The sequence below is a fragment of the Aspergillus aculeatinus genome (genome assembly GCF_003184765.1).
Source record: "Aspergillus aculeatinus CBS 121060 unplaced genomic scaffold BO66scaffold_4, whole genome shotgun sequence".
Taxonomy (NCBI): Eukaryota; Fungi; Ascomycota; class Eurotiomycetes; order Eurotiales; family Aspergillaceae; genus Aspergillus; species Aspergillus aculeatinus.
The window spans coordinates 1-65,337 of record NW_020291473.1 but is presented as its reverse complement, the minus strand read 5'-3'; the positions used below and the strand labels follow the sequence as shown (position 1 = coordinate 65,337).

At 52.7% G+C, this 65,337-nt stretch overlaps 16 protein-coding genes across 16 annotated transcripts in view; 14 read left to right on the top strand and 2 right to left on the bottom strand.

Moving 5' to 3' along the window:
• BO66DRAFT_388175 (diphthamide biosynthesis protein 4) overlaps positions 1-175 on the top strand; it is a 1,274-nt gene extending 1,099 nt beyond the window's left edge. Inside the window, exon 1 of the mRNA XM_025646487.1 lies at positions 1-175. This exon is cut by the window's left edge and continues 1,099 nt beyond it. The gene's annotated coding sequence lies outside the window, so the exon portion shown is untranslated.
• A 219-nt stretch (positions 176-394) lies between these two features.
• BO66DRAFT_388174 (thioredoxin-like protein 1) lies at positions 395-1,920 on the top strand. Its single transcript, XM_025646486.1, has 3 exons — positions 395-549; positions 701-848; positions 929-1,920. The coding sequence occupies exons 1-3, from the start codon at positions 471-473 to the stop codon at positions 1,713-1,715; spliced, it is 1,014 nt and encodes a 337-aa protein (XP_025507923.1). The 5' UTR covers positions 395-470; the 3' UTR covers positions 1,716-1,920.
• Positions 1,921-16,718: 14,798 nt separating this feature from the next.
• sebA (putative C2H2 transcription factor (Seb1)) lies at positions 16,719-19,320 on the top strand. The gene is made up of 5 exons (XM_025642073.1): positions 16,719-17,067; positions 17,132-17,734; positions 17,867-18,996; positions 19,112-19,147; positions 19,263-19,320. The coding sequence occupies exons 2-4, from the start codon at positions 17,143-17,145 to the stop codon at positions 19,139-19,141; spliced, it is 1,752 nt and encodes a 583-aa protein (XP_025507922.1). The 5' UTR covers positions 16,719-17,067; positions 17,132-17,142; the 3' UTR covers positions 19,142-19,147; positions 19,263-19,320.
• A 1,041-nt stretch (positions 19,321-20,361) lies between these two features.
• BO66DRAFT_408041 (putative phosphatidate cytidylyltransferase) lies at positions 20,362-26,219 on the top strand (the record flags this gene model as incomplete). Its single annotated transcript, XM_025649091.1, has 3 exons — positions 20,362-22,764; positions 23,522-24,050; positions 24,124-26,219. The coding sequence occupies 3 exons, from the start codon at positions 20,362-20,364 to the stop codon at positions 26,217-26,219; spliced, it is 5,028 nt and encodes a 1,675-aa protein (XP_025507921.1).
• Positions 26,220-29,050: 2,831 nt separating this feature from the next.
• Positions 29,051-32,169, top strand: atg1 (serine/threonine protein kinase ATG1; the record flags this gene model as incomplete). The annotated part of the gene is made up of 3 exons (XM_025650781.1): positions 29,051-29,179; positions 29,293-31,939; positions 32,006-32,169. 3 exons carry the CDS (start codon positions 29,051-29,053, stop codon positions 32,167-32,169), a joined length of 2,940 nt encoding a protein of 979 aa, XP_025507920.1.
• A 1,347-nt stretch (positions 32,170-33,516) lies between these two features.
• On the top strand, positions 33,517-35,976 carry BO66DRAFT_142162 (high affinity methionine permease). Its single transcript, XM_025642072.1, has 6 exons — positions 33,517-33,838; positions 33,905-34,136; positions 34,190-34,643; positions 34,694-34,958; positions 35,012-35,174; positions 35,235-35,976. Exons 1-6 carry the CDS (start codon positions 33,739-33,741, stop codon positions 35,662-35,664), a joined length of 1,644 nt encoding a protein of 547 aa, XP_025507919.1. The 5' UTR covers positions 33,517-33,738; the 3' UTR covers positions 35,665-35,976.
• Positions 35,977-37,090: 1,114 nt separating this feature from the next.
• BO66DRAFT_434477 (M1 family metallopeptidase) lies at positions 37,091-39,873 on the top strand (the record flags this gene model as incomplete). The annotated part of the gene is made up of 3 exons (XM_025650780.1): positions 37,091-37,242; positions 37,313-39,683; positions 39,745-39,873. 3 exons carry the CDS (start codon positions 37,091-37,093, stop codon positions 39,871-39,873), a joined length of 2,652 nt encoding a protein of 883 aa, XP_025507918.1.
• Positions 39,874-40,337: 464 nt separating this feature from the next.
• Positions 40,338-43,430, bottom strand: gpi10 (putative glycosylphosphatidylinositol-alpha 1,2 mannosyltransferase). The gene is made up of 5 exons (XM_025652157.1): positions 42,829-43,430; positions 42,395-42,625; positions 42,107-42,336; positions 41,891-42,037; positions 40,338-41,839 (listed from the first exon to the last, which is right to left on the bottom strand). The coding sequence occupies exons 1-5, from the start codon at positions 43,174-43,176 to the stop codon at positions 40,537-40,539; spliced, it is 2,259 nt and encodes a 752-aa protein (XP_025507917.1). The 5' UTR covers positions 43,177-43,430; the 3' UTR covers positions 40,338-40,536.
• A 706-nt stretch (positions 43,431-44,136) lies between these two features.
• car2 (ornithine-oxo-acid transaminase) lies at positions 44,137-45,669 on the top strand (the record flags this gene model as incomplete). Its single annotated transcript, XM_025645202.1, has 3 exons — positions 44,137-44,646; positions 44,716-45,417; positions 45,484-45,669. The coding sequence occupies 3 exons, from the start codon at positions 44,137-44,139 to the stop codon at positions 45,667-45,669; spliced, it is 1,398 nt and encodes a 465-aa protein (XP_025507916.1).
• A 1,666-nt stretch (positions 45,670-47,335) lies between these two features.
• BO66DRAFT_313053 (ATP-binding cassette transporter YOR1) lies at positions 47,336-51,628 on the top strand (the record flags this gene model as incomplete). Its single annotated transcript, XM_025643373.1, has 3 exons — positions 47,336-47,590; positions 47,647-50,244; positions 50,297-51,628. 3 exons carry the CDS (start codon positions 47,336-47,338, stop codon positions 51,626-51,628), a joined length of 4,185 nt encoding a protein of 1,394 aa, XP_025507915.1.
• A 1,401-nt stretch (positions 51,629-53,029) lies between these two features.
• BO66DRAFT_141897 (uncharacterized protein) lies at positions 53,030-53,831 on the top strand. Its single transcript, XM_025642069.1, has one exon. It carries the CDS (start codon positions 53,173-53,175, stop codon positions 53,683-53,685), a length of 513 nt encoding a protein of 170 aa, XP_025507914.1. The 5' UTR covers positions 53,030-53,172; the 3' UTR covers positions 53,686-53,831.
• On the top strand, positions 53,832-54,938 carry BO66DRAFT_141898 (uncharacterized protein). Its single transcript, XM_025642070.1, has one exon. It carries the CDS (start codon positions 53,978-53,980, stop codon positions 54,776-54,778), a length of 801 nt encoding a protein of 266 aa, XP_025507913.1. The 5' UTR covers positions 53,832-53,977; the 3' UTR covers positions 54,779-54,938.
• Positions 54,939-56,708: 1,770 nt separating this feature from the next.
• Positions 56,709-58,194, top strand: BO66DRAFT_141861 (class I SAM-dependent methyltransferase). The gene has a single exon (XM_025642068.1). The coding sequence runs from the start codon at positions 56,911-56,913 to the stop codon at positions 58,069-58,071; it is 1,161 nt and encodes a 386-aa protein (XP_025507912.1). The 5' UTR covers positions 56,709-56,910; the 3' UTR covers positions 58,072-58,194.
• A 1,878-nt stretch (positions 58,195-60,072) lies between these two features.
• On the top strand, positions 60,073-61,272 carry BO66DRAFT_313251 (uncharacterized protein; the record flags this gene model as incomplete). The annotated part of the gene is made up of 6 exons (XM_025643382.1): positions 60,073-60,311; positions 60,368-60,501; positions 60,562-60,714; positions 60,772-60,972; positions 61,044-61,169; positions 61,229-61,272. 6 exons carry the CDS (start codon positions 60,073-60,075, stop codon positions 61,270-61,272), a joined length of 897 nt encoding a protein of 298 aa, XP_025507911.1.
• A 626-nt stretch (positions 61,273-61,898) lies between these two features.
• Positions 61,899-64,768, top strand: BO66DRAFT_388158 (phosphate transporter). Its single transcript, XM_025646484.1, has 5 exons — positions 61,899-62,399; positions 62,467-62,574; positions 62,633-62,964; positions 63,029-63,990; positions 64,107-64,768. Exons 1-5 carry the CDS (start codon positions 62,346-62,348, stop codon positions 64,559-64,561), a joined length of 1,911 nt encoding a protein of 636 aa, XP_025507910.1. The 5' UTR covers positions 61,899-62,345; the 3' UTR covers positions 64,562-64,768.
• Positions 64,769-65,018: 250 nt separating this feature from the next.
• On the bottom strand, positions 65,019-65,237 carry BO66DRAFT_434470 (uncharacterized protein; the record flags this gene model as incomplete). Its single annotated transcript, XM_025650779.1, has 1 exon — positions 65,019-65,237. A coding segment is annotated over one exon (219 nt), but the record flags the coding sequence as incomplete, so codon positions are not given.
• Between the last annotated feature and the right edge of the window lie 100 nt (positions 65,238-65,337).

Sequence of the window (65,337 nt, the reverse complement as noted above, 5' to 3'; positions counted from 1 at the left end):
TGGACTCGACACGCTCACCCTTGTCCTCGAAGTCCTTGGCTTGCAAGCATGATATCCTGCTGTCTCGGAGAAGTCTGTCCAACAGAGACTACGATGGTGTCCAAGCTCATGGATTGATCGCCCAGCCATGAGCAGACTGGTGGCAGAATGAATGGGCCTGATGGCCACATCATACTCAGTTACCTATAAAAGAGATATCAGTAATTCTAGTTGTGTATGAGAAATGAACTAATGAGTGCGCCTATTTGAAGTTGGTGTTCAAGAGCAAGAGGTGATCCAAGAAACGAAAAGCGTCGCAGAAGCAGCCGCGGGGTTGAGGAGACTCGGAGTTGATGACATATAATGGATAGTCCGGGGCGGAGACGAAGGAACGGACGAACCGTCCAGTCTGCTCCGGTCAACAACAACCAACCTCTTCCTCCTTCAAATCCTGATTACACCTCTCAGCTCAGTTCACCCCCACCGCCACGATGTCACAACTCGTGCAAATCACCTCCAAAGAGCAATTTGCCTCTCTACTGAGCTCGTCTACCTTTGTCGTAGCCGACTGTGAGCTTGTCTTCCCTGTGTTCCAGCTCCCCCGCCTTTCCCCCCTCCTTCGTTTCCCCCTGCCACCTGTCTCACATCCACACCGGTTGCACAAAACCACCCTATAAACAAACCAACCCAGCTAACTTCGTTTACTCTTATGCTCCAAAAGTTTACGCAGATTGGTGTGGACCATGCACTGCCATCGCCCCCGCGTACGAGCAGCTAGCCATGCAGCTGTCCCGCAAGGACCGGATCACATTCACCAAGATCAACGTTGACAACCAGCAAGATATCGCCAAGGCCTATGGCGTCACAGCGTATGATGACCCTTCCGCCTCCCATGACCGTTCGGAAAGGGAAGGAAACCCAAGCTAATCTCAGCGATACCGCGGAATAGAATGCCCACCTTCATCGTTTTCGAACGCGGCCGCCCAACCTCCACCATCCGCGGCGCCGACCCGAAGAAGCTCAACGACGTCGTCCGTAAACTCGCCGCGGAGGCCAACAAAGCCGAGCCCTCATCCGGCGAAGGCTCAAGCAGCGGTGGCAGCGGCAGCGGGGGATACTGGATCGGAGGCGCCGTGCCCAAGGGCTATAGTGACATCACAGACCAAGCCGACCCCAAGGGACTGGAGCTGTTGAACCGGGCCAGCGAGTACGGCACGGCCAGGACGCTCTTCGAGGGGCCGAAGCCCTCCGCCCTGAACAGCAAGGGCAAGAAGGCCGGCGGTCCGGACTGGGTGGAGAGTGACACCGATGAGCAGCTGATGCTGTTCGTGCCCTTCCAGTCCACCGTCAAGGTGCACTCGCTGCAGATCACATCCTTCCCGCCGGGAGAGGACGAGGACGAGGAACGCGACGAGGATGAGCGCCCGATGCGCCCCAAGACGATCAAGCTGTATACGAATCGCTCCCATGTCTTGGGCTTCGACGAAGCGGACGATATCGACCCGGTGCAGGCGGTGGAGATCCAGCCGCAGAGCTGGGACGCGAACACGGGCACAGCTACGGTGGATCTGCGGTTCGTCAAGTTCCAGAATGTCACCTCGCTGGTGATTTTCTTTGTGGATGGCGACGGGGACAGTGAGAAGTTGCGCGTGGACCGGCTCCGGATCTTCGGCGAGGCCGGTGAGAAGCGGGAGATGGGCAAGTTGGAGAAGATTGGCGATGAGCCCGGGGAGTAGTCATAGTAAATAGTAGAGACCTCAAGCGCGGGGTGTGTAGCATATACACCCATGTACTGTACTCCGTACTTGACAAATGTCCGGGGAGTTTCTTTGGCGGGATGTTCATGCTGGCGAGCTTGAGTGTGCACGCAGATAGAACTTGCATGATGTCAACAACAGACAGCACATACAGTCCCTCGAACACAGTACTAGCTGGCGATACAATCTAAGATATCTATGCATATCAACTATACAATGATATCTCATGTACTACCCGCAACCCAGACATGCGTCCCGATGGCCGAGAATTATCCCACTGAGGCTACAAAAACTACGAGTCTCTTGCACACAAGACCCAATCTACAAGCAATAATCCCACCAAGCGAGGCTTTCCATCCTTCAAGGAGATGATGAAAGCAAACGCTTAAACGAGGAAAATTGTAATGTCCGATCCCAAACCAAATGGTCTCATCCTAGTAGGAAAAATTCAGAAAGACCAATAAAGTAGAACCGGTGTGCAATTCCGTTCGTCTGTGACGCAACTGACACCTGGGAAAAAAACATCACGGTAGAAAATGATGTCCAGGCAACACGGGTGAATGTAATAGTTGCGTCGCCGCACGAAGAAAGAAAAGAAAAAAAAAATGTGGTGGTCGACAGGGAGGAGGAGGTTTTATAGTGGTGGAGTGGGGACGGAGCGGGGGATCGAGTTAGTCCGGAGGAGAGGCTCGGTTAAGTCGCCGCCGGCGCGGTCGTTGAGGATGACGGAAGAGGCTTAGTGGGCTCGGGCGGTGAGCGGGATGCTCGGTCTCTCTCTTTTTTTTTTTTGCTGTCTTCTCCTCCTCTTCTTCTCCCACAATCATATTATTATGGGCTGATGATGAGACACATTGGATGTATAAACATATGATAGGAAGAGACTGACTCCCCACGATCAAGGGGAGCTTGATCTAAACTACCATCCACTGAGGCCTATTTCCCTTTTTGCTTGCTGCCTCGTCGACTTTTGTTTTCTCGTGTCGACCGAAAAATTTGTCTCTCTGCCTCATTTTTCGTTGCTTTGTGTGTGTGTGGGTGTGTTTGTGTGCTTGCTTATCGGTAGTCTATGCCGGTTTGCTTGTTGATTCATGATCTCAAGGATTTCTTCAGTCTGATTTTTGGGGTCGCTATTTGCTTTTTCCTTTCCCTTCCAATCTATGTTTTTTCTTTGTGTGCTTTTTGCCTGTGGCGTCAACGCTGCTGGCCCCAGCGCCCAAAGGCACGCCTTGTTTGCCCCCTCCCCATATTTTGTCATCCATGCCCTGAAGGATTCTTGAAGGATGCTTATGTGGTGTGAAGAATGCCGAAAGGGACTTGTGCAAGCCTCGCTTCCTTCGCTGACTCCGGCCCGGACGGCCCCATGCCCGGCCGTCCCATGGTCAGATAATCGAGGCCCAGGCGTGCGACTACTATAGATCAACTTATCTAAGACGGAGAGATCCCGGGGGAACGAGTGGATGTTGTGAAGATGCCCTGGGAACGGACTAATGCAGTGATCATGGGGCGGAGGGGGGCAGAAGGGTCGCTGACGGGACTTTGGTCCTCATCCTCGTCAAGGAAACGGCTTGCTTTGGGGCCTGAAAGTCGTCGTAATTCGTAAGGAGCCTGAAGGAAATTCCTCAGCCCGATTCGATGGTCATGGGGCTGTCTGTGCGATGGTGGTGCAAACTTGCAGAGTGCAGGAACACACTAGTCAGCTAAGCCAGTAAGCCCTGCAGCTGTCGACGTACTTTGCAGCTGCAAATTCTGCTCGTTGCGATGCTCTATCGAATGGATTGATGTTGCATGCAACATCAGCAATAATCAAGCAACGCGATCAGAGAAAGCGTCCTTGCTCTCTCGTTGTTCGCCTCGCCTCGCCTCGTCTCGCTGGCTGGCATACTGGCTCGCTCGCTCGCTTGCTTGCTCATTTGCTTGCTCGGCTCGCATGGAAGAAAGCCCCCATCCCAGCAATCAAATCGTCTGTGCCTGCCTATTTCAACCGAGCCCGAAGAAACAAAATAAACCAGCGGTACATACGTGTGAGGCTTGACATCGATCCATGGTTCCAATCAGTTTGAAGCCCAGAAGGTCCTTGCAGGAAGCGAAAAAGTTGGCAGCTGGAAGCCCTAGTAAGTATTGTACGGAGTACCTAGTTATCGGTCCGGTCCAGCTTCCCGTGTGATCAACCAACCCGCGGTTCTGCTATTGGTTTTATTTTTCGAGCGTCTCGCGTAATAGATAATGACAATGGCCATTTTTGGCGTGTGCATTGTTCATTCTGGGACTTGCCCAGTGCTTTCCCTTTTTCGTGTTGTGCTGGAGAAGTGGGAAAATGGACCACCGCGATCCATGGAACGGAGCTCGTTGCCCCCCCATCCATCTCGAGTTCTTATCTGATACCAATCCACCATCATGCCATTTTTGCCCCGGCCGCACGAGTCGGAGTATGAGACACAGGTATCCGTCGGACGTGGGGGGTCCTTGATTTGCTCTTTCCTCTCTCTCTCTCTCTCTCTCTCACTCTCAGACATACCCCCACCAAGGCAGAGAGCTATTGTCTGGCAGGGCGCAGGTATTGTGCATTGTGCAGATAGCAATCCAAGGTCCCACTATTTTCTCCCGGGAGGTCGATTCCGCGGGGGGACGCGCTCGCGTCGATCATGAAGGACCATCCTTTGGCCCTGCGCATCATCCCTCCCCTTTCGCGATCACCAATCGCGGGTTGGAGATCTGTTGCCCGTCCATGACATGAAGCATTCCCAGATGCCCGCGACCCACGCTTGCTCCCAGACTCTGCCCTTGGTGGCCGAGGTGTTTGACTCATGCACCAAAAGTCTCACCGTGGGATAATAATACATGCAATCCCGGGAGCTTGCCGCACACCACGGTAGGCTGTAGCATTCCGCGACAGCTGAACAAGGTTTGCTTCCTCGTGTGGAGTCGGCGCGTGCTATAGCGAATGCTGCGAGTGCTATCCAATTAGAGTTCAACCCTAGGTTCTTTTGGGGGGGGGGGGAGATCGCACTATCAGTCCGTGGAGTTGGCAATCTTGGCAGCGACCCAAATTTTGAATGGCCTCATTCCGAGTGTGCATGACTCTTTGTTCCGTATGTGAAGGCTGAATTTGATCGGCCGCATGTCGCAGGGTAGTGGTGGACTCTGTCCCCAGGACCATCCGAACGTTACCCGCCTCTTTCGAGGACTGATCACCTCCGGTGTCCCTTCGCGACGTTAGGAATGAAGTGGCTGAAGAACGGTGTCCAGTATTCGTATACGCTGGATGGGGCTCAAGCCACACCAAGACTCCCGCATCCACAAGTCGAGAGTCGCGACCCAGCTGCTATCGTTTCGTGTCTCCGAGACATAATGATAGACTCAGGTCAGACATTTCCTACAGGAAAGGGCCAGACATGTTAGAGATGGACTCTCCTACTAAGTAAGGACATAGCTGTGTCACTTGCCGTGTCACTTACCTGCTTGTCCTCCCACGTTTTCGTAAGGTTCTAAGCATGACTCTCAAAACCCAAACCGTGTAGACGGTATATTATGCTGAAGCCGAGGATCCGATCCAAGGTAAGCTCATCCCATGCGAAGGGTTTGGGGCTGGCACTAGAGTCTGGTGCTTAACCTTCGCGATGATAGGCTTTCACCTCTTTCCTTCTTGCCGGGTGCCCGCAACGAAAAATTCGGATAGCTTCCGCAGTAAATCCCCGATGTTTCCCCAATGACGCCATGCTCCTCAGCATTCCCACAATCGGAAAGACGAAAAAGAAAAAAGAAAAAAAGAAACAATTTGGAGATGTCGGACGGGAAGAGGGCCCTTTGGTGCTTGTGGTCAACCAAGATCGCGGATGGATCCTACGTTATCTCGTTTTCCCCAGCTAAATCCCTCAATTCGTGGGTCGCCCAAAACTCCGCTGAGTGCTCTACATACCGCACTGGGGTTAGATTCGGGAAAACCAGCCAATACCCTCGCCAGAGCGGAATGTGTGCCATTGAGGCGGACCGATAGTCCTAGAGAGCACAACTAAGCCGCTTCTTTGAGTTCTTTGGCCTCTGTTAGTGGCCTGTAGTCAATTCACGTGCTGCATGCTCATGCTCACCGTCAATCACAACACACGGCCCTAACCCACGAGCCAGGTCCATTGACAGTGCAGTGCAGTGCAAGTGTCAGTGTCGACTGTCGAGACATGCACGTGCTGCGCCAGTGGCTTGTTGGCCTATTGGCCCAGGTTTTCAGCTCATGCGATCGGCCGCTCTAGTCCATGATCTTCCCTGCAAGCACCCAGGAACAGAACTCAAAGGTGCCCTGCCTGCCTGTCGGGGTCTGGAGTTGGGATCCCCCAGCCCCGAATTGGAGAGATATCGTTTGTGTGTGTGTGTGTATGTGTTCCGTTCAGTGCTGGCTTCAAGTGCTCGGATGGTGCATGCCCATACCCTAAGAGGCGCGCAGTCCAAGCTTAAGCTCGACCGAGGGCATCCGTTATCGTCACTGCCACGACCTGGGCGCCGCCACACGAGCTTGGAAATGTGGAGGCTTCGCTAGTTAATTCCAGAACGGTGTGCTTGTGGCTTGAATCAGCATACGGTAAGGTTGTGCGTGCGTGCGCGTGTGTATGTGTGTCAGTGTCTTTTCCCTCGAGCACTGATGAGGAAGGACAAATGTAAACAAACCTGTCCACCGCCATCTCTGGTAGCCAAAGCTCAATTCACTGCTAGTACCGCTAGCACCAAGGGAAAGTACTCCGGCCGCATGCTTGGGTGATTGGGTGGGTGGACACTGGACACTGGACACTGGACGGTGTGCCTGCAGGTGCCGTAGGTACTCGTACGCGTCTAGCCTGTATAGTTTGTCCCCGCAAAAAGCTGCGGTATTAGCCTGAAGCTTTATGCCGGCAGTCGGAACCATGCCCACTTACCGGACTGGGAAGCTGCTTGGCGGCGGACTAAGTACGCGAAGGATGCAATTGTCATTACTCAACCAGCAGTGGGAACCCTCGCCTACTGCCTTGGAAGCGGCGCAGGCAGGTTTCGCTAGACGAGCCACAGTGTCCATCGCGACATCGCTGGTGAGAAATACTTTTTTTTTCTGCCGCATATAGATAGATATATGGCGCGGTATGGTTGCTTCAGCCCATAGCTAGATTGGATTGTGGATTCCCTTCGGGAGACCCAGGGTCCGGCGGCAGTTGTGATCAATTCCGTGACATGATAGGGAAAAAAGCTTCCATGATGAACAATGAATAATACATATTCATCGGCCTACTAAGCGGGATTTACTTCAACGAAATGCAAATCACCAGTGGCGTCGGAAGTTTTCCGGCCAGCCCCCCGTGTCCACTCATTAGGGATGAAATGGTCAGATCATGGATCCGGTCTCCATCGACGACTTCCAAGGTAAATAAATTATCGCCCGTCTCGAGTCGAGGAGGAGTTAGAAGGTTCGAAGAATGCTGCTAAAAGCCTAAAAGTTCTTCAGTCACTTTAGAGTCGTTCCACTGGACCGCGACTAAGTATGTAGGAGGTAAATCACATTAGCCGGGGTTCATTTCGGATTATCATGACCCCTGTCCCCGTTCAGCTATATCATCACCTCGTGGGTGTGTCCCTGACGGTTTCACAATGAGCTTACTTGCATCGGAGACGCCAACAGCGGGGGCCCCTTTGATAGTCTGGTACAGTACTGTACGTACTCCGTAGGTAGCACTCATTGGAGACATTGACCGAGACTGGTGTAGTAGTAGTCAAAGGGGTTGCCGATTGGGTGAAATGAAATCCAAATAAAATCGGAGATACTTACCATCTTGAAAGGGGGGGGTTTCTCCTGACTAAGACGGAAGCCGAGACACGCCCCAGTCTAGGCGGACACTGATTGGAGGCAGGCATACGCGTTAGTCGGTTTCAGATCTGGCTATCCGGCAACCTTGAACCTTGAACCTCCCAAGGTACACGCGCGACAGCCCGACAGCAGCTCGTCCGGAGACTCGGGTTTCCCGGCCAGATTCCCTACAGAGTTTAGTCTCCTGGGACGAAGACTCTCGGCTTGGCTCGTCTTTCTCCAGAGCGGATTGCTAGTGTGCGATCTGCTGATTCCCGACTCTAAGGCTCCTTAGTCCTTGTCTATCTGTACATAGTCAGTTAGCTTGTCTGTATGTAACTGTAGGACTAGTCTCCTTGGCCGGAGGGACTCTCTGCCATGGAAGCTTCCAATGGAAAGAAAGAACACTACTGGGTCTGGGTAATGTTACCGTTTGCCCTTTCCTCCAATCTCACTGTCTCACTCCACCATTGATGCAGCGAAACAACAACCCCCCCTCCTTTCTCCTCCCAAATCTACCGTACCTACCCCCCGTATCTCATTTAGCATGAACCCTCACTCAACACTAGGCGCTGAACTATTGGTTCATCTGAACTCTATCAAAGAAATATGCAGTGTTGATACGATCTCACAAAGCTTCCCTGAGTGGTCGGGCTAATAATTCAGGCAGCATCTTCCAGTTTGGTTCTATGTGATATGATACTCGCGGATATGCAATGTTGATGATATATAACGATCAACTGTCCATCCAACGGCATGAATGCACCATGCGTGATGATCGGGTTCACTCTGGCTTCTGCGTTTATTTCTGCTACTATAGTCAGTTATAGTTTACTAAGGGCTCACTCGCCTCTAATCTCCTTCCTTCTTCAGCAGTAATCCACCCACTTGGTAGACCATTGCCTGATGTTCCTTCCATAGAACTTTAGCCACAACAATAGGATCCGCAATTGTTCACACTTTTCTTCTGTCGAGTGGGCTTGCATCCGGGACCACCGACAGTAGACAGCAGCACACAAAAAAGCCATGGTGGGTTTGCTTTCTAATGGCTTATCAACAGTGCTGTTGCGCAACCCATTGGTTGGGTATTGTCGGGATGGAGCGATATGGTTAAAGAACGGGGTAAGGTTTCCGGACTGGTTTGTTTGTTTTTGTTGGCTATTGCCTCCCCCAAATCCTCCATTCTAGGCATACTGTACGCCGTGTACAGAGTACCTACTGTACACATAGTTACTGAGGGGTTTCTTCTTTCTTACTTCGGGTAGACGATGGCGACCGCCAGAGTGGCCGATAACCGTAGCATCCCTTCCGGTCTCCGAAGACCCATCGTGGCGGATGGCGCAATACTGCATAGTATTATTTGAAAATTACCTCATTCGGTCATGTTTGTTGCACTGCTCGCCTCACGGAGCTTGACGGTGAGGTTAAGTCGACTGTTGCCAGCTTTACCGATTCCCGGCCGGGGACGCACTGCTTGACTGCATAGCACAGTCGTAGACGTTCAAGTCCCAGTGCCAGATTGCCGTCCCATGATTCGTCGGAAAAGCGAGGTGGCCTTCTTCGAGTAGGTAATAATGAGGGTACGTACTGAGTATGGAGGAGACTTGACAATAATTTTGACATTTTCTTTCTTTCTTTTTTTTTTTGCTTCCCACATGCCCGCACGGTCGCTTATTTTTACTGGGCTTTTGGGGACCTGAGTGGCGCCGCTTGCTCGGGGCTAGGTCCCTACCGCCCCGGCTGTCATCCCACGGAGAACCCACCGCCGACGTCGTAAAATGAGTCGATCAGAGGGGTAAATAGAAAACGGCAATAAGAAAACAAATCAGCCTTGTAGATGACGTTGAAAGACATTGTCATTTCGACCACGCCAGAACATACATAGAGTGGTCGAATCATCCCTCATTTCGGTCCCAGGCTGAAAAAAGAAGTAACTCGAATAACTCGAGACAACGGTCGGGTTTCTTTTCCATTTAGCTCGCTTTCTTCCCATGGATGTGTGGAGTAGAGCGTACAGAATGCGGATGCAACTGGGTCTTTCATCCACCGGTGTACGGAGTAAGGTAAAGTACTCGAGGGAGAAAAGAGAGGGGAAGAGGGCGGAGCAGCAGCAGCAGCAGCAGCAGCAGCAGTACGTAGTCTAGCAGCTAAGAGGATCGATCTCTCTCTCTTGTGGTGACAGACGGACAAAACGAGAGCCAAGCGAACAGCACTGCTTTCATTTGAAATTTGAACATCCATGGATTACCCGATGTGAAGGTATTGAGACGATGACCCTCTCGAGCTAGCTAGGGTGTTCCCCAGTCGATGACGACAGTCCCTCAATTATAGCGTCCGTTAGACTAGCTCTCGTGGCTCTCGGGTGTGGTGTTTCTTTCTTTTGTTGTTTTTTTTTTCTCTTGTCTTTGGATTTTTCAAGCGCAAAGCACCAAGGGCGCATGGGTCTTTTTACCGAGGCTTCGCTTCGTCGTGTCTTCCAAGGTGCAACGGGGTTGATTTTTCCCTTTGGTTTTGCCTTTGTGGCAACGACAGGGGTTCAGCCGTCGTCGCCGGGTCTGGACGGGCCAGGAGGACGTTTAGCTGTAAAATCATCCCTGGCATCTGAGATGGGTTGTCATCCGGCGGGCTGCTTTCAGTGCGAGGTCCGACGATATTGAAATTAGACAGCCATGATCTCCTCGGCCTGGGCCGTTGCCGTTGTTTCCTCCTTTTCGGCGTTTGCTTAATCACTTGCTGCTCCCCTGACTAACTAACCACTAGGCACCCATTGATGTCTTAATGGGCAGGAGTCTAGTGGTAGAAGGGCGATGGAGTTGCGGGATGGGGATGGGAGCAGAGGAATGGAGCTTTTCCCTGTGGGCAGTGGAGATTGGCCGATAGTAGTCTCTCGAGCTAGAACAGTTAGCTGCTCGGATGGACTGTCAAAAACTGCTGTCGCGGTCTTCTCGAAGCTCAGCGACCTTCCATGCATATATTAAGCCAAGTGATTCCCTAACCTGAACGAGTAAAGTCGCCTGGGTGCACTATGGGCCGTTGTTCGTATTACCTCCGGTAGTACGTAGTGTAACAGTCGTAACTTGTCGGCGTGGCAAGGAAATCTCCAAAGTCGACGACCCCATCCTGTTAGGGCACAATGCTTCCAAATCATACCGAGCGATAAGTCAGTGAAGACCAAACCTCCTTTTCCGACGGTCAAGCGGTAGGGTGGATTTTGCCATCCCCTCTTCCTTATCATCGTCGAGGATAATGTCGACTTTGCGCCGCTGTCAGTGGCTAATGCTAAATTACCGCACTCCGGGGACTGGGCCGGAATCCGGAAGCTGCACCCACATCAAGTAAGGTGTCTTTCTGCGCAGTGTCGGTAGTAACTACTAGGTAGAGTACGTAGGTACGTAGATTGGTATCATGGCGTGTATCAGCCAAACCATTCTATCTTTAGATCCACCAATGGAGTGAACTAAATCGCTGCGACCGGAGACAGAGTTATGCATTCGATACGGTAATTTATTTTTATCATCGCTTGATGCTTGCGACCCCTGTTACGGAGTACTCCCGTGACTGTCGATGGGAGAACCAAGGGAGACAAGCAACGAGAAAGGAAGAAGGGGACCCTGGTACCTGCGCCGTGAAATCTGAAACAGTGGCCACACTGACGAGTCATGTATGTACGAGTATCTGAGCGGGGGGACGGATGAGAGACCTCAGCCAGGTCTACGATCCCTGGCAGCCTTGAGTCGGCGGCGAACTGCGTGGCGGTCAAAGGAAAGGTCAAGGTGCGCAATGCCACGGTGATGCTCATGGCTGGGTGCTTGAACGGGTTAATGATAGTCCTTTGGAGGAAGGCAGAGGAGGTCCGTGTTCTGCGTTTCGCGTTCTCAGTTCTGACAGCTCTGGCTGAGTCCCCTTGCGTTGCCTTTGCTGATACTCGAATACTACCACCACTCACACACAAGACAAGACAAGATAAGTGACAAGTTGGTTTCGATTGGCTGTTGGACTAGGGCTGTCATTGTCCGCCAATTGACCCATGACGTGGACAAGTCAAGTCCCGTGGTCGAACTAAACCCGATTGCTGCAAATCATAACAATAACGACGTAGATGAATCATGTGCTATTTGCCTGATCAATACGACAAAATTCCGCGGAGTAATGATACACCAGCAAACAGTCTGCCAAGTTCCGCTCCCAATTGATCAGTTCCAATGCAGTCAAGAGACCGACTATTGAGTTGAAATGAGAAGATTGGAGGCTTGCAGATGATGGCAATCAACAGTAACCGAAAGTTCTTTATTGGCAACCGGCCCTATCGCCGACCGACCGAACCCAAAAAGTGGATTCTAGGTGCAATGGATCAAGAACAAAACCAGAAAGGCGACCACGGGGAGAAAAAGTAGATCAGATTGAACTTCTGAAGCAAATCAGAATCGGGGGTTCTATTTTGACAGCTGCATTTCATATGTACCTAAGCCCTGTGTAACCGTCTGTCGGACAACAAATAAACGATGTAAGCAAGGGTTGGCTGGCATAACAAGGAATTCCGGCGAGAGTGTCGCTTTTCCCCCTCTCCGGCCATGCAGCCTACAGTTCCCCTCCGCATCGGTTCCTGCAGTAGGCCGCCCAGACCTGATCGATCCCATCCGCCATTGAACAAGTCGAATCTCAAAATATGAGCTAATCCAAGAAGGCCCATTCTGTCTTTCTTTCTCTTTCTCTCTCTCTCTCTCTCTCCCCCCTCTCTTGAAAGGTAAGTGACTGAGTGGGTGAGTGATTGACCTCTTTGACAATCCGAGTGCGCACACCGCGCCTGGGAACCGGCTATGTGCTACGTGGCCAAACTCTCAATTTTAGGACATCAGAATTGGAGTTAGCCTATCCTTACGGTGCCAGTACCCTGGGATTTTCGTGCTTTTGACTTGACATCACCTCACACTTTCCCCAGGAAAACCTTCGGCCAACGACGCAGGAGCTATACCTACCTAGTAGTTTTCCTCCACCTCAGGAAATAATCTAACCTCTTAGGTTCAATACTGTCTGCACCATATTCTCGGCGTAGTGTATCCAGCATATGACATGCTATCGGGATCTAGAGCCATCCTATGTCTGCTCATCGATTCTCTTGTATGATTATCATCAATGCGAATCACCTAGGAAAGAACATGCCAGCGTGTCTCTTCTCCAGATGCCCAGATAGGTATCAGATCGGTAGACGACCTACCAAGTACATTTTTGCCTCAGGTTACGATATGAGTTACCTAGAATGTCACAGGGCTCCGATTGTGTCGCACCCGGGACTTCGGATGTCTTTTTTTTTTGACGGTCGGTGGCTTGTTGTTAGTAGTGAACACTTAAGAGACTGGAGTAGACTGGCAGTACTCCGTAGTACCACCCGTAAGGACGGGTAGACTATACCTTAGTAGCACTTATTTGGCACCATGCCATAGGTTAGGTGGTGGGCCCTTAGTCGCAACCGTTTCACCAGTGGTGTCGAGAGCTCTAGATGATGCCACAGTACAGTAGTGTTGCTTCTCGAAATTGCTAGTCTCAATGCCGCTAGAATGGACGGCCAAAGGATTGCGAACGTTTTTTTCGTTCATGTCCGCTTATCGACATGGGACCATACGATGTCTGTACTAATTGAGTGGTCTCATTGAGTCCGGAATTGCATGCCTGCATCCATGCCGTTGCGCCGGGGCAGTTCGTATCATCGATCGTCGTCATCATCACCACCAACACCACCACCACCGCCGCCATCAGCATCATCCTTCTCCTCCAAAACCCCATCAATCATAATCATCAGTCTCCGCCCTCACAGAGGCTGAGACCAAAGGGAAAGTCCAGAGCGACCCAGCGTGAGTTTGGGGGTGTGGGAGAGAACGGGGAGGGGCCGCGGACAACATCTGCACTGACCAAGACAACCCCCAAATCAGCAGCCACGGTCTCTTCATCATAACATCCATCACATCATCTACCCAACCAACCAACTTCGAAGGTCGTTTTGCTGATCTTACTGTAAGCGTGAGGCCTCCCAGAGTGAGGGAACATGGGACAACGTTTCCTCGTCATTTTTTTCGTTGTTTTTTTTTTCCTTTCCTCTTTTCTGTTTCCTTTTGTCTTTTTTTGGGGTACTTTTAATGAAATGCCCCAAATGGCGGACGGGATGCGCAGTGGGGCCGACTAGCTTAGCCGGCGAGTCAATCCCTTCCCTTCACAGGTTGAGGCTATTGGCTTCGAATGCAGCTTCCGATGCGCTTGCCTTCTCACCTGGCAGACTTGCAGTCAATTACCATCGGTTGCTAACTCAAGTCACCATGTCTATGTGTGCGTGTTGTGCGTGTGCGTGTCGGGGGTGTGTGTCTCTCTCTCTGTCTGTCTTGAGCCCTTTTGACTGCCTGTCTGGCCGGTTTGGCTGACTGAACCGGCCTATTGGAATCTCACTTTTGGTTTTCCTTCCCCGCCCAACAGGCTCTCACTCGCACACACCCTCTCCACCACTTTTCAGTTTGCTCCAGCGAGGGCGACTGGCCCGATTGGTTTTCGTGCACCAAGCCAGTGGGACAAACAGGCCGCTGATAAGCCCAGATAGGCCATCCGATGCTGCTGATGCAGGTCTCATTGGTAACGGAACATCCGATCCATGTACTATGTATAACATATCACCCTCAGCATCACGATGAACGCTGTCATTGACGGACAAGTGGTCTCGACAGTAAGCGCGCAGCGTGATTGATGATGTTGGTCTCAGCTGAGCACCTGAGCACCTCGAGTAGACAGTCCATCTTGACTGGCAAAGACGCAGTGGCAGTGAGAGAGGCAGGGTAGAGGATAAGGGGGGCCATTCGACAGACAACCTTTTGAGGTGCTATTTTGGGAGCGATAATACTGCCTGAGAGTCTCGGACGGACTGCTGTGGCGACTTTCAACCATCGAGACAGGCTTTTCAGCTCGGCCTCAGCCTGTTACCTGTTACCTTACCGGCGAAGTTACAGGATAAATTACACCCGGGACTGTTCCTGTGTGGAAAGCTACTAGGTAAGTATTAGAAGACGGGACTGGACTCTTGACACTTAATGTGTAGACCTCCCTCCTACTTGGGTAAGTTCCAAAAGAGATTGAAGAGACTATGGAACCCGCTTTGCCCCCGACAGTTGTAGTCTGTACTTTATATGGAGATACTATGTAGCTATGGGGATGTCTATCTAAAACGTGAATAATGAATTGGCCACCAGACAAGACAAACGGAGACCGAGAGGAAGAAGTGGGAAAGCCACATATCTCCATAGTTGGCCGTAGTGAGTGACTAAGGGCTGTGTACAGTAAGTTAACTACAACTGGAAGTGAACTAGAGTTACCAAGTTACCAGTTACCACCACTATCCATCCCAGAACTGTCATTTGCCCTACAGTAATGAACTCTCTCTGAAACAGTGTTAAGTGTCACTGAGGATGATAATTTGTGATGATAATATATCAATCGTTATTATCACCCTATTGTGATGAGGTTCCAACAGTCACAAGCAGTTCCTTTTCTCGCTTCTAAACTTTCCCGTACTTTGCTTGCTTGCCATTGGAACATGAGCATCTCCGCATTTACGCATTTACCCATCCGTGACCGTCAGACATGTGTGCCTGGGTGGGTGTGGGTGTGGTCTGGTGGTAATAAATGGACGGAGGGCCGAGTTTCCATGCACCATTGAAATGGGGCTTGAGGCCGCCAGTGTTCCCACTCGTGCTCATGTGCTCCACGCACTTACGCCTCTTTGGGTTCCCCGGCCGAGGTGGTGGGGACGATTTGCTAGTGAGTCGACGCTGGGATTCGCCCTCGCCATCTGACTGTCTCTCGAACTAAGCTCCGATCCAACAGCATCCAGAGTCTCCACCACCCCCCAAAATGAGGAATGAATGGCACAATATTTTAGTATATGTATTGTTGATACCTGTCTTGTATTGATCTCAATATCCGTCCTCCTAGTCCTCCTCCTTCTCCTCCTCCTCCTTCTTCTCGTCCCAGTCTCTTACTATCGTAGATGTCCGCATTGAAGAGGTACGTACAGAGTAGTAGGATGATAGGAGTAATAGTAGTAAGGTACGGCGTAGTGGTACAGTACAGACTCCGTAGTATCTACATGTACTCTAGTAGTCCGCAGGGTGTTCCACCTCCCGTTGGTTTTGGTCTCCGCTTTCTCAAATTTCTAAACTGAATTGGAACTGAGATGTGCACCGCCGGCGCCAATCTGCTTTCTTTGCCGCCCCAGACTAGAAAGTCTACTCAGCATTGATGGTGCATAAGATGGTAAGAAATAATGACAATCACCGGTTGGAGAAAATAGGATTTCCTATTCCACCTCCTTCCTTCCCCCCCCCCCCCCTCTTCCCTTCTCCTCGGCCCTCTCTCTCTCCGCTTTCCATTGTTCCCCGAAATTTATTCAAATCATCATCCAGAAAGTCTAATATGGAACCGTTCAGAAAATAGAGCAAGAGACACTTAACACACAAAAATTTGGAAAAGAGAGAGAGACGAGAAGAGAAAATAAATTGAAATTCAAATTCAAATCTTCTGAATACACTGTCAAAGACATGATTGAAGACAGCCAAAGCAAAATAACATATGACACAGTACCTGGTCCGGCAGATTTATTAGATAATTTATTAGTCTTATATTACAATTACGACTATTATAGAACTGATTGCTCCCGACTTTCCTACTGGCACCACCACCCTAAAGTAAAGTTCCATGCAGCCCATCTCACCCCAAACAGGCTCGCCAGGCTAAAAAGTACGGCTCCAGTCCTACTGCTCACTACGTACGGCGCTACTACCTCGTAGCACAAGCAGATCAGTCGCTCTTTTATCCACTGCCCATCCTTCTGGCCGTCTTTTCCTCTTTCCATATCGGCCCTGTCTCTCATTTTCCCCGCGACTGTCCTCCTCGTCCTTCAAATTAATCTTCTTTATTTCTTTCTTTATTTTATTATTATTCTGTTCTTTTATTATTATTTTATTTCATTTTTGCCCTTTTTAGACTCGTCTCGATCCTCATCTGGTCGTCCTCTCTTCTTCCCTTCTTTTTTATCTCTCTTGTCTTAATTCCCCTCCCTCTCGCTCTCTCTTTCATTTGCGTCTTCAGTCTTTCGGTTTCCTTTATCGAGCGCGTTCTAAACCGACTTCATTCTCTGGTTTGGATCGTATCGATTAGAGGTGCCTGTCCTTCCTTCAAATAGACTTGCGATACAAGCATCAGATATAATACCACTACCACCACCACCACCACGAACTATCGTTCTTCGCATCAATATCACAGCGCTGTCTCATTCACTCACTCCTTCAAGTGCAAGAGACTATCAACATTCTTTCCAACACTGTCGTCCTTGATATAGACGACTTCTTATCGCCTAGTGGTCCCGACTACAAGACAGAAAGCTTCGCGCAGTCCAACAGTCCGGGTATACTAACCCATTGATATACTTATCTTAATTACATCTAGCAGAGTAGATCAGACTCTACTCGCTTGTGCAACCACAACACTTCACAATCTGTGAGTCTGATCTCCCAATATATGTGTGCTGACGGCCAAGGGCTGACTCAAGGATGGTAACCAGCTACACTCACAATGGACGCAACATACACAATGGCGCCGACATCGGTGCAAGGGCAACCGTCCTTTGCATACTACCCAGCTGCCGACTCGCAGCCCAGACAACACTTCACCAGCCACCCTTCAGATATGCAACACTTTTATGGTCAAATGCAACCGTTCTCCCACGCCCAACAACAACAACACCAACACTGTGTGCCAGATCAGTCTCTCTATACCGCTCAGTCTGTCATGAACATGCACCAGATGGCTACGACGAATGCCTTCCGGGGTGCGATGAACATGACGCCTATCGCTTCTCCTCAGCCGTCCCACCTCAAGCCCACCATCGTCGTGCAGCAAGGTTCACCAGCTCTGATGCCTCTGGACACAAGGTTCGTAGGCAACGACTACTATGCCTTTCCCTCCACCCCGCCGCTCTCCACAGCCGGTAGCTCTATCAGCAGCCCGCCTTCCAGCATCGGTTCCCTCCACACGCCAATCAACGAGAGTTTCTTTGCTTTTGAGAAGGTTGAGGGCGTGAAGGAAGGCTGCGAGAGCGACGTTCACGCTGAGATCCTGGCCAATGCCGACTGGACTCGCTCGGATTCGCCTCCCATGACACCTGGTACGTACTAGTTCTTGACTCTTCAGAAAGATCCGTTAGCGGCCTACACCACGCGCTGCAAGAGTGCGAAAAGGCATTGGTGGATGGTCAGTAGTCTAGGGCTATTCGGTGAACTAACTCAACTGGTTCTAGTGTTCATCCACCCCCCTGCATACACCGCCTGCCAGACCTCGGAGCTTCTGTCTGCCACTAGCTCTTGCCCATCCCTGTCTCCATCGCCATCCCCTGTTGCTTCGACCCTGATTGTCCAGCCCCAGTCCGCTCTTCCTCTTGAACAGTCCAACTCGGACTTCTGCGACCCTCGTCAACTCACTGTCGAGTCTTCAATCAATGTTGCTGAGTTGCCGCCTTTGCCCACTCTTGCATGTGACGAGGAAGAGTCGAGGGTTGTCTTGGGCGGTGAGGCTGTAACACTTCCGGTTCACGAGAACCTCTCCCCTGTGTTCTCTTGCTCCTCGGAGGATCCCCTGAGCAGCCTTCCCACCTTTGACAGCTTCTCGGATCTGGACTCTGAAGACGAATTTGTGAACCGCCTGGTTGACTTCCATCCCAGCGGCAACGCTTTCTACCTGGGTGAGAAGCGGCAGCGTGTTGACTCCTACTCCCTTGATGAGGAAGAGTTCTTCAGTGAGCAGAGCTTTGACGAATCAGACGACCAGGATCTGTCCCAGACCAGCCTTCCATTCCTGGGTGGCTCCGATTTCTCCGTCCAAGCTACTGTCAGTGACGCTGCTGAGGAGATGAGAACGAAGAAGCGCAGTAACTCCCGCAAGTCACCCAAGAGAGCTGGCTCCGAGAGCGACGCGGACCCTCTGCCCAAGAAGGCACAGGTTTCCGCTAGTGAGTCGGATTGCACAGCTTCCCAAGGATCTTGCCAGACCCGCCACAACTCGGATGCTAGCATGTCTAGTTGCTCTGATGCGCCGACTGCTCCGGTCTCCGTGAACCGTCGTGGTCGCAAGCAGTCGTTGACAGATGATCCTTCCAAGACCTTCGTGTGCACTCTTTGCTCTCGCCGCTTCCGTCGTCAGGAACACTTGAAGCGTCACTACCGCTCCCTGCACACGCAGGACAAGCCTTTTGAGTGCAATGAGTGTGGCAAGAAGTTCTCCCGCAGTGATAACCTGGCCCAGCATGCTCGCACGCATGCTGGCGGATCCCTGGTGATGGGTGTTATCGATACCAGCAGCACATCCTCGCAGTCTCCTTTCGAGGATCACAGCCCCAACACCATGGGTGCGGTTCTCTATGAAGCTGCCAATGCTGCCGCCAACAAGTCGACGACCAGCGACTCGTCCGATGAGAGCACTATCGAGACGCCATCTGCTGATCGTCGAGCCCCCAAGAAGCGCAAGCGTGACGCGGATGCTTGATTAGGTCGTCGACTTGGTTTCGAAGCCATCATGATGATATGTGACCAGGAGCTCCCCTATATCACTTAATCATATACTATAAATGACCAACCATTTCCATGGTTGGTCCAACTGGGTCTCTTACGGTTTGGCGTCCGGGTCTTGATTCTGGCGGCGACCAGGAAGGTACAGGTGCATGGATTATTTTTATTTTTGAGCGGTCCTTGGAGTCGATTCTCCCGAAATGCGACTTCGAGGCACCAATTTTGGCGAAGCATTAGACCGGCGGCAAAGGAACTTAGGCGCACAACATTTGGGAGTCCACGGTTGGACCAATATTATAGAGCGCGTGCATGATGACTCTACACTGAGGCACTGGTGATTTTGGGTTGATTTCCTTTCTCATTCCCCTCTTACTTCTACTCTCTCTGACAAACACAAACATCCTCAACTCGATTGCGAATGGCCGGCTCGGACCACCAGACTTGGTCCAGTCGTTTATTTTCGTGTACCCTATTCCCCTCTCCCAAACATTCTCCTTTTTCATCTCTTTTCTTCTACATACTTCTCGTTTATTTACCCTTCTGTGTCCACTGTTTCCACCTACCCTGTTTTGTTCTGCTCCTGTGCAGTACTGTGCTGGCCACATGTATACTTTAATATTGATCCCCAATCGTTGCCTCATACCCCTGTGCGCATACCCCCGTTTCTTTCCTTCTCTGTCACTTGTTGCATCTACATTGTGCATAATAACCCCATATCTGCCATTTGTGTGTTGAGCGTGCCATTCGTTCTGCAGCATAGCTTGTGATAATTGAGAATTGTGAATCATCAAGTTCCCATACAGTAGTCATTTGCTTTCTTGTAGACAGACTGAAGTTTGTGGGTATACTGAGTATCTAGTTCGATGGTCTTGGAAAAACCCGCATTTAGCTTGTCTTAGCAGCACTCCGCCTCGGCAGATCTTAAAAGTCACCACCCACTTCACTTTATCCTCCAACAATTTTCTGCTTGGACAGTGATTGTCGGATCTTGAGTTACCCTGTAGTAGTTTAAGGTCAAGCGAGCATTAGGACTGACCAATAGTCTTTCTCTGATGTTCGACCCAGTCGCTCTGCTGCGTGCCTACCTTCATCCCTCGATTAGCGAATACTGTCTGCGGAGTGCCCGAATCCCACCACGGAGAAAAAGAGCTTCGACCCCTCATTAACAGCAGCAGCCTCCATCCATCCAACACACTCTTCCTTGTCGAACACGCATACTACACCAGTCACTATGCCACCTCAATCGCACCTCCAACCACCATCACCACCATCACCGCCGGCTCCAGGCGCAGGTCTTAATGTGATTGCCCTCATCTCCGGCGGGAAAGACTCTCTCTACTCGCTCCTCCACTGCATCCGCAACGGCCACAGAGTGGTCGCATTAGCGAACCTCCACCCCGCCGCCAATGCGCAGCCAACAAGCACCACCAGCACCGACGCATCACCAGTATCATTATCTAATCCGCTACAACATGTCCCGGAAGAAGAGGAACAAGACCTGGACAGCTTCATGTACCAAACTATCGGCCACAGCATCATCCCCCTCTACGAGACCGCCCTCGGCATCCCGCTCTACCGCCAACCCATCCGCGGCGGCGCCGTCGACACCTCCCGGATCTACCGCTTGCAAGCCGAGGACCAAATGGCGGACTCTCCCGGCCGTCAGGACAGCAACAACAACACAAACCTCGCCGAGGAACAAGAAGATCAGGAGGAGGCCGACGAAACCGAATCCCTGATCCCGCTGCTGAAACGCATCATGCAGGCCCACCCGGAGGCCAACGCCGTCTCCGCCGGCGCCATCCTCTCGACGTATCAGCGCACCCGCATCGAGAACGTGGCCGCCCGGCTGGGGCTGGTGCCCCTGGCCTGGCTGTGGCAGTACCCCGTGCTGCCGGATCGGCGGGCGACGGAGGCCGGCCTGCTGGAGGATATGGCGGCGGCTGGGTGCGAGGCGCGGATCATCAAGGTTGCGTCGGGCGGGCTGGATGATGGGTTCCTGTGGGGGGATGTGGCGGCGGCGGATGGGCGGGTGCGGGGGCGGATTGTCAAGGGGATGAGAAGGTTTGCGGACGCGGAGGATATTCGCGGCGCCGTGTTGGGGGAGGGCGGCGAGTATGAGAGTCTGGCGCTGGATGGGCCGGCGTGGTTGTGGAGGTGTCGGATCGAGGTTGCTGGGTGGGAGGCTTGTGTTGGGGATGGTGGCGTGGGGTTTGTGAGGTTGAAGGGAGCGAGGTGTGTGGGTAAGGATGGGGAGGGCGACGGTGAGGGTGATCGGGGCGGTCCGGAGAGTGTGAGGCGGCCGGATTTGTTGGATGAGGGGTTTGAGGAGGTTTTGGAGTCTGTCTTGGGGGCTGAAGGTGCGTTGGCTGCTACGGGGGACGACGAGGAGGAGAGGAGCTTGCTTGATGTGGGCTCGAGGGGCTGGAGTGATGGGCTTGATCCGGTTCAGACTACGGATGGGAGGACGTGGGTGATTGCTAATGTCACGGCGCCTGAGGCTGGTCCCGGCGCTGGTGAACAGATGAAGGCTATTGCTGAGAAGATTCAGACGATTCTGCGCTCCTCCTCGAGCCGTGAGCTTCCTCGGACGACGGCTGATATTGTCTTCACTACGGTGTTGCTTCGCTCCATGTCAGATTTCCCCCTGATGAACTCCATCTACGTCTCGATGTTCAAGAAGCCAAACCCCCCGGCGAGAGCTACGGTCGCCTGTGGTGCTAGCCTCCCAGAAGGCGTGAGTATCATGGTGTCGGCGGTGGTGGACTTGGGTTCGAGGGAGCAGCGGCAAGGCCTTCATGTTCAGTCGCGTTCTTACTGGGCTCCCGCAAATATTGGGCCATACTCGCAGGCCATGTCGGTACCTCTGCAGGGCCCCGAGCAATTAGTGTACATCGCTGGCCAGATTCCTCTCGAGCCGGCCTCGATGGAAATATATGGCCTCGAGGAGACGTGGTTCAAGGGCTTTTCTTCGCGAGCGGTCCTGTCTCTTCAACATCTATGGAGGATCGGTGTGGCTACCAACGTCGACTGGTGGTTGGGAGCTGTCGCTTTCCTGACGGGAGCCGATCATATCAGAGAGAGAGCTAAGATAGCTTGGAATTTGTGGGAAACAATGCACCACAATCAAGAAGAGGAAGAGGATGCCGACGACGAGTCGGGTCTGGATGCGTGGGATCTCAAGTATGGTGGACGAGCCCACGAGCAGGTCAAGGGTGTCTCGAAACCCGGACTACCGCGGTTCGATGTGGTGCAGTCGGAAGGATCTATGATCCCTGCTTTCTTCGCCGTGCAGATAGAAGAACTGCCTCGAGGAAGTGATATTGAGTGGCAGGGACTCGGTTTCCGATGCGATAAACTCAAAATAACCACTGAAGAGCTGGAGTATGGACGTCAGACCGTGGTGACCACTGGCCAGGATTTGGGCTACATCGGCATCGAGGTGGATGCGAAATGGTCTGGGCCTGACTTTGAGTCTTGCCTCCGGTCGATCCTGCAGAACTCCACGCAAGGGTCGAAGAGCCCCCATGTAGTCATATACTCGACCCAGCCATTGTCCAATGATCCATCCTGGGGACAAATCGTTCCCTGCAAATCGGCTTGGGGATCGAAGGGTCGGCAGCTGGCCGCGGGGGTCTTCGTCCAAAGGCAGAAGCCCTCTGCATAAGAGCCAAGACTCGGATCGAAAGGATCTGTGTGGCTTCACAGTTGCATGCGCATAGCAGTATGATACCATTCACGTCATTTTAGAATAAAAACATTGTATATATAGCACCATGAGTGTTGATGCCAGAAAGTTGGCTCCCAGGTGAAGACAACTGTGGCCTCACCTCACTTCACTTCTGCTGTAAGCCGATAGCGATAGAGTCGATGAGATCATTCGGAACAGTCTGATGGGCTGACTGCCGTACCCGATTAGATTCCAAAGCCTTACAGTATGACCGGAGGAAGGTGAAAGAAGATACTAGGTAAAAAACCCTGGGAAGAAAGGGGTTCAATCCTTTATTACCATCTCCTGATGCACGCCTGACGTGCTGAGTCGGCATGTGATAAGCGAAAAAAACCCGCTCCCGCCTGTTGTTGGTTCCTCCGATCTGATCAGCTCTCGATAACAACTTCCACTCAACCTGTCATCCTTCCCTCCTTCTGCGCCCCAACACTTCCCCCACCACCACCACCACCACACGCACCATAGATCCAGGGTCAATTCTTTCGGTATGACTACTACTCTTGGAGCGTGCTATACCACACATGTTGCAATGACTAATTTCGATCATACTCTATAGTCCCTCCTTTCTTGAACCCTGTCCTATGTTTATCGACATGACGTACGCGCTCTAAGAACAGAACCGGACGGTCTGACCCAGCAAACACCTATGACCTCTACACAGAGCCAGGAGGAAGATGGGCTACTTCCCAACAGAGATCCTGCATCGGACCCCGAAGCTCACGATAATCTCCGACACTTCTCCCGATCGCCCCATCCTTACACTCGCCCGGGTTCGTCGCTGCCTGTGGACCCCGGCGACCGAGCGAAGCCCTCCCGCTGGCCCCGGACCTCGAGTGACAGCGGCACAGAAGCCGACGATGAGAGTACAGGTCTTTTAAGAGGGTTGCCGGCCCCTCCGCTGCGACCGCGAAAAGGATTGCGTTCGAGCATCCATGGCGCAGGCGAGATCGATCAGTGGCTCCCCATCTTGCGCCCGTGGCCGTCGATAACACGGTCCACCTCGCGGAGTTCGCGGCGGAGTTCTGGAGAGGATGCGGAAGTCGGGCCAGCCGAGCTACGTGAACAGGAATACCGCAGAAAACGGGTTGCCATCCTACAAAGGCTACTGGAAACCGCACTACTGCTCTCAGTGGGGGTTGTTGTCCTGGGACAGGAGAGCGTGAGAGTGGCTGCTTGGGCCTGGAAAAAAGGTGCGCGGACATCTTTCCTGTGTGTGAGAGAGGCCTGGACTCACCTCTTGACTAACCCGGTAACCACTTGCAGAGCTTGCCACCTTTTTGGTCATCGTGATCGGTCTCTACACCGCATATCCTCTGCATCGCGACGGCCGCCCGCGACTTTCTCGCCTGTCCACCTTTGTCGTCCCTTCCGCCTTCGATCCCGCTCCGTTGCTTTACCCCGTATTGATACCCATCTACGTTTCGCTGTCTCTGGCGCATCACAGCCCTTCATTGATACTGCCTAATATTCTTCTCAGTCTTTCATCTCTCCCTGTCAAAGTCGTTCCGCTGCGCGAATGGATCTACGGTTATAGTGTTGTCCATTGGCTGGTCACATTGATCCCGATTGTCGTTTCGGAGCATCTGTCGGCAGGTCCTTCATGGCCGAAACCACTAACTCTTCGTGGCCTGGACGCGGAAGTCTTGACTCTTATTTTTCCTTTCCATCAAGCGTTGATACCCACTCTAGATTTCTTGTTGACTACCAGCATCCTTCCCGCAGAGCTGCAGCTTCTAACCACCGCTTTAATCAATCTGTACTTATTTGCAACATCCCCCCAGGCCGAAATCCTCAAGGCGTTGCTATGGCTGGGAGGCATGTGCACCTTCATCGCTTGCCGGGGTGTGCTACGATGGGAGGTTGCCTTGGCTCGAATCCCGACCTGGAAGTTCCGGCGATCCCCTAGTGCTTCGCAGTCGCCTCGCAGCATCTTCAACGCGATCGATCACAAACTCTGCCAAAAGCTCAGCAGAACAGGCTCCTCGGAAGATAATCTTTCTGATAGTGATTCGGCCGATGGGGGTTATGTGCTGGTCTCCCGCAAAACGATGTTCGACTCGCGAGACAAGACGCTGTCCCACGGGCTAAGCATCGGCAAGCACAACAATACGGGCATGGAGGGTACTCGCCGGCGATCCCGTACCGCGCATCGCCGACGACACACTTTTTCGAGCTTCGACGATGTCAAACGAGCGGAGAAAGTTAGGACGACACCGGGAGGTCGCAAAAAGCGATCAATGGCCCCCGGACTAGTCTCCTTCCTATCGCTTACTGTACCTCAAGCACAAGTCCGGAAATGGCTCTATGCCCTGTATGTTTACATCGCCGTTCTAATTATTGTCATGGTGCCCATTCGGTACTATGTCAGTGATCGAGCATTGCAGAATGGGGAGCCCTTTGGGTGGGCATTGGGGTACCTTTTCGGTAATATATCTGGGTTTAGGTTCTGGGTGCTTATGTGGGGCTTGGAGTATTGGATACCTCTTCCAGCTCGTCTGGACAGCGACCCCTCCAATGCATCATGCCCGTTTGGCTGGGTTGAGCATCTGCGGCAAGATACGTTTGGGGAGGCTACTTCGCGCCTCCTGATTGCTGCCTATTGCATCCTGGTACTTGTGACCGGCCTGGCTGTTGTGCTACAACTCAGTCCAATCGCAGAGGTCGACACCCGACGCAAGGTTTTTCACGGGATGATGGTCTCGATGTTCCTTCCGACCATTTACATTGACCCCCTGTTCTGTGCTCTCGCGTTGAGCCTCGCCTTGGCTATCTTCCTGCTCCTCGACTTGTTCCGAGCCTCTCAGCTGCCACCGATCTCCCGGCCGCTGACGTATTTCCTGGCGCCCTACGTGGACGGTCGCGATCATCGCGGTCCCGTCATTGTCTCCCATATTTTTCTTCTCATTGGATGCTCGATCCCCTTATGGCTTTCCCTGGCCGATGTTCCTCGGACAGGAGAGTATCCATGGGTGGGTTGGGACGTAATGAGTCGCGATGTCAGCATGGTGAGCGGCATTATCTGTGTCGGGATGGGCGACGCGGCGGCTTCCCTCATCGGTCGCCGGTTCGGCCGGCGGAAATGGTTCTGGGGCGGGGGGAAATCGTTGGAGGGCAGCGTGGCATTTGCAGTCGCTGTAACCAGCGGGCTGATTGTTGCACGAACCTGGCTTACCCTGGGCCAATGGTCCACGGGCGGAAGTGACGGGACGAATCTCATATACCCCTGGCTCCTGATGGTGTCCAAAGCCATTCTCGCAGCCGGCGGGACAAGCGCAACCGAAGCTATTCTGACCGGGTGCAATGACAATGTCGTTGTACCGGTTGTGCTGTGGCTGTTAGTGAGAGGGCTTGGTATTTAATGCGGTTGACTTTCGGATCTAGTAACGATTACAGCATGCTTTGGTGGAGCGCTTCTGGTGATGTCTGCTTTGCTATATACCCCATAAGACGAAGCGCTGCAAGTTTGGGTGGATTCGTTGTGGTTTGCCCCCCTGCTTTCAATTTTCTCTTTTTAATTTCTATTTTCTACGATTACCTTGTGTGTCATCCCTTATTCAATTAATCATCGCGCGCGAATGGATAGAATTATCAGCCTGATGGTGATGACGTGGAAGACTGTCCTTGCTGGTCATGGCGTGCTCTGCTTGTGAATACCTATAGGAGATAGGTAGATAGGTAGCCTCGAGTGAGTGCCGAAGGCAAACCCTCCCCACAATCAGGCAGCACCCTAGGAAGACCCATTCGCTGCATGCATGATGGTCTGAGAGAAACGGATTCGTACCTGAATCGTACTTTGTTGTTGTCCACTTTGATTAGCCTAGCTAGCCTACTAGTCAGTGGTCACTCTAGCTTGAGTAAGCTAGGAAGACTCGTCCGGCAAGCTCAGGGACGTGCTGTGCGCCGGGCGGGATTGAGCTGTGTCGATCGCCACCGACTGAGCGTCCCTACTACTGTCCCTACTAGGACCAGACAGGTTTAGCGGGGGATCAGCCAGCAAGATCACGCAGCGGGTAGAGTTTTGGGTGGACAAGGCTTTTTGCCCTTTTGCCCCATCAATAATAATAGAGTAGCTTATCAACCCGCCTACGATCCCGGGTTCCTTGAAGGGAGGAGAGAGGGGGGGGGCTCTCTCGCGGCAGGTGGCAAGGTCGGATGGGCACTGCAACTGGGCTCTCCGGGGGTCTTTGTTGGTAAGCAGCCGCGTCCGGAGAGGTAGAGGAGGCGGGGAGAAGAGGAGGAGGAGGTGGAGGAGGGGGAAAATAGATAGACAAGAGGATTGAGTCATTTGATGCGCCATTCATTCGTCTTATTAGGCGAGGTGATTTGCTTGATTTTAGGTTGAGGGAAACATCGGGTGTCACTGACACTGACCCAGAAAAGTACCTTGAGTAACAAGTACCAACTTAACAAGTAACTTGATTTTTTGTTTAGGGAGAGAGAAAAAGTGACGGGAAAAGTGGTTGAGTCACCGGATGAGAACCCGTCAAATTAGTTACCAGGTGTACCAGGTAAGTTATGGTAAAGATGACTCGACTTAACTGGGTTTCGGCTGATCATTTGGTCTGGGTGCTGATGATGTTGATGGCTGATGATACAGCAAGTGGCTGAGTCGGAGGGAGTAATTGTAGTTATGGGGACATAGACCATCACATCATAAGTTGATCATTAACTGACGAAAGTGCTCATGTCGCCTATTTCACTGGTATGGATGGACATCTGCATTTGCACTGTACAGTAGGTACAGTATCTACTTCAGTATGGAGTATGTGGCTCCCCCCGATGGAGAGAAAAGTGATGATTGCATCAATCAATCCATGTCTCGAGGACGGATACTTTCCCCAGGCAATCCACTCGTTATCGCCTGCCCCCGGATTCATCCTGTTCCGGCCGCGTCTTATCTCTCCGTCTTGCCTTTCTCAGGGCTGTCAGGGCTGCAGTGGGAGATAGCAGGAACCTAAGTTTCAATGAACTGTATGTAGGGTAGTACTGTACTGTACACCTCCCCCTTCATAGAAGCATGATGCAGTCAACCTTGGTATCTCGATGATTTCTCAGTCTGTAGTACATCGTCAGTTATGTATTGTATGTCTCCCGAGATGAATCACTAACTTATCCAGGACGAGTAGGTAAGGTACCTAGTAAGGGTGATGACGACTGGGAAGTACTACGCCTAGTAGGTAATGTGGAGATTGACACTGGGTGGCCATTGGCCGGGACATCTATTCGAGGACATGCCGCCCTCCTGACCGCCTTTGTTCTTCTCCGAAGGTCATTCATGATCTTATCGGCGGTCACGCTCCTCAGTCCAGTCCAGTCCAGTCCAGTCCCTCTCTCTCCCTCCCTTCAGGCTCTGAGCTGAGTGACTGTCTCTATTCCTACCTACTCAATACAACAATTCTTGCATGTCCCACGGGTCCAGCTGCTGTTCCCGCCTTTCCACCTTCCCCCGTCAATCACATCATTCTCTCTTTACTACTACCCCCCCCCTTCTTCTTCCCATTCTTCAGTCATCGCTCCTCCATCCCTTGTCGTTGTGAGTGACTTTGAAACTTATCTACAAACCTACCTAGTACTCTTTCTTCTCGTTCTTTCTTCTTTTTCCATCCCGCAAGCCACGGTCTTGTTTGCTATCAGTCCTTCGGTTACTTCCACGCCTCGATCTACACGACATACTTCGTCTGCCGAAATTAGTATACGTCTATCAGCACTGCACCAACAGCTTAGGCCACACCTCCACCCCCCTGTAGCTGTCGCCTCCATCCTATCATACACACCCCCGTCTGTCCGCCTCACCGCTCTCCTGCCTCCTACAGCGCCGACGTCTACTCTCGACCTATCTACTACCACTAAGTCGGTCCCCCCTACACCCAGATCCTATCTAAAGGTAGAACGACGCCTGCCTATTCCTTGTCTCGTCGCCTGCGCTCGCCTGCCGCCCTTGCCCAGCGCTTCTTCACTACTTCCACCACTGCCTCCGCGGTCCACCTTATCCTTCAGCCATATCTATTGCTCTCCCCGTCTTTTCTCTGTCTAACTATTCTCTTATCGCCAACATTCCTCGACCGCTTGCCACTCTGATGGGCCCCATCCATCATTCACCGTCGTCATTCTTCCTGTTGAGGTAGTTGTTGTTGGTTAACGGGGCGTCGCTGGGATTTTGTACACACATTATCTGCGCCCTGTCGCGATCATGGCATCAACGGGTCATTCGAGGAGGACGAGAGATTCCTCACACGCTGAGATGCCCATCGGCCGCTACACGCGGCTGGACGAGATCGGCCGAGGCAGCTTTGCCACTGTCTACCAAGGTGTTCATACGGTATGTTTACTATGTCGCTACCCGAAACCGCCCTTGGCGGAAGAGGTTGGATCGTTCATCGGCGTTCAAGCTGAAGCTTTGGAGGCTCTTGCTAATCAAGTGTCTTCTGGTAGAAAACCCGCACCTTCGTGGCGATAAAGTCCGTCAACCTGTCCAAGCTGAACAAGAAGCTGAGGGAGAATCTGTCGTCAGAGATCCATATTCTCAAGGGCTTATACCATCCTCATATTGTGGCCCTGATCGACTGTCATGAGACGACGTCTCACATCCATCTGGTGATGGAGTACTGTGCTCTAGGTGATCTATCTTTGTTTATCAAGCGACGAGATACCTTAGGCGATCACCGGTATACGCGAGAAATGATCTCAAAGTATCCAAATCCTCGAGGTGGCGCTTTGAACGAGGTCGTCACTCGTCATTTCCTCAAGCAGTTGTCGAGCGCTCTGAAATTCCTCCGGGATCGAAATCTCATCCATCGTGACATCAAACCACAAAACCTGCTCCTTTGTCCATCACCGTCATCGTACCGCTCGGGTGCCACCCAGGTTGTACCATTCAAGGGCAGCGAAGATTCGTTCAACCCTACGACGGGGCTCGAATCGCTGCCCATGCTCAAGATCGCTGATTTCGGTTTCGCGCGGTCCCTTCCAGCGACGTCGCTTGCGGAAACCTTGTGTGGCTCACCTCTTTACATGGCTCCTGAGATTCTCCGGTATGAGAAATATGACGCCAAGGCTGATCTCTGGTCGGTGGGCACGGTATTGTACGAAATGGTCGTTGGGAAAGCACCCTTCCGGGCTTCGAATCATGTCGAGCTGCTTCGGAAGATAGAGAAGGGTGATGACAGGATCAAGTTTCCCGAGGAGAACCCTGCTTCTGATGAGATCAAGGCACTGATCAGAGCGTTGTTGAAACGCAATCCGGTAGAGAGACTGAATTTTGCCGATTTCTTTGAGAACGGGATCATCACAGGTCCAATTCCTGGTTTGATAGCCGATGATGCGTCCTCGCCATATCGACGTTCGACCGTTGGCACAACTGCTGCCGAACCAGCGCCTGTACCAGAACCCCGGCCTGAGATTGTTCCTGTAACAGCACCGCCCTGTCAGAAAGAGGTGCCGTATCCTGACGACCGTGTGGAACCTTCCACGTATCCGGTTGCCCGACGCTCGATTGCACCGACTTCGCGTCCCGGTACGCCGAGCACGCCTATGCGTAGGACTGGCAGTGCAGATAGACCTTTGTCTATCGCCAAGGGTTCTGCAGCAACGACGGGTAATCCGGTGCCAGAAGTAGATCCTCAGGCTCCTCTCCGCCAGGAGCCGAACGAAGGTGGCGCAGCAACTACGCCGGTCGAGCGTCAGCGGAGCCGCACTGCTCCGTCTGGAGTTCCGCAGGTGGACAGGTCTGCGGAAAAGGCAAAAGAAGAGCGCGAGCGCGAGCGCGCAGCACAAGAAGTAGCATTTGAGCGAGATTACGTGGTCGTGGAGAAGCGGGCAGTGGAGGTTAATGCTTTTGCCGATGAAATGGCACATAGTCCGCGAATTCAAGGGGGCTTCTCTCGGCCTGGCCAGGGAGGCGTGCTCTCACGACGCCCAGCAACAATGCAGGGCGTACCGACAACTGCAAATATGTCACCCCACGCGTCTCCCAGCAAAGCCATGCAAATGATCTCCGGGCGGCCTCGTGCTGATTCAGCGCACATTCGCCAGAACTCTTATGAGCGGCGATATGGACAGAGCCCGACATCCGCCACGTCGGCCATATCCAAAGCCCTCAATATGGCCAGCGGCCGCCTGTTTGGGATGGGATTTTCACCACCCTTGACAATAACAAAGGGCGGGCGCTCCCCGCCGTTGGCTTATAACCCTTTTCCAGCTTACCCCAACCCCCAAACCAGCTTGATCGTCCTCGGAGACAGTACCAAGACGAATGTGGCGTTGGATGAAGATAGCAAGATTGTTCAAGAGCTCGAGGAGTGTGCCACTCGCAGTGATGTTGTCTATGGATTTGCCGAAGTAAAATACAAGCAACTCATTCCCCTGGCTCCTTCTGTTCAGACTGACAATCCTGGAACCACGAATCTACCTGGCCAGCCAGAGACATCAGATCCCACTGACAGCGGACTAACGGCCGACGCGATTGTGACACTGTCAGAAGAAGCGTTGGTTCTCTACGTCAAAGCGCTCTCCTTGCTGGCAAAATCTATGGATATTGCAAGCGCTTGGTGGAGTCGCAAGACTCGGGCCGAAGCGTTCGGCGAGTCGGCGGGCACCAAGGGAGATGCCACCGGCGCACTCGTCAGCAACCGGATCAACAACATCGTGCAGTGGGTGCGCAATCGGTTCAACGAGGTGCTAGAGAAAGCCGAATTTGTTCGCCTCAAGTTGATCGAGGGACAGAAACAATTGCCGCTTGACCATCCGAGTCACCCCAGCAACTATTCGGTCAGGTCCTCTCTGGGTTCGAATACATCTGGAGATGTTGTTGTCAGCTCGGGGGTGACGGCTGAGAAACTGATGTATGACCGCGCCCTAGAAATGAGTCGCGCGGCAGCAATCAATGAACTCACGGGAGAGGACCTCGCCGGGTGTGAGATTGCTTATGTTACGGCAATCCGGATGTTGGAGGCGGTTCTGGACGAGGATGAAGGGTCTCGGGCCGGTCACAGTAGCGGCAGCAAAGCCGAAAGTCGGAGGAACAGCGAACGAATCATGCTAGATGGAGTCCAAGCGGAGGATCGACAAGTGGTTATCAAATGTAGGTCCCCTTAATTCTTCCTTGGAGATTCTAGAAGTTTTCCAGAATTCCACTAACGTGCCACAGTGGTGTCCAGCATCCGGGGCCGATTGGCATCCCTCCGCAAGAAATTGGCCATGATCTCCAAACGGCACACAATCACTCCTCCTTCGAGCGGCCCGAGCAAGTTGGCTCCCACCACGTTCCCACCGCCTGTTGCACATGCCATTGGAGCCACGCCGCCTAAATAGACTCCCGAACATTGGTCTTTTCCTTCTTCGAGCATGCTGGAACATGCTCTTGAATTTCCCCGGGTGTCTTGCGCATGCTCGAGTCGCCGGCTTTCCTCCATAGGTGAATTCACCTGGAACTGATGCATTTTTCACCTTCCTTCATCACAGTTCGTGAGTAATGGTTTACATTTTCCGGTATTGTTTCCTTGAACACTTCTTCTTTTACCTCATCTGCTTCTTCATATCGGGTTGGGTTCTTGATATACGCGTTACTGCGACCATACGGAGTTCTGCGCTTTGATTTGCTTTTCCTCGGAGTTTTGCACAGTTTTTGTTAGGCGTTCCGACTGGGAGAGGTACACACACACAAATTGCCACACACACACACACACACACACACACACACACACACACACACACATGCCACCACCTCATTTGGATATGATATGACGATGTTATTTTGGGATCTCGGAGTCTGGGTGGAATTGGAGGATGAATCTATCTTCTAGAAGCAGATACGGACTGCCAGTCAGACGAAGCTGTACTGTACATACATATAATCAGAGGAACTTTATCTCTATCTCTATTTCCTCTTTTCCTTTGGATTTTTTCCCCCTCTACATTCTTGATTTGTTCTTCCGGATCATAATCGATACTGATAAGAAGGATAGTGGTTGTCTTGGCTCACGGTGAGTCCCGCCTGGAACCTCGATTGTCTCAAAATGGTGCAAAACCTTACCTAACTTTAACTCATCATCGCAGGGGGACAATGGCGTGCTCAATTTAGGTGTGTCATAAGATGGGCTCCAAGAGGCCTAGAGACTAGAGTAGGCCCAGGGGTGGAGCGTTTTTCACCCACCGCGGGTTCCGCCCGTCAGCAAACTTTTCTTTGCCCTGGCGGCCCTGCCAGTTTTGCCTCAAGGCAAGACACCAAGACATGATCCATCATGATCCATCCAACTACTTCTCGTACTAGGCTAAGGCCCGCTGGACGAACGGCGGAGGTCCGCCAACCACATGGCTTCGTCCGCCCTGCATGAAAATTATTCTTTCCCACATCTTGACGTCTTTTTCCCTCCTCTCTTCAATCGGCACTCTTCTTCTTGTCGTTGTCACTGCTGTCACTGCTGTCACTGTTGCCATACCTTCTCGTCTTGTTTGATGTCGGATTCTTGACTTATCTTAGTCACTCTATACTTCCGCCTCCCACTCGATTCGTTCGCTGCGACTGGTATACTAGCTTGGTGCTGTGTCTGGACCAAGGATATAGATTCCAGTCGCGCTTGCATCTAAACTTTTTCTTCTTTCCATTCCGTTGGCCACTGGTGTCTTGTCTCAATCTGCTCAGACAATCCTGTCGACGCCTGACCGTTCGGAGTTGCTGCTGGTTTGGTCGCCTTCGATTGCATCAAATTTAGTCGCAGCACACCATCCCATCTTACGGTCTCGTGCCTCCGTCGGTAACCGCCTTCTCTCCGGCTGCTGTCACTTGCCTCCCCACGCTATATAGCCTGCACCCACTTCGGGGCCTCATCAGTACAGCTAGACACTAGTTTTTTTTTTTCTTGATTCCAGATCACCGTCGCAATGGGTGAAATCGAGCCTGAGTCTGGCTACAAGGTGCCTCTTGCCGGCGGCAAGCCCGTCGAAGATGGTCTTCGCAGAACTGATGGTGTCTCCGGACTGTGTATGATGGTCCCCTGCTCAGGCAGCTATCCCAAGGCATGTGCTGGTTCTAACTGATGGCTCACAGACGAGGGAAATGTCTTCGAGGCCACTCCTGATGACCGCCGTCAGATCGGTGTGGTCAGTGCCTCTTTCCTGATTTTCAACCGCGTCATCGGCACTGGTATCTTTGCCACCCCCAGCACCATTCTCTCTTTGGCCGGCAGTGTCGGTCTGTCCCTCATCATGTGGGTCGTCGGCACTTTGATTGCCATGGCCGGTACGGCCGTCTATCTCGAATGGGGTACCGCTATTCCCAAGTGAGTTGCCTTCCCCAAAAGCAAGGTTGCCTTGGCATGCTGACAGGGCGAAGGAACGGTGGAGAGAAAAACTATCTCGAATATGTCTTCACCAAGCCGAAGTTTTTAGTCACGGCAATGTACGCGGCTTACGCCGTCCTGTTGGGTTGGGCTGCGAGTAACAGTATCGTCTTTGGCGAGTACATCCTCAATGCTGCCGACGTTGAGGTCGGACGATGGAATCAGCGTGGAATTGGCTTGGCGTGCATCACGGTCGCGTTCTTGATACACTCCTTTGCAGTCAAATGGGGCCTCATGCTTCAGAACGCGCTGGGTGTCGTCAAGCTGGTCATCATCGTCTTTGTTGTCGTTACCGGCTGGGTGGCTCTTGCTGGCCACGTCAAGATCGACAACCCTCCCCACAACTTCACGAACGCTTTTGAGGGTACCACTGACACCGGGTACGGCATCGTCATGGCCTTATACAATGTTATCTGGTCCTTTATCGGTTATTCCAACGCCAACTATGTGAGTTATCAGGATGTTCCTCTCTGTGGACTGGGTGCTAACCTTCCCAGGCCTTGAGCGAGACTAAGAACCCCACACGTACTCTGAAGATCGCAGCCCCGATTGCTATCTGCTCCGTCGGAATCCTGTACATGCTGTGCAATATCGCATACTTCGCTGCGGTGCCTAGGGAACAGTTCTTATCTTCGGGTCAGACTGTTGCCGCCGCTTTCTTCGGGAACATGTTCGGTGCACGGGCCGAGAAGGTCATGTCCGTCTTTGTGGCCTTGTCAGCTTTTGGAAATGTCTTGTCGGTGATTTTCTCTCAGGGACGAAGTAAGTTATCCGCAATTAGATTGGTGAAGAAATGATCCTAAGACTGTTTACAGTTGTTCAGGCTCTGGGTCGTGAGGGAGTTCTGCCCTTGTCGAAGTTCTGGGCCAGCAACCGGCCGTTCAACTCGCCGGCTACTGGTCTCTTCGAGCACTGGGTTGTCTCCATCATCATCATGTTGGCGCCTCCTCCCGGGGACGCTTATAACTTCTTGGTCAAGTGAGTCTCTGCAAAACTGTTCTGGATTTGAGCTTCGATACTAACCTGGCCCTTCTTCAGCCTGATCACGTATCCCTTGTCGCTTGTCAACGTGTTCGTGTCTGCTGGTCTGATTTACATCTATCTGACCAAGTCGAAGAAGTTCCCTGACTGGGCCCCTGGTATCCGCGCCACGCTGCCGGTCACTGTCTTCTTCTTTCTGTCGAACGTCTTCTTGGTGGTTGCCCCGTATATTCCTCCCAGCGCGGGCCAGAGTGTGTACAAGAGCCTACCGTACTACCTGCACTGCGTGGTGGCGCTGGGTATCTTCGCGCTTGGAGCCATCTACTACGTGGTGTGGGCGATTCTGATGCCCCGCTTTGGAGGTTATATCCTAGTCAAGGAGTCGGTGATTGACGCCGATGGCTGGTCCAGAAGCGTGTTCACCAAGATGCCCATAAACCAGGCAGCCCAGCCGTCCGAGCAGCAGCAGCAGCAGCAGCAGCGATAGACGCGCACGTGTCTGCCTGGATCTGAAAGTTTGGGTTTGAACGGCAACCGGACTCCGACTGTGGGGACACTTCCTTTGTTGCCTAATGCTTTATGAGGAACGATTCAACATCATGGCCGCTTATGGCATAATCATAATATTTACATTACCATCGCATACATGCGGAGTTCGATTTTCAATGGACGGTTCTGATTTTCAATTTGGGATGGATGCAGCCAACATGGTTCGGGGGCACTTTTGGAGTTTCATTCAACATTCAGTTCTTGTATTATTAGATCCATTTGAGAGATACCATTGCCATGGTGGCGTTGCGCTACCCTTATCCGAGTGAGACAAAAGCTTTTGTTTTATGATATCTGGTCCGATTATGATTCGAGGACTGAAGGCTTAGAATTTTATGACATGAAAGAAATGGCTAAGCTAAAGTGATTAATGTCCCAGACCTCTATGGAAGCCCATTCACGGGAAGGGCACGACTAACGCGTGACCCAAATCATGAACCCCTCAAACTGGCTGGAGCACCGTCTGGCAAAGCACCGCTGGCCCTGGAGGGACGGCGGAACCGCCATATACCATACGAGAATTTGAGGCATACGGCGGTAGTTGGCTTGCGTAAAATGAATAATGAGGAGAGGGAAAGCGGCGCGAGGACGAGGTGGTGGGGTGTTAAATAGGAGATTTGATCAGACTCATGTGATGCGGAGAAGCCCTGACAAGCTCCAAGCCCTGAAGACTGACCGCTTGGGGACTAGTCACCCCGTGACCCGTGACGGATCAGTAATGGGACGGTAATAATACCGATGCCCATACAGCTCATACGGCTCAAACGAGGCCTCACCGCCTGCTTATCTGGACGAGAAATTCTTCCTCGTCGCCTTCAAGCTTTGGTTGAAAGAGATTCGAAGGGATTGTTCTCCATGAGCCAGCAGGTGAATGTGAATGACAATTGCGCTTGTTTGAGTTCGTTCCATTCAGCTGTCACTTTCCTCATTCGTTGCTTGCCTGGCTCTGCCTCGGTTGAGCTTCTCCAATCCCAATTCTAGCTATCTTATCACTCACTGGCTGTTTTTCATTTCCACCTCCCATTCGGAATCATAATAAGTGTGACAACCAGAAGATGCGTCGCTTTACCTCAGCCCGACGGTTACCGCTCCTTCGCCGGAGCTCCGCCAGCATCAGACCTTCCTATGCGCTCTGCCCCTCCCCCACCTCTTCTTCCTCTTCTACTCTCCCCACTCATTCACACTCTATATCTTCTCTCTCATCCCTCGCTTCTGCTTCTGCTTCTGCTTCTTCCTCATCATCATCTTCTTCTCCTCTCCCCTCCCTCTCTGCCTCCACTTCTTCCCCTCCCGTCCTTCGTCGTTCCCCTCTTCGCTCCACTACTCTTCCCAAGCTCCAAAAGCGTTATTGCTCTTGTCGCAGGATGTGCGGTACACGTCGTGGAGAAGTGTCGGGCTCGACCAACATCACCCACGGTCGTGAAGTCCTGCCCACCAACGTCAAGCCCCTTCACTATGACTTGACTCTCGAGCCCAACTTTGAGGCTTTTACCTATGACGGAACTGTCATCGTCGAGTATGTGCTCCTTCACCATCCCGACTGCTCCTGTGCGCTAGCTGCAGCTTCAACTAACATTCTCTTGTAGCCTCGAGGTCACCGAAGATACCAATTCCATCTCCCTCAACTCCAACGAGATCAAGATTCACAATGCCGTTGTTTCTGCTCAGGGCTCTGTCGTGGCCTCCCAGCCCGAGGTCACCATCAACCAAGACACCCAGGTCGCCACCGTCAAGTTCTCCGAGACTATCCCCGCTGGCTCCTCGGCCCAGCTGAAGCTGACCTTCACCGGCGAGCTCAATGATAACATGGCCGGTTTCTACCGCTCCTCATACAAGACCTCCGATGGTGAAACCAAGTACATTGCTACAACTCAGATGGAACCTACCGATGCTCGTCGGGCCTTCCCCTGCTTTGACGAGCCCGCTCTCAAGGCCAAGTTCACTATCACTCTGGTCGCTGACAAGAGCATGGCCTGCTTGAGCAACATGGATGTTGCTTCCGAGACCGAGGTTGACGGCGGCAAGAAGGCGGTCAAGTTCAACACCTCTCCTCTCATGTCCACCTACCTCGTCGCTTTCATTGTCGGCCATCTCAAGTACATCGAGACCAATGCCTTCCGCATCCCTATCCGCGTCTATGCCACACCCGATCAGGACATTGAGCACGGTCGCTTCTCGCTTGACCTGGCTGCTCGCACCCTGGCCTTCTATGAGAAGGCCTTCGACAGTGAATTCCCCCTGCCCAAGATGGACATGGTGGCCATTCCTGACTTTAGCGCCGGTGCTATGGAGAACTGGGGTCTGATCACCTACCGTATTGTCGATGTTCTCTTGGATGAGAAGACGAGCGGTGCTGCCCGCAAGGAGCGCATCGCGGAGACTGTTCAGCACGAGCTGGCTCACCAGTGGTTCGGAAACTTGGTCACCATGGACTTTTGGGATGGTCTCTGGCTCAACGAGGGCTTTGCCACCTGGATGTCCTGGTACTCTTGCAACGCCTTCTATCCCGAGTGGAAGGTCTGGCAGACTTACGTCATCGACAACCTGCAGAGCGCCCTGTCCTTGGACTCGCTCCGCAGCAGTCACCCCATTGAGGTGCCTGTGAAGCGTGCCGACGAAATCAACCAGATCTTCGATGCCATCTCTTACTCCAAGGGCTCGTCCGTTCTGCGCATGATCTCCAAGTACATGGGTGAGGACGTGTTTCTGCAGGGTGTCCGTAACTACATCAAGAAGCACGCCTATGGCAACACCCAGACGGGTGACCTGTGGGCTGCTCTCGCTGATGCTAGTGGCAAGCCCGTTGAGCAGGTGATGGACATCTGGACCAAGAACGTGGGATTCCCCGTTGTCACTGTCTCTGAGGATGCCAAGACCTCATCCATCAAGGTCAAGCAGAACCGCTTCCTGCGAACGGGCGATGTCCGCCCTGAGGAGGATACCACGCTCTACCCAGTCATCCTGGGTCTGCGGACCAAGCAGGGTCTCGATGAAGATACCATGCTGAGCGAGCGGGAAGGCGAATTTAAGGTTCCCGATTTGGACTTCTTCAAGCTCAACGCTGATCACTCCGCCATCTATCGCACCTCCTACACCCCCGAGCGTCTCACTAAGCTGGGACAGGCTGCTAAGAATGGCCTCCTCACCGTCGAAGACCGTGCTGGTATGATCGCCGACGCGGGTGCTCTCGCGGCGTCTGGCTTCCAGAGCACTTCCGGACTCCTGTCTCTTCTGAAGGGATTCGACAGCGAGTCGGAATTCGTTGTGTGGAACGAGATTCTGACCCGTATCGGTGCTCTCCGGGCCGCTTGGTTGTTTGAGGATGCTTCCAGCAAGGATGCCCTGAAGGCCTTCCAGCGGTCTTTGGTCAGCGAGAAGGCCCATGAGCTTGGATGGGACTTCTCTGACAAGGACGGACACATCCTGCAGCAGTTCAAGGCATTGATGTTCGGCAGTGCCGGCTCGGCTGAGGATCCGGTCGTCGTCAAGGCGGCCCACGATATGTTCGAGCGGTTCGCTGCCGGCGATGCCAATGCCATTCACCCCAACATCCGCGGCAGCGTGTTCAGCATTGTGCTGAAGAAGGGCGGTGAGAAGGAGTACAACATTGTGTTGGACCGGTTCCGCAACGCCCCGACTTCGGACGAGAAGACCACCGCCCTCCGCTGCTTGGGTGCCGCCGAGGACCCGGCTTTGATCAAGCGCACCCTGGAATTGGCCAGTGGCGACGAGGTCAAGAACCAGGACATCTACATGCCCCTGAGCGGCCTGCGCAGCCACACCAACGGTATCGAGGCTCGCTGGACCTGGTTGACCACTAACTGGGATGCCATCTTCAAGCGCCTGCCCCCGTCGCTGGGTATGCTCGGCACTGTTATTCAGCTCAGCACCGCCAGCTTCTGCACGGAGGCCCAGTTGAAGGAGGTCGAGACCTTCTTCAAGAGCAAGGACACCAAGGTAATTTCCTTCTCCCCGGCTTTGCTATAACTAGTCACATGACACTAACATTGGTGATTAGGGATTCGACCGTGCCGTCGAGCAGAGTCTGGATGCCATTCGTGCCAAGGTCAACTGGGTCAACCGTGACCGCGCCGACGTTGGATCCTGGTTGAAGACCAACGGCTATTCCCAGGGCGGCAAGCTATAAGCGACCACTTGGCTCGCATTCGTGTTGACGATCGCTAGGATCAGGACACTCAAGGCCGCGCGAGGTCTAAATGCATACGTACACCCTCACATTTTTGTAGAATATTTTCTTTTGGGCAGATAGTACATTGATTTGGTCCCCCACGGGGGCCACGAAAGATACCAAATATGACAGCACTCTTCTCTGAACTATACATGGCATGCCATGATCCCTTCTTGCGAATCTAATTACGACAGAAACGGAGGCAGCGATCAAACTAAACATTCCTCGAGTGGCATTTGTCGTCGGGACAGGTGAGATAAGTCACGTGACTTCCAGCCACCACAGCCCCTTGATCACCTCGGTGTATGTGATCTGAAGGAAGGGCAAATACTTTAGGCTGCTCGAGCTTCATCTCCGCTCGTTTTCGACCAGATGGAAGGGGAAAAGGTATGTATTCCAATGTATAGAATATTTCCAAGTATGTGCAACCGTGAGCAGGATCGCGGAAAAAAAGATACAGTGGCAGCGAGCGTGATCAGACTGGGAAGACCTCAAGCATGAGCCAGATTATAGACACATATAGAGAGATTGTGAAGTATAAAAAAGAAGAGATGGGTATAAAGTTTGTGTACATGCGTACGAAATGCGAAGGAAAGAACGGGTGTTGCGTAGTCAAGATCCTTACCAGACATAATCCCAGAGGCGATCCAGCCAGTCTGGAACCTCAAATCCAAGCACGGTATGCTTGGGCCGCCGGTACCATGGCCACAGCCATGACCAGGACGAGGACTGGGGACGCAAGGAGGTCCAGGGGAACGACCACTGGAGTCTGCCGCCCTGGCCCTGATTCTTGATGGCCTGAACGACGCGGTTGAAGACACGACCGCGCTGTTGGAGTTGGCGAGAGCGTTTCGCGGTCCTCCAATCCAGCTGTTCGGTTGTGTCTAGACACCAGACCACGATATCGCCCTGACGACGCCAGTCGTCGTGCCAATCAGTATTGTGAGTGCGCCAGCATTCGCCGTAAGAAGAACCACGGAGCAGTTTCTTGAGCGTGGGTTCCATCTGGGCGAAGAAGATGAGGTAGTCCGGCCAGTTGTGCTTAAGGGTAGCCTCGGATCGTAGAGATGATCGGGACCGTTCCAAGTGGGACTGGTAGCTTGGTCGCCGGGGAAAGTAGCTCAATCCGCCGGCCATGTTGGCACGCAGGAATCCGGAGGGATCGTCATAGAACTGATCGGCTTCGTCACGATACTCCGCCTTTTCGGTAGCATTCATTCCAATGGGAGGCTCGCAAGAAAGCGCCCAGGCATCGATGGAGGGATAGACCATATGAGAACGCCACGGGGTGCTGTGGCATGGCATGAGGAAACCGGCAATAATGCCGGGCTCATTGATGTTACTCAGGTTCTTGGAACCATGGACTCGCCGTTGGTCTCTAAGGTATGAAAACACAGCATTCGGCCCAGACGCATGATAGACTGTGGTGTAGAGCCCAATGACAACGTTGCACAGCACAAGAAACACTAAAAGCAGTCGGCGAGGAATGTGCCTGCCAACCGACTGAGTCACGGCAGGGCCAAAGAAGTCCACCAAGACTGGAGAGGTCAAAACATGCAGCGCTGGCAGCAATGGATAAATGAACCGCACTTCCTTGTGGGAAATCAATGAGAGCACAAGCGGCATGGAAAGGCACACGTAAGTCAGTTGAGTTTGCAGTTGAGTCTGCGTTTCAACTTGGAGGTCATGGCTAGCGGCTGCCTGCGAGCGTGCCCAAACACGATACAGGCCCACAAAGGTGAACGGGAGCGCAGTTGTCAGCAACAGAGGATAGCCTTGGGAGAGGTAGTAATGCCAATCGTTGCGCCCGTAGAAAACAGCCAGAGACTGGGCAATATTGAAGTAGAGGAATCGTAAAGGAGGAAAGGTCCAAATTCCGTAGAACAATCGATCTGCCACGATTGATACGGCTAGGACAGCGGCGCTTGGAATGGAGTCAATGCAAGATCCATGATGCAGGATAAAGACGACTTACCCCCAAATTGCAGCTTCGCGAGCTAAAAGTTTTCTTCGCGCCCAGGTGCTGCGATGCAATACGACGCTTGCTAGGATCAGCCAAACCAAGACGTTTGTGGGCCGCAAAATACAGGCCAGGGCTGCAAGCGGGAGACACTGCCTCAGCCTATTCTCCATGTCCTCAAATTAGCCATTCGTATAGCAGCTTTCACATCTGCAGGACAGCATAACATACCTTCCGAGAACCACTTTATCATGCCGATGCCGTTGGCCCTCTCTCACCTTATCCCAGGGCGTGGTGATTACCCGGCCAGTCGGTTTGGCTTGTATGGGGGCTTTCGGAGCCACCGACCATTGCCACGGCCACAGATATAGAGCGATAACGGTGAGCGTTGTCTCAAGGCAATTGGACAAAGTTCTGGTAGAACAAAACCATTGCCAAGGGCTAAGGGCGGTCAGAGCCAGCTGGGTTCCCAATTAGTCTTTCTGCGGTGGACATGTCAAGTTACAATCTGATACGTACCGCAGCTGAGGCCTCTGCACTGGCTAGACCATAGGCACAGCGAGCCAGCTTCCAGGTATAGTAGTCTCCGAGGGCTGCGATAACGGCCTGCGCCGTCTTCGGAGCGGCAATGAGAAGATCCGCCTGCCATGCAGGGGAGAGGTGCAAAGCACAAGCGAGCCCGTTGGCAGCGGAATAAACAGCGGTAAAGAAGAGAGGGTGAAGCGAGGATCTCAACTGGTGCCGCCACTCCTGTAAGATGACACCATGCGGTGAAGCAATTAGTCACCGAAACCGGGCGGATTGGTGTGAGAGCGAACAGAACGCAGAAGACCAAATTGGTGTTGGAGGGTGGGCAAAGTACCCAAGGGGACCAAGGGGAGCGATGCCGTAAAGGTGCAGACGCGTTCCGCCAATAGCGGGAAGACAAAGAAAGGGAAGGGGGGAAAGCTCACCCAGGTGATCCAAGCCCCGTGGTTTTCGCCAAAGGCCGCCTGCCAGGCCGGTTCCAAAGACTGAAAGTATTCATCGGGTTGGAAGAAGGTGCGGGTAGTCAAGGCATTTAAAAGTCGAAAAGCAAGCAAGTAGAGGAAGACGCGTAGGGAATCGGGTGGAGAAGGTAGGATAGGGAAGCGGGGCGGGGAGGGAGTAGGCGTTCGCGGCCTCAGTTGGCGAGGCAAGTATAAGGGCCCGTCGGGGTCATCCGAGGGAAAGCCAGAAGCCAGAGAAACAGCCGGGGATACGGAGGAGGGGGAGCAGGGAATGGAAGAACGAGGCGAGGAGGCTCTTGATCGGCCTGACATATTAGTAGTAGTGGAACCCAGTCAGGAACCAGATGATATGATCCCCAGGTCCTGGATGATGCTGATGATGATGATGCTAGTGTTATGGTGGTGGTGGTGGTGGTGGTGGTGGTGGAAGAGTGTGATGTAATTGAGCCGACTCTAAACGGAGGGCTGCAGGAGAATTGGAACTGCACTGCTGTAGTGTACACTGTACAGTAAGTTTGTTGATAAGGAATTCAGAATCACCACCAATCTGCTTCACCAATCATCAGTCACTGTGACAGGTCTCCGAACCGATAAGAAAGGAGAGGAGGCGAGGATCCGCAGCGTGGCGTAGCGTGGGTCTGAACTCTGAACAGAAGGTGAGGTTGTGGTGGTGGTGGTGAGTAGTAATAAAATGAGCGTCACTGGGTTTATGGAAGAAGGCAAACTGGCAAAGGAAAAACAAAGTGAACAGAAATGGACAAAAGTGGAACTCGCGGTGGATCGACCATATCCTTATCCGGGGCTTAGTCAGAATGGGTGGATGATAGTCAACGTTACTGTAAATCGTAAACTGGTCAAACCGCCTACTAAACTGCAACCGCCCCGGGTACACCTGCACTTAGGGATCATCCGCGTAGACTTGCACTTAGGAGTCTAGTTCATCTCCGCAAATTTCTCATCTGCACCCATCTTGTCTCTTGGTTATCCTCGTTTCCCTCGTTTCTTGCCTTTTCCTCCTCGGCCGGTGAACAATTCTTTTCCCTTTCCTCTTCGTTTGTCGTTGGCCTCGCTACATTTGCCTGTTTCTGCCCGCCCGCGCAATTCTTATATCTTCCCTCTTCTCGCCCACCTTTCCTTCTCCTCCGCTCTCTTTCCACAGTTATACTTACCTCTCTTCCTATTCCTCCTTCCCAGACTCATTGACCAACCTTTCCTACCACTCAATCTCCTCTTCGTTGCCCCGCATAATACTCCACATCACTTGTCTTCACCATGGCCACCAAAGCCACCAAAGCCACCAAGCCTGCCAACGGCTCCAACGGTGTCGATGGCGCTCACTCCTATCACGCTGCCACCACTCAGGATGCCATCGGTGCTGAGAAGGAGTATGCCGCTCACAACTATCATCCCCTCCCCGTCGTCTTCGCCCGTGCTCAGGGCACCACGGTCTGGGACCCCGAGGGTCGGGAGTACCTGGATTTCCTGTCCGCATACTCTGCCGTCAACCAGGGTCACTGCCACCCCAAGCTGGTAGCTGCTCTGGTGGAACAGGCCTCTCGGCTGACCCTCAGCTCTCGTGCCTTTTATAATGACGTCTTCCCTCGCTTCGCGGAATTTGTTACCAAGTACTTCGGGTTCGATATGGTCCTGCCCATGAACACAGGTGCGGAAGCCGTTGAGACTGGTATCAAGATCGCTCGGAAGTGGGGTTATAAGGTGAAGGGGATTCCGGAGAACCAGGCGCTCGTCCTGAGTGCGGAGAACAACTTCCACGGACGCACGGTAAGTGGGCTTGCGATTTTGGTCCTATCAAACAGAATTAGTCAAAGCTAACATGATCATGGATGTTAGTTCGCCGCTATCTCGTTGTCATCTGACCCCGAGTCGCGCGAAAACTATGGCCCCTATCTCCCCGGTATCGGATGCACCATTCCCGGAACGGACAAGCCTATTGCCTACAACGACAAGGCGGCTCTGCGGGAGGCCTTCGAGAAGGCGGGCCCCAACTTGGCCGCTTTCCTGGTGGAGCCCATTCAGGGCGAGGCGGGTATCGTGGTTCCCGACGAAGATTACCTGCAGGAGGCCAGAGCCCTCTGCGACAAGCACAATGTCCTCTTGATTTGCGATGAAATCCAGACTGGCATTGCCCGTACTGGTAAGCTGCTCTGCCACGAGTGGAGTGGAATCAAGCCCGACATGATCCTGTTGGGCAAGGCCATCTCGGGTGGCATGTACCCCGTGTCTGCCGTGCTGGGCCGCAAGGATGTCATGCTCACCATCGAACCCGGCACGCACGGATCCACATACGGCGGTAACCCTCTGGCCTGTGCGGTTGCCATCCGCGCTCTGGAGGTCGTCCAGGAAGAACAGATGGTCGAGCGCGCTGAGAAGCTTGGTCACATCTTCCGCGACGGCCTGCTGGCCATCCAAAACCCTATCATCCAGACTGTACGGGGCAAGGGTCTGCTGAATGCCATCGTTATTGACGAGTCGAGAACAAATGGTCGCACCGCGTGGGATCTCTGTATGTTGATGAAGTCCAAGGGTCTCCTGGTAAGTCTCAATCTATCCAGCTCGTCGTGGATGGTAACGTAGATTTGCTGACACCGTGTTTGTTAGGCCAAACCCACCCACCAGAACATCATCCGTCTTGCGCCTCCCTTGGTCATCACTGAAGATGAGATTCAAAAGGCCCTGGACATCATCAAGGAGTCAGTGGCAGAACTGCCTACTCTCACCGGCGAGGTCGAGGATGAGATTATCCCCCCGCCTGAGAAGAAGGTCAAGGTGACCCTTGAGAACTAGAAGCCGGACGCAAGGAGGATGCGATCAGTCAGTCAACCTCTCAATGAGAGGCCGTGATCTGTTCTTTCCTGAGTTGCGACGAGGCCTGTTCATGGTCGACACCCGATCCCTGACGTATCAGCCTGATGGTGCTCTAGTTCACCCAGAGCCAGAGCCATTTTCTTGCTCGCTTCTAGCGACCTGAACTGAAAGGCTTTTCCGTCACAAGTACGAGAGAAGACAGGATTTTTTCTGGATGCAACATCCTAGACTTGGTAAGGGGATTGGTGGGCCAGGCAAGCTTTGTTGCGAATGACGACTTGTAATGATATGTTATGACCTTAGAAGCATTGTGTAGCAACAAATTGATAGCAGCACATTTTTCATCGAATTTGAAGTAAGTAGTTGGGCAGTGCTGGCTCATGCCAGGTGGTTACCTATCATAATATATCTGTGCGGCTGATGGGTGGGCTGTTTGTTGTCCCGTGCTCTTTTTGCTGCCACCCCCTCTTTCTTTCCCCTCTTCGACCAACAGCTCCCATTAATCCCTCACCCTGCTACGGCAGTATTAATTGCTACCTAGCACAGATCTGTCTAGTGTGGTGCAAATGCAATTTTTCTCTTTCCAGTGAAAAAAAGCAAGCCTGGTTTCCTTTCCCCCTCTTATTGATTCGGATCGCTTCTAGTGCATATCGGCCCTCACATCTGGTATTCCACTCTCGGCTCGCAATCAAGGTGATCGATCCTATACATCGGAGGTTACACTGCCTGCTAGTTCTAATAGTCATGGCAGCTACATTGCGATCCTCGGTACAGGTCGAGTCATCGACGATGATAATAGCGAACCTATTTGATGTCCAGCCCAAGACTGAATGTTGATCTGCAAGGGAGCAAGGATAGTCCATTACCGGGCACCGGATTTTCCCTGGCGTCGGCAACATTCCTTAGAATGTGATCGTCGGATATATACTATGCAAGGACCAAGCCTCCGGTCTCCGTATAAGGACCTGATTTCGCTATCGCATTAAGTACCATGGCAGAGCGATTCTTGACTTGTTATTGCTCGTGCCCTTGAGGACGGAACGCCAAATGTCATAAATGCAAAACCACCCAGTCAGGCCAGTCCCGACTTCCAATCCTTCTGTCTCCCATTTCGAGTCAACATAACGTGCAGGTCGTATGGAACTTATAGCTACCGGTTATCCTGATGCGGGATCTATTGGCCTGGACCGCAACTAACATCAGCACTAGAATCAATCCATAGTCATATCGGCCGACGTTGAAAAGGCTCTGAGATAGATATATCTCCAGGTCCCTGGACGATAGCAACAAAAACTAACAAACGTGGCCAATCAATGATTGCCGGATGTTTTATCTTCGAATCGACACCCCCTCTTTTCTGGCATAACCGGTTTTCTGCTTCCCATTGTTTCCGACAGTCGCCACGGTCGCATATAATCTAAATGCACGCAATGCCTGTTTGATTGACTCGAAGCTTTCCGCTTTGTTAATTTCCATCAACGCTCTTTGCCGCGAGCGCTCCAATTCTGCCTGTTGGGCTTAGTGGGCGCTTATCTGAACTCCAGTTTCGGATGCAGGCCGCCCCAGAAATACGATTTCATCACTCATTTAGCTTGACAAAAGTTGAATCATCATGAGTGAAAATGAGGCACCGAAGCATGGATTGATGCTGATCAATGAAGAAGAAGGAAAAGGCCAAGTAACGGAGCTTACAACGTCTTCTCGATCAACGCAGCTGGACAGTGAGAATGAGAAACAGAACCAACACCCAAGAGCACCGGCTAAGACTGCGCGACGGAGTTTGAACCCATTGCGACTTCAGAAAGTTCCACCTATACCGAAGGAAAGAGGAGTCAGTAAGGAGTATGGGGCTAGCATCATCAGTCGCGTGACCTTCCAATGGATAGCACCATTGATCAAGGTTAGTTGGGGCTCACCCCGGTTACTCACCCACACCATGCTCATGATGTACAACAGACCGGATACCTGCGTCAAATAGAGATTCAAGATATATGGTCTGTCAATCCAGACAGGAAAGTGGACCTTTTAACGGCCAGATTCGATACTGCACTGAAACAACGAACGGATAAGGGCTCAAAAAAGGCGCTGGTATGGGCACTATTCGACACATTTAGGCTGGAATTTATCATTGGCGGTATATGCCAGGTTGTGAGTATGATACTCGCTGTCGTAACACCATACCTTGTCAGAAACCTGACTAGCTACGCAATGGACGCATATGCCGCCCATCACGGCAATCACCCCATGCCCAACCTTGGCCGTGGACTCGGGTTCGCGTTTGGAATTCCCGCAATGCAAGCAGTGCAAACACTGTGTCTGAGCCAGGCTTTCTACCGCGGCATGATATGCGGTGGTCAGATCAGAGCGGTGCTTGTGTCTGCAATCTACACCAAGGCAATGAAATTATCAGGGCGCGCGAAGGCTGGAAGCGAAGTGCTACTGGCCAGTGGACAGAAGGACAAGAAGCCTCCCAAGCGGCAAAACATGCGAGGAGGTCCTGGCCATGGCGAGGGGAATGGTTGGGGCAGTGGACGCATAATCACGTTGATGGGTGTGGATGTGGACCGTATTGATCGAGCGTGTGGCTTGATTCATATGCTCTGGACTACACCCGTTGTCTTGGGGGTAGCTTTGATTTTTATGATTATCAACATCGGCTACAGTGCACTCCCAGGCTATGGGCTGGCAGTATTCGGGGCAGTTTTGCTGGCCTACTGTGTCAAATCCCTGATCACGCTCCGCAGAGCAGTAAACAAGATCACCGACAAACGAGTGTCCTTGACACAGGAAATTCTTTCGAGTGTCAAGTTCGTGAAATTCTTCGGTTGGGAAAGCAGCTTTCTAGAACGACTCGAGAACCTGCGCAAGCGCGAAATCAGTTCTCTCCGACGGCTGTTGGTGATTCGACATGCCATCACAGTCAGTATGCTTTCGCTCCCGGCATTGTCTTCGATGCTGTCCTTTATCACATATGCGTTGACAAACCACACCCTCTCACCTGATCGCATTTTTTCCTCGTTGGCCCTGTTCAATGCTCTCCGAATGCCACTGGCTATTTTGAATCTCGCAATGACGCAAGCGACTGATGCTTGGACCGCCCTTCACCGTATACAAGAGTTTTTGTCGGCCGAAGAACGTGAAGAAAGCATTACCTGGGACTATACGATGACCAATGCTGTTGAGGTCGAACATGCTTCATTCACCTGGGAGGGAGTGCGCGACTCTGCGGAAAGCCCAGTACATTCCCGCCCCAGCCAAGCTGCAATCGCTCCGAGGAAAACAGAGCCAGCTTCATCTGACACTCGCTCGGAGCGGGAGGCCGACGCCAAGACTCCTTTTCAGTTACTGGGAATGGACTTTGAGATTGGCCGCGGTGAGTTGGTCGCCGTCATCGGATCGGTGGGCAGCGGGAAAACTTCACTACTGGCAGCCTTAGCGGGCGATATGAGACAAACAGCAGGGAGTGTTCGGATAGGCGCCACTCGGGGGTATTGCCCACAGTATGCCTGGGTACAAAATACTACAGTTCGCGACAATATACTATTTGGAAGGGAGTATGACGCGGATCGGTACAACGAGGTGATCGATGCATGCGCACTTCGTTCGGACCTGGCGATGTTTCCGGACGGAGATCAGACTGAAATTGGTGAGCGTGGCATCACTATCTCCGGTGGCCAGAAGCAGCGATTGAACATCGCTCGGGCGATTTACTCAAACTCAGAGCTCGTGCTCATGGATGATCCCTTGTCAGCGGTCGATGCCCATGTAGGACGCCACATCATGGATAATGCCATCTGCGGACTTCTCAAGGACCGATCCCGGGTGCTCGCCACCCATCAATTGCACGTGCTTGGACGTTGCGACCGCATTATCGTCATGGAGGACGGGAAGATCCATGCGATTGGCACTTTTGATGATCTGACGCGCTCGAGTGACATCTTCAAGCGGCTCATGTCCATGACGTCCCAGCAAGACGCCTTGGATCAGGAACCATCGAGCACCAGCGCTACTACCGACGAAAAACCCGAAACTGCGCGAAGAGTGCCAGGTGGTGCCTTGATGCAGAAAGAGGACATGGCAACTGGCTCGGTTGGCTGGGATGTCTTGAGAACTTACGTCAAAGCATCGGGATCGTATCTCAATGTTCCTGTTTCTCTGTGCTTGATGTGTGTTGTCAATGGCGCGCTGGTCATGTCCGGGCTTTGGTTGTCATTCTGGACTTCCAATAAATATCCTGGATTGACCACGGGCCAGTACGTCGGGATCTACATCGCGGTTTGTTGCAGCCAATTCATCGCGATGTATGCGTTTGCGGCGCATGTGACAATTGTGGGCGCCAATGCCAGCAAGAAAATGCTTCAGCGTGCAATGTATCGGATTTTACGAGCCTCCATGTCTTTCTTCGACACCACGCCAATGGGCCGTATCACCAACCGTTTCTCGAAGGATGTGCAAGTGATGGACAGCGACCTACCCGATTCGATTAGGTTATTCGTCTTGACATTGTCACAGATTACCTCCACAATTGGGATGGTGATTGCGTTTTACTACTATGTAAGTACTCCCGAAACCGCCATCTGTACTTTTCTAACTGTGATGCTGCCAGTTTGCGATAGCGTTGGGACCGTTGGTCATCTTATTTCTTTTCGCAGCAAGCTACTACCGTGCGTCGGCCCGCAACCTCAAGCGGCATGAGGCAGTCCTTCGTTCCAAGGTATTTGCTCGATTCGGCGAGGCGATTGCAGGCTCTGCGTGCATTCAAGCATACAAAGCAGAAGAGCACTTCAAGAAATCTATTCACAATGCCATCGATGACATGAATGGCGCCTATTTCTTGACCTTTGCCAACCAACGATGGCTCGGAGTCCGACTGGATATGGTTGGCACCTTGTTGATTCTGGTAACGAGTCTCCTGGTTGTGACTTCACGCTTGGATGTCTCGCCCAGCATCGCAGGCTTGGTCTTGTCATATGTGGTTTCCATAACCCAGACCTTGGGATTCACGGTGCGACAATTCGCCGATGTGGATAACAACATGAATGCTGCCGAGCGTGTAAATCACTACGGCACGCAGCTGGAAGAGGAGGCTCCTCTTCACCTGACGGACGTCGGAAAGGAGTGGCCTTCTGTCGGTCGCATTACATTCGAAGACGTGCAGATGCGCTACCGAGCCGGGCTCCCTCTGGTGCTCAGGGGACTTTCCATGGAAATCCGAGGCGGAGAACGCATTGGGATCGTGGGTCGCACGGGGGCGGGCAAGTCCAGCATCATGTCCGCTCTGTTCCGACTGACCGAACTGTCATGGGGCAAGATCCACATCGACGGGGTTGATATCGCCACCGTCGGGCTTTATGATCTCCGCACGCGGCTGTCGATCATCCCACAGGATCCGACGTTATTCAAGGGAACCATCCGCTCGAATCTGGATCCATTCAACGAACACACTGACCTCGAGCTCTGGTCCGCGCTTCGCAAAGCGCACTTGGTCGACCAGGAAGCCGTGGACAAGAGCTCCGATGAAGGAACCGCCACCCCCGCACTCACCGACACGGGTACGCCCGTGCAGAAACGCCTCCATCTCGACACCGTGGTAGAAGAGGACGGACTGAACTTCTCGCTCGGCCAAAGACAGCTGATGGCGCTGGCGCGCGCTCTCGTGCGCAACTCGCGGGTGATCGTCTGCGACGAGGCGACCTCGTCCGTGGACTTCGAGACGGATCAGAAGGTGCAGGAGACGATGGCGCACGGGTTCGAGGGCAAGACCTTGCTGTGCATCGCGCATCGCCTGCGGACGATCCTGCAGTACGACCGGATCTGCGTGATGGGCCAGGGACAGATCGCGGAGATGGACACGCCCCTGCGGCTGTGGGAGGCCGGGGGCGTCTTTCGCAATATGTGTGACCAGAGTGGGATCACCCGGGAAGACTTCTTGGGTTGAGAATATGCGTGAGGATAGAGTTGATTTTGGCATTTCGGTAATGATAGGCGGTCATCGATTCGACCAAGGATCACGTGGACGGGTCAGCTTGCTTGCTGTAGGAGCCGGTATCGATTGCAGGATACTTTTTGGACTAGTAAGACTTGCCTTGTTCTTTCTTCAAATGATAGAAGATACGTATGGATGCCGGCTTTAGGTCGTAAGGTGTAGCGTAGTGAGTGCTACCAACAGTCAACTGTAGCTCAGTACTAGTAGGTAGCCACCCCACAATCTGACTATCAGTAAGCATCTCCTATGCTCAAATTGGCGTCTCATACTCGAAGTAAGGTCATGATACCGTCCCGCATTTACCCAGCACCGTCTCGATATCCATGAACAGTCCCTTAACCTCTGTTGAGACTCCGATGGAAGAACTACATATCATGCTCACTCCCCCGAAGGAATTGATATGACAAGTCTTGCAGGCCCGTTCTTCCCCAGCTCTTCCACGGTAGGGCCGTCATTCCCTTGACAAGAAACACAACACCCATACGTTTCCACCGCCGGCGTTTCGCTGCAGATGCCGTGTGTGTTCCAGTCCATTCCGCAGCCCCACCGAGAGACACCTTAGAGAACCTGCTTGAGGCCTGTTTCTGGAGGCGCTGGTTCGCACAAACGGGAGTATGAACGAACAATGTATCTCGTGAGGTGTTCGCGAACCAAATGTCCCACCGTCCCACGATCGTCGAGTTGTCTCCAGTATAGTAGTGTCTGTTCTTCTTTGTGTAGGAGAGACGGGAGTGATTGGGGTTTCCGGATTTGGGGCTAGTGATGGTGATGGTCAAAGATTGGGATTTTTGATCGGAGCTTGCATGCGGGGATACACCCGAGGGTATGGCTATGGTGTTATGCTGGATGATAGGAGGTGATGAGATACTCGGAAGACAGGACAGGTGACTGTTGGAGTCGATGGCGGGGGAGATGGTGGTTTGTCGGGTTGGGTATAGTACCTCGTGGACGTTGTGGGTTGGGTAGAACTTGTGGATGCACGTGCATCTACAAGGAGTAGATGGGAGGGGAAGCTCGGATGGAAGTGAGATGTTTCTTGTCTGATTCAGGTTGGGGAGACATCGGTCTCGATTGGGGATATGAAGAAAGAACTTGATAAAGAGATAAAGAGAGGGAAGGAGGGGGGAGAAAGGGAAAGATTTATGTGTGGATTTAGCCCCCGGGCTTCCAACCCGTGACGCTGGCACTGCCAGTGCAGAGAGGAAGGGCGCCCCTCGGAATAGACGGAAGTAACTACAGTACAGTACTTAGGAAGGGCAGGCAGGCTAGCTCTGGGCCGACGAAGTGAGATGTGCCACTGTGCTGGGATTGAGACCCAAACCACTAGAACAGACAGTGGGCGGGGAATGCATGCTGCGTACGAGTGGGTGTCTACTTCGCCGGTCCCTTCAGAGGTCAGTCTTACTCAGAGACTTCTAGCCTGCACTCATCATGCTTGATGAGACTTTTTTTTGCACTCTCCTCTGCCGGGTTCATGTACTGTACATACGTCGGCCATGCAGGACACTGGGTCTTCGTTCTTGGCCAGATACAAGATGTGGCCAATCCATCCTACTTCCAGAACCATGCCCGGAGGATCAGGGTCTAGCATTGAACGGATGTGCGGGTTGCTGGGCGTCTCTCATCGACTACGGTCGTCCTCCCTGTCAGTGCCTATTGGAGGACTGACTACACCAAGCAAACTCAGCCAAGGGCATGAACAGCCCCAACCCAGCCGCCTGCTGCCGGCCACTCGATCCCGAGGTACTGTACCTGCCCGTGCACCGTATCTGACCCGCCTGTCATGTACTGTGTACTACACCGGTGGATCGGGTCGGAGACCCTCCTCGCTGGACGGGATTAGCTGTTCTCCCTCCTCCTCCTCCTCCTCCTCCTCCTCTTCCTCCCTCCCTCCGCCAGAGCCACAACCTAGCCTAACCTATGAACGACGGGTCCCCATCACCACCCGAGACTCGACGGTGCTTGATGATTGGAGAGACCCGAAAGTAAGCGTGAAGCAGGAGGGGTGAAGGGGGGGAGCTCGTCTTGCCACTCAACCCGACCCGAGAAGAGACCCTAGACACACACCCTTTCGGTGCATGCGATGAAGGGGACCTGGAGTGATATCTGGCTGCCTAATGAAGTGGACCCGGGAACAGGCGCTGGCCATCCCAACTGGAGGATAGAGCTGCCGCCGATGGTTCGGATGCACTGAGCTTTAAATGTAAGCTTATTTGAACGTTTCTCGATGCTGTACGTTGTGTGTTCGTGTAAAAAACCCCTCCATTGTTGGTGTTGAGCTTCTTGCCCGGGATAAGACGGATGTATAGCGCTATTTCGAACACGGGCAATGGGTCAAAAGACCGGTCGGTCACGTGCAGACTAGAAAAAAGATATTTTTTCTCAATCCTTTCCCTACCTTGTCACGAGAAATGCAAAAAAACACAATCAATCAACCCAAAAAAATTGAATGAAGAGATCCCACGAGCGAAGAAGAAAACTCCACCAGGAGATTTGGACCAGAGGTATAGTAAGGCAACGGGCCACTCAGGAAGCAGCACTGGATTGCAATGGGCGGGCTGCAGGCCGACCAAAGTGGAGACCAACTCATCGTGTGATAAACTGATGGGTAGCATTATTAATGCGCACCGTGATGGATGTGGATTCATGCCAAAAATGATGGTAACGGCTTCAAGTTCAATCCCAATCAGATACCAGCGCAATAGCCAGGATCGGACCACCACCACCACCACCCCCTCTTACAGGTGCCGTCCCGTGCCCTGCAGGCGCAAGGATCTGTGTGCAACACGGCCAGCCACGTCACGTCGCTACCATGCTGATCAACAACGGAGACAGCGCTATAGTGTAAAAACAAACAGTCAATGCGTAGACTGTCAATCTGACCATCAGCCGTTAATCCATGCTGGACAAGGAAACTACAACGAGGCCCCAGCGAGAACAGCCAGCCCTCCGCCGCAGGAGACACTAAGCATGGTGGATGACATGGTGGTGATCTTTCACAGTATCTGTCGCGAGAGGGCGGATGTTGACGATCGACAGCAGTATCTTGTTTCTTTTCTTTTCTTTTCTTTTTTTTTTCGCAGCGTCGCTCGCCCAGCATAATCTCCGTCCGAGACTCCGAAGAGATCCGAGCAACGGTTGAGAGATGGCGATGGAACGAGAATGATCCCTAAAGCCGAAATCATAGATCCATAACAAAGCTATGTGTAGAACAAAAAAAATGGCTCAGTCTGTCAAGCAAATCCTAAAATGGAGATGAGCCGGAAAACCGAAGGTATATCGTTAACTTGAGATTGGTGTGATGGCGAGTCAGGTTGAGGGTGGAAGCGGAAATACGGGAAATGAGCACGCGAGTGGGGCGGCGGATTGTTCGGCTTACAAGTCCGAAGGAGAGACGCGGTGAATTGCCTGATCGAGAGACGCGAGAGCCGTCAGAGCCGCGCCAGGGGATGAAGGGATGAATCATGAATGGGATGGATTATCAAACCCCCTCCTTCCTAAGTGAAAATTTGAAAATTTTCAGCTCGTCACCTCCAATCTCGGAGCCAATGGTTCCCTACAGGGCAAACTAGTCGTTACCCCCGAGTCCGAAGAGGGTCCCGTTCCATATTTCTTCCCGGACTATTGAAACAAATTTCTTGTGTGCAGAGGGGGAGCTGCTAATGCTGTCTTCTGCAGTCACAGCAATGGTATAAGAGCGGATGTTGTTGGAGATAGATCGCCTGTGCAACATCCGATTCCGAAGACAGAAGTACTTCAGTGAAACAGATCAAGCATCGACCGCCAAGACTGAATTGAATTGGCACGACGCTTGGTCAGCTCATGCTGAAGGAAGGACCACTACACGGCTTGGCGCTGCAGGAGCTCCGAATGGACGCTCTGGGTCCGGGCCCCGAATGCCGCAGCTGGCCGACCATTGCTGACCACAGCACACAAAAACTCTGAGAATCTTTCAGGTTAGTCAAGGTTTCATGAGTAGTAACTAACTACCTAGGTAGCTAGTTCAGTAGCCAGCTAATCAGTCGACAACAACGTGCTGGTGGAAGTTGATATCTTGATATTCGATGTTTTGACTATGTGACTAAGCCCTCGTCATCAATTGTCCGTGACGACGACAGCAGCGGACAAGTACTCCGTCCACCTCAGGTATCGACAAACTTCTTCGGGGAGGAGAACTCGAGACGATCAAGAGGGGAAAGAGGAGGTCTGTGAGGTGATAGGAAGGCCCTAGACAATGGCACTAACAACTGAGTAATTAATGAGACCCTTTGACTCATACCAAGGACCGGGGTGGGAGCTTGAATTTAGTGGCCCGATCCCATAAGCAAGTCCCGACTAGGCTCTTGAAGGAAGTAGTTTGACCCTAACTAATGCACACCTCCGACATCATACATGTACATACTTATACTAACTTATAGCCAGCCCTAAAGTACCCTGGCGGTTGGGAAGAGGGGCTGACAGCTACCTGGTCTGTAAATGTCGTAAGTAGATAGCTAGAGACTAAGATAGTCGGTCAGCGACCACCAAGGATGCAAGTCATTCGTCCTGTAATCTGAGTGGTGGTTAAGCCCATAGTTCGTAAAATTCATCATTGAATCCAGAGCGCTGTCTGTCCATTTCCGGTTCGTCGTCTTGCCGTCTCCTCCCGTGCTGCTTCTTTGGTCTCTCTTCGACCCTATCGACCCTTTTCGACCCTCACCCTCAGCTTCCGAGACTTCCGACTCTGGTTGCCAGATCTGGTGACAAGACCACTGCAATCCACATTGACCATCGCCAACTAGTATCCATGGCAAGTCACCTGGCAAATCTGGCAAATCTGGCAAATCCATCCGTCTTATTAGGATTGCCCCCCCTTCGGTGCCGGCGCCGGCCAGTGCCGTTGTTCGAAAAGAAGATACCCGTCACAGGGCGCCTTTTGGAAAATTTTCAATTACACGCTGTTGCAATGCTTATAAATTAAGCCTAGCCCCGCTCTCTTTCCATTTGCAAGACGAACTGCACAATTGGCATGGTATCGTTTGGACAGTAGCTCTAACCGCCGTCTCTTACCGTTCTATTTGAACTCCTCTTAAACCTCCCCCCCCCCTCTTCTTCTCGTTTTCCCCCAAAATCTTTATCGTCCCTGGTCCTTCTTTACCAGAGACTCAATCCTAGAGTGAAGATTGCGCGCAGGTGATTTTGGCAGCTGTGAACTGGTGGATTCCCAGTCGTGACTTCATCGTTGAGTATATATAATGGAAACGCAAACCGTCTTGGCATCGCGCGAATCCGGACGGAGCTCGGAGAGCAGCTCCTCCTTGGATGCCGTCGCCAACGAAAAACAGAAGCTGGCGGCGCACGACAGCCTGCCCGACCTCGAAAATTCGGCCTCGCCCAAGAGATGGAAGACATTCTGGAAGTCCTTCCGATACCTTCACAATTTGACACCCAAGCAGGTCGATGACTTTATGGCTTCCTACGTCATCTACAACCTGGACTGGTCGGATGAGAAGCAGATGGTCGAGACGCTGGGACCGAACTATCAGGAAAAGGTTGGCGATTGTCTCAAGGCGTACTATGGCGTTCTCAACCACCTCTGTGCGTTAGGCGACGTGGAGAAGATGTATATTCCGCCGTACATGAGCAAGAAGGCGACCGTGCTGGAGAACCAGCTGTTGTATGAAGAGTCAATTGCGCAGGATATCGGCTTGTCGCCGGGCGATAAAGTGCTGGATTTGGGCTGCGGGCGCGGGCGGGTGGCCGCCCACATGACGCAATACTCGGGCGCGCAAGTCACCGGCCTCAACATCGACCCCAACCAGATTGCTCAGGCACGCTCCTACAACGAGGAGCTTGGCTTCAGCTCCAATTCCTTCGTCGTCCAGGATTTCAACAGCCTGCCCCTCCCCTTTGAAGATGCCAGCTTCGACGCTTTTTACCAGATCCAGGCCCTGAGTTTGTGCAAAGACCTCCCCACTCTTTTCCGCGAGATCTACCGCGTTCTCAAGCCCGGCGCCAAATTCTCCTGCCTCGATTGGGTCAGCCTGCCTGACTATGACCCCTCCAACTCCGAACACGCCGAACTCATGAGTCGCGTGAAGCCTCTCATCGGCGCCGTCGGTACTCCCACGCCCGAGAGCCTCGAGAAAGCCCTCACAGATGCCGGCTTCAAAGTCCTGCGCTCTGACAACGCCAGTGTTGGAGGCTTGCAAGCCCCGCTCATCGACAAGGTTGACTTCTACTTCCGTTCAATGCGCCAGCTTATCCTAGGCCTCGTCAAGGCCCACATGCTGCCCAAACATTTCAAGACCCTGATCAATCGCCTATGCCTCGATGGCGAGGCGTTCGTGAAGATGGACAAAATGCGATTAGTGTCGACGAGCTACCGAATTATCGCGCAGAAGCCTCGTCAATAGGCTACCCCCCGAGTAAGACAGGAAGGTCTGGATAAGAGATATTGTTCAGCGTTGGTGTGAACCGGCTTGGTGAAGCAGTGGTGCGCGCCTTGGGCCCCGCTCCGTCCAAGCTATGCTTTGGTGCCGCATTGCAGCTCATACAGGCCGAGGGATCGTCCGCAGGTATCGATATCGAAAGGCTTGGAAGCAGACTGCTCTACGGACCGGCGCAGCCGCGACTTGCCGACTGGAGCTCACATTGGTTGCATGCGACAGCCGAAGTCGCCGTCGTTGTGTCGTGGCCGTCCTTTTCGCAACCTGCACAAGAGCACTGCTTGTATCTCCCTGCCAGTCATATATCGTATCCGGCTCAACCCTGTCGTCGTTGCCTCTTTGATAAACACAAAAAGTAAGTTCAGTGGCAAGCGTCCCATCACCGGCTATGCGCACCCGTCTCAAGCAGCCGAGTCCCGCAAATCAGCGTCACAAACTTTCGGCCGGATATGCTAACTTGACTTCCAGTGTCCCATCCACTGGGCCGCATTCTAGGTTATATATTGTTTTCGATTCTCGGCAATTGCCCGCTCTATACCCACAAATCCAACTGCTCCCTGGAATGGTCGCCTTACCAATACCATACCGTCCACCGGCTGCGAAGTGAAGTCAGCGTCGCGTGACCGCTGTACTGTCACATAGATACCGCAATCTCTTCATTGATTATCGCAAATCTCCCATCCTCGGACATTTTCACACCTTTTTTATACTTCCTAGCCGGTGTTGGTGCCTTTGCATGTGTTTTCTTTCGATTGTTCGATGTTATATTCTGCTATTCAAGGATGCTTTGCTCCTGGAGTGAGTGTTGCAGATAGAGGTACATAGACTTAATAATACGATTTTCCTTTCCATTCTACTGTTTTGGGTTCTCTTTGGCCGGAGGCGAACGTGAAGCAAAATCTGGGCCACCCATGGAACTTGAATTATGCGATGGAGAGTGACTCGGCACGGGGGAGGGACAATGGCTGAGTAAGCCTGCCGATCTCAGCCTGCAAATGTCGCCTTTCGATCATTCTATGGTCGTTCGATTCGATGGACCCAACAGGAATTCGGACGGGCCATGATTGTTCCCGTGCAGAGTGGGCGATTGATTAACGATTGATTGACAGACCCACGATCCAATGCAGGTCACTGCACGAAAGAGTTATGCTCCAGCACTAACTAACCCTTCACTGCTGGTGGTGGTGCTTGATGAACGTGGGCAAGTCAACACCTCCGATTTGGAGAACCGGCACTATGACCCGGGACCTACGAGCAGGGTTAAAAGAATACGGCGGGCATCAAACAGGATAACTAGGACCTCACCCACTCCTTCCACCATGATGCAATGCGTGGAAGATGATCTAACTATCCAAACATTGGCTGAGAATTCAGCACCTGGTTCCGAGGCACAAATCTTGTAGCGTGAACGGGAGTGCGCCTTCACCACGAGGGACTCAGACTACCTTAACTGCCCGGATGGGTCCAGACACGATCCCCTCTCCCCGTCCGGGCTCCACCCACCCAACTCTCCCCCCCAAGCTTTTGCTGGCAGCCACTTGTTTGCGCACGTTGACAGGTTATCCCCCGCCTCTGGGTCCCCGGGAAGAAACGCTCCTTGGCATCCACTAAGTCCCATGTACTGGCACTTTTGAGACGCATTCTTATCGGTCGCTGGGCGGAGCGGGTTATGTTTCTGGGTCCGATTAATACTGTAGGTGAATCCACTCACACCAGGCCATCCGGGTGACTGTGTGATCGAATCGCTGGCCATGCGTCGAGGCGCTTCTCACGACTCATTCCATTCACTAGAGCATTCGAGATGGTGAAAATCAGCGCCCTTCCCCGTACGTCAGTCCGCCTCTGGGGATCCGCATGATCGTCCTCCTCTCGGTAACATAGTGCCTCTTGCAGCACCTCAATCAGTGAACCGTCGCGTCTATCACTGCGAGGAAGAGATATCTATCGGTTCTTTGCAACCCCTCTGCAATGGGGCTGTCCGGCCTTCAACACGGTTCCGAAGATTGGCCTCTTCCACTTTCCCGGCGAGAAAGTACTCTGTCCTCATCAACCCAATCGTCCGGCCAGATCAGTCCGGGCACCTCGCCTTTCACTTCGTATCCCCTCAGCAGAACGGCTTCCTCTGTAGGCTCGCGATCGAGAGAAGCCTCGTGCTACTCGCTACACGAGGAAGTCATCCACATCCCGCTCAACAATACCGTCACCATGTGGGTGGGCCCCTACTTTTGCCTGTGTGTTCTTCCTTCCATTGACTTCATGGCAGTACTTTCGTGCGGAGTAACAAACTGTTCAAGCTCCGTTATACCTACATCGATGTACGCAAGGATACCACTGGAAGCCTCAGATGCCTAGAGCTCGGAGGTGGTCCTGGCCAGCAAACCCCATTAATTCATACCTGTCTGTACCCCTCCGTGGCATATCGGCTACAGACCGGCTTACACTTTCCTCTCATTCTAGTTAACGAGTCGAAAATCCCCGTCCCACACTTAGAACATCCTAAACGTCCCAACGAACCCTCGCTACGAATCTCTTTTATGGAAGAGCAGACCGTACAATCCGCACAGACCGTGTTTACCACCCAACTGTCATACCAATTCGAAGAAGAAAGAGGTGCGCACAGCGGGTATCCGCTAGAGGGAGATTTAATACTGACGACTGAGCCTTCAGACTGTGTTCAATTTCAGGAGATCATCCTAGCATCCAAATTGGTCTTTCTTGCCGGAATCGCAGAAGCCAAGTCGAAAGGCCGTGGAGAGGAGTGCATCAGTCAGAACCTCCGTATTCTCCGCGGACCCAATGGCAAGCAAGTCATGCTATTTTTTGCCAACTCCCAGCGGAAAGACTTGAAGCGCTACGTGAAAGTACCAGGTGAGCTGGTACTCCGGCCGACCGGTCGGCCGGTCGGCCACGGCAGGATCTGACCGGCTAATCTCTCCCAGTGAACTGTATTGACAGTTTTAATCCCGGCAAGAAGCCAGGGAGGCCTGTGGTAATCCAGCTCCAACCTAATTTTGATATCCTAACCCAAATGAAGACGCTACAGATCCAGTTCCTGGATGATACAGGTATGCTCCCTTGTGCACGTTCGAATCCTCTCGGTAGGCTGACCAATGAACCGGTCTAGATCGAATAGCGTTTTGCCAGTTTCTGGGCGACCACATCAAGTGAAAGAAGAGAGGGGACGATAGCCTTGCGATTGCATAATTCAAGGAGAAGGGGGAAAGGGGAGGGTTGCCTCGGGCGCCGGTGGCCACCACGTGTGTCCCACTGTATAAAGTCGCTGCTAGGCTCATAATGTGGGTCGAAGGATCTCTTTTGTTTCGTATCCAGGTCGCACTAGACTAGTCCCCTGGTCTTTCGTTTTGTTCATTTGCCACGACATTTCATCTATCATTTTTATACCCGTGTCGACAGTCGTTAGAGAAAGCGATCCTTTTTTTTGGTCTTTTTTTGCCTACTTAACTTTGAATCCTCTGTGGAACATGACTCGGAGAATCCCCCACGTGGTAGAAAGTAGATTGTATGAGGGGAAGAAGTGGTGAGACAGGAATTGAAGGGAAGTTAGTCGAGTGACTTCTTACCGGGAGTGGGTCGTAAACGCACCTCTCAATCCCCAGAATTGCGGCACGTGGGGTTAAGGGAAAGTGAATTGGTCCAAGCACCCGCCAGTTTCACTAAATTCTAATCTAGGTAATAATCTATACCGGGCCGGCATACACTAAGACGCCCCCAGACCTCAGGCACCCACAACCTATTCCCCTTCACCCCATTCACCCCATTCACCCACTCACCCACTCACCCACTCACCCACTCACCCACTGACCTCGTCACCATCAGACGACGGGGCCTGAACTTGACCATGGATTTCACTAACCTTGACTACGTACCTTGGAGTGCGTGCCTGTGGACCTTTTCTTACCTCCATTCACCTGGCCTTCCATCGACCACGCCACCAAACTCCTCCAATCCAATTAGCGCATCCTGTAAATTGTTTCCACTCTCATTAGCTTCGGTTTCCTCCGTTTCCCCTCGTCTTTGCTGTTTTGCCATCGCTTCCCTCGAGGTGCATCTCGTCAGATTCTTTCTTCATCTACCTCAGTCCCCTGCTTTGGGGGCCGCGATCCTGCAAGATCTCTTTGCATTAGGCTCTTACTGCCTCATTATGTCATTTGGCTAATCGGGGCTCATATCTCTATCTGTTTAATATTCGATACAGCTTCTACAGCAACAGATCGATCGCCATGGGCAAGCGGTGGTACAAAACCGACCGCGCGCAAGACTTTGACCATGAACAGGTATAGCTTCAAATGCAGTTACGAAAAGAAGTCTCGAGGCTGACCTAGAGTCTCTTCTTGCGAACAGGATCGTCAGGTTCGGATGCGCCAGGTTTATGAGACCATCGATCGACAAGCATTCCAATGGATCGTCGTCTTTGTCGCCGGTGTCGGCTTCTTCCTCGACGGCTACACAGTATGTCTCTTCTTTCGATGCCCCCAAGGTAAATTGTCACTAATGGCATTTGTTCCAGCTCTTTGCAAGCAACATGGCTTTCCCGATGATCTCCTATGTCTACTGGCGCGACCAACTATCGTCTATGCATGTCACCTGCATTAATATTGCTACACTTGCCGGCACACTCTTTGGGCAGGTTTTATTTGGGTACTTGGCAGATCGTTACGGACGGAAAAAAATGTACGGGCTGGAGCTGATTCTGATGATCACATCCACCCTGGGGGTCGTGATGGCCTCCCGGGGCGAGAACGGCAGCATGAGCGTCTACGCATGGTTGCTGTGGTGGCGAATCATTGTTGGGATTGGGGTAGGAGCCGACTATCCACTGAGCGCGGTCATTACGTCTGAGTAGGTGTTCTCACTTTTCTATCAGCTCTGCCTACTGCGTGCGACCATACTAACAGGCGGGCAGGTTTGCGCCGACCAAGCACCGTGCACGCATGATGGCTTCGGTTTTTTTCATGCAGCCTCTTGGACAGATTGCCGGGAACATCATCGCCATCATAATTATCACTGTCAGTCGCAAGCAAGGCACCGCGGATCTCACTCGCACGGTCGACATCATGTGGCGCTGGGTTATCGGCATCGGAGTCATCCCGGGCGCCATTGCGACCTTGTTTCGATTCGTTATCCCGGAGTCTCCTCGTTTCGTGCTCGAGATCGATGACGACCCTGTTCAGGCTGAGTTCGATGCTACCACTTTGTTCGACGACTTCCACGCCAGCTCCCCATCCACATTGACTGGCTCTTCTCCATTCGGCGGGGACTCTGCAAGCTGGCACAGCTTTTCAGTTCCCGGCATCTCACTCACTACGATCACCGCTGGGGAGAATGATGAAGAAGACGACGATGATCATGAAACTCAGCGCTCTCCCTCCCAGGTCGAGATCCTGCAACCTGCCACTCTGAACTCCCACTGGCACCTAACTCGCCGGGATATCCGCCAGTATTTCTGGATTGAAGGTAACTGGCGTACTCTCGCTGCCACCAGTCTTGCCTGGTTCTTCCTGGATTTCAGCTTCTACGGGATCAGTCTCTCTAGTCCGCAGTTCCTGGCCAAAACCTGGGGTTCCCTCCACCTCGATTCCTCCGCCCCTTACTGGAAAACCGACGACCGCCCCGGTGCCAGTGTTTACAACATGCTCCTCGCCAGCTCCACCCACGCACTCGTTATCCTCAACAGCGGCAGTTTCCTCGGTGGGATCCTTCTCATCATGCTGATTCACAAGCTCGACCGCACTGCCTTACAGAAATACATGTTCCTCGCGCTGGCCGCGCTTTTCATCGCCCTCGGCACCATGTACATCACCGTGCACCAAGAAGGAGCCTCCGCCATAACCCTCTACATCATCGGCCAAACCTTCTTCAACTTCGGTAGGATTCGGTCTTCATTCCATCTTCCCAGCCACCCACTCTTCCATTTCCCCAACAACATGAACCCACCACTCGTCCCAAATGCAAACCCACCACGCTAATAACCAAACCCACAGGCCCCAACGCAACCACGTACATCATCCCCGCCGAGATCTTCCCGACGCGCTACCGCGCCACCTGCCACGGCATCAGCGCCGGCGCCGGCAAGCTCGGCTCCATCCTCGTCCAGGTGTTCTCAGCGTACTACAACTTCGGCACCGGCGAGGGCGACGGCCCGACCATCCGCCACGGCTGGATCCTGATCCTGTTCAGCGTGTGCATGATCCTCGGCGCCGCCGTCACCCACTTCTGGATCCCGCCCGTGCAGCGCGGCGCCACCACCTCCTCTGACTCATCAGCATCGTCGTCGCGCGGAAAGCTCTGGGGCGGCCGGACCGAGACCCTGGAGACGTTGGCGCTGGGCCGGTGCGGGTGGAAGAGCCGGTATGCGGCCAAGGCGGCGGGCCTGGGCGGGCCGGCGGATGTGCCCAGGAATCGGATCCGTGTGCGCCAAAGGGTGGTTGTCACGTAGGTAGGTGTTTGGGGTTGGCTTTCGCCGATTATGTCTTCTTTTCCTTGTCTCGAGACACTCCTTACTCTCTCTTTCTGTTTCGGTTCTTGTACATACTTATTCATACCCCGATGTTTGGAGATTTGAGGACATACTTGTACTTTTTCTTTGTTGTACTGTACAGCGCACTTGGATCTGGAGATAGTGTGTAATCAAGCTACATTCTCAAACCATGAATACCTACGCCCACTCCACTACTCCCCAATTCAGTATCAAGAATAATGAAGAAATGAAAATGGTATTTTCAAGAGCATAAGGAAAAAAAAGTATCCCCAGCATAGACCTCCACCCTTTCCCTTCCCCCGCGGTCAAAACGAAGGAAAGGTGATTAAACACTAAGTAATACAACTATTGTACTCCCAAGAAAAAGACCCTCTACCACTTGAAGAGTCCCCAGTTCCACACCGTTGGGGCAAGCTTAGTTGTTCTCGACGTGGAAGTTGTTGTTGACCTGCCCGGCGGCGTGGTCCTGCGTCGACCCGGAGGCCCCCTTGCTGGTGTTGTCGTAGGAGGAGTAATCGTAGTCGTCGACGTGGTGCTCGTGCTCGTTGACGCCAGAGTTATGGTTCTCGTAGACGTTGAAGTTGCTGCTGTGGTCCTTCTCCTGCGCGGCGTCGTGGTGGAGGTCGAGCTCGCTGGCTGGGGCGGGGGCGGGAGCGGCAGGGGCAGGGTGCGAAGCGGGAGCAGGTGCGGGAGCCGGAGCGGGGGCCGGAGCCGGAGCGGGGGCGGGTGCCGGG

Bases quoted from the DNA above. Each gene is read 5' to 3' on its own strand.
- BO66DRAFT_141861 (XM_025642068.1), top strand. From the start codon at position 56,911: ATGGAAACGCAAACCGTCTTGGCATCGCGCGAATCCGGACGGAGCTCG.
- BO66DRAFT_388158 (XM_025646484.1), top strand. From the start codon at position 62,346: ATGGGCAAGCGGTGGTACAAAACCGACCGCGCGCAAGACTTTGACCAT. The intron at 62,575-62,632 runs GTATGTCTCTTC...CATTTGTTCCAG, and splicing joins TCTTCCTCGACGGCTACACA to CTCTTTGCAAGCAACATGGC. The intron at 63,991-64,106 runs GTAGGATTCGGT...CCAAACCCACAG, and splicing joins CCAAACCTTCTTCAACTTCG to GCCCCAACGCAACCACGTAC.
- BO66DRAFT_142162 (XM_025642072.1), top strand. From the start codon at position 33,739: ATGGGTGAAATCGAGCCTGAGTCTGGCTACAAGGTGCCTCTTGCCGGC. The intron at 33,839-33,904 runs GTATGATGGTCC...GATGGCTCACAG, and splicing joins TGATGGTGTCTCCGGACTGT to ACGAGGGAAATGTCTTCGAG. The intron at 34,137-34,189 runs GTGAGTTGCCTT...GACAGGGCGAAG, and splicing joins TGGGGTACCGCTATTCCCAA to GAACGGTGGAGAGAAAAACT.
- BO66DRAFT_141897 (XM_025642069.1), top strand. From the start codon at position 53,173: ATGCAGGACACTGGGTCTTCGTTCTTGGCCAGATACAAGATGTGGCCA.
- sebA (XM_025642073.1), top strand. From the start codon at position 17,143: ATGGACGCAACATACACAATGGCGCCGACATCGGTGCAAGGGCAACCG. The intron at 17,735-17,866 runs GTACGTACTAGT...AACTGGTTCTAG, and splicing joins TTCGCCTCCCATGACACCTG to TGTTCATCCACCCCCCTGCA. The intron at 18,997-19,111 runs GCTGCCGCCAAC...ATGCTTGATTAG, and splicing joins TTCTCTATGAAGCTGCCAAT to GTCGTCGACTTGGTTTCGAA.
- BO66DRAFT_141898 (XM_025642070.1), top strand. From the start codon at position 53,978: ATGTATAGCGCTATTTCGAACACGGGCAATGGGTCAAAAGACCGGTCG.
- gpi10 (XM_025652157.1), bottom strand. From the start codon at position 43,176: ATGTCAGGCCGATCAAGAGCCTCCTCGCCTCGTTCTTCCATTCCCTGC. The intron at 42,626-42,828 runs GTGAGCTTTCCC...GTCATCTTACAG, and splicing joins ACGGGGCTTGGATCACCTGG to GAGTGGCGGCACCAGTTGAG. The intron at 42,038-42,106 runs GTATGTTATGCT...CATGGAGAATAG, and splicing joins GATAAAGTGGTTCTCGGAAG to GCTGAGGCAGTGTCTCCCGC.
- BO66DRAFT_388174 (XM_025646486.1), top strand. From the start codon at position 471: ATGTCACAACTCGTGCAAATCACCTCCAAAGAGCAATTTGCCTCTCTA. The intron at 550-700 runs GTGAGCTTGTCT...ATGCTCCAAAAG, and splicing joins TACCTTTGTCGTAGCCGACT to TTTACGCAGATTGGTGTGGA. The intron at 849-928 runs GTATGATGACCC...ACCGCGGAATAG, and splicing joins AAGGCCTATGGCGTCACAGC to AATGCCCACCTTCATCGTTT.